Source organism: Euleptes europaea, chromosome 9 (genome assembly GCF_029931775.1).
Source record: "Euleptes europaea isolate rEulEur1 chromosome 9, rEulEur1.hap1, whole genome shotgun sequence".
Classification (NCBI taxonomy): Eukaryota; Metazoa; Chordata; class Lepidosauria; order Squamata; family Sphaerodactylidae; genus Euleptes; species Euleptes europaea.
This window is the reverse complement of record NC_079320.1, coordinates 15,605,480-15,677,568: the sequence shown is the minus strand read 5'-3', so window position 1 is coordinate 15,677,568 and position 72,089 is coordinate 15,605,480. Positions and strand designations below refer to the sequence as shown.

At 44.1% G+C, this 72,089-nt stretch overlaps 1 protein-coding gene across 1 annotated transcript; it reads right to left on the bottom strand.

Moving 5' to 3' along the window:
* Window positions 1-29,814: 29,814 nt before the first annotated feature.
* On the bottom strand, window positions 29,815-53,709 carry IBSP (integrin binding sialoprotein). Its single transcript, XM_056855018.1, has 7 exons — window positions 53,648-53,709; window positions 45,143-45,206; window positions 42,269-42,319; window positions 42,091-42,162; window positions 39,716-39,784; window positions 32,168-32,284; window positions 29,815-30,541 (listed from the first exon to the last, which is right to left on the bottom strand). Exons 2-7 carry the CDS (start codon window positions 45,194-45,196, stop codon window positions 29,921-29,923), a joined length of 984 nt encoding a protein of 327 aa, XP_056710996.1. The 5' UTR covers window positions 45,197-45,206; window positions 53,648-53,709; the 3' UTR covers window positions 29,815-29,920.
* Between the last annotated feature and the right edge of the window lie 18,380 nt (window positions 53,710-72,089).

Genomic DNA, 72,089 nt, shown 5'->3' with positions numbered 1-72,089 from the left:
TCTTGGTTGTGGCACCAAAACTCTGGAATTCTTTTCCCAGGGAGATTTGTCTCTTACCTTTTTTTTGCCATCTTCTACCAGCGGGTGAAGACATTTTTGTTTGGTTTGGTGTTCCCTTAGTGACGCCTTCTTCCTGTCCAATGTTTTAATTGTTGTTTTAATGGTTTTGTGTGTACTTTAGCTCTGGTTTAAATTGTTTTAAGGATGTAGGGGGTTGTTGGTTTTAATGGTGCGATTTTTATTATGTATGTTTTGTTAGCCACTTTGGTGGCCCTTCTGAGTGGAGGAAGGTGGGGGACACATTTTGTAAAATAAAAATAAATAAAAATAAACTGTAGGCAAATTGGATTAGGTTCAAAGGAGGGCAATGAAGATGGCTGGGAGATTGTAATAAAAATACAAAACTAGGCTAAACTGAGTATGTTTAACCTGAAGGAAAGAAACAGAATTTTTTTTTTGTGCTCTTCAAATACCTGAAGGACAAAAAAACTTGTTCTCTACTGCTCCAGAAGCCTGTACAAGATCTAATGGGCCTAAATTACAGGAGGGTTGTTTTTGGTTGAACATTAGGACACACTTCCTACTGATAAAAATCCCAGAGGAGTTGCCCTGTTAGCCTGTTGTAGCAAAAAAATAAACCGGAGCCTTGTGGCATCATAAAGAACATTTAATTCCAGTGCTTTCAAGGACTTCTTCAGATGCAATCTGTGCATTCCTGAAGGGGGGGGGGAGCCAAGTCGGCTTAGGAGTCAACCTAGGATTACCAGGTCTTTCTTTGCCACCGGCAGGAGGTTTTTGGGGCGGAGCCTGAGGAGGGCAGGGTTTGGGGGAGGGGAGGACTTAAATGGCATAGAGTCCAATTGCCAAAGCAGCCATTTTATCCAGGTGAACGGATCTCTGTCGGCTGGAGATCAGTTGTAACAGCAGGAGATCTAAAGCTAGTAACTGGAGATTGGAAACCTTAAGTCAACATGACCCTGTGGCGGCGTAAATGCCTGGTTATCCCGGGATAACGGGCACTTATGCCACTGTGGAGGGCATCCTCACTGGCCCTGGGACGCCATGCCACAGTGCGGGGCTTAGGCAGGGCCTTCCACCAGCATTCTCCTGGCGCAAATCCTTGTGCTGGCATCCCAGGAGGTGTTCCGAGGGCATTTCGGGGGGCAGAGCTGCCGTTAGTCAGCTTCCAAACCCCTTTCATCCCGGGAACGCCTCCTGGGATGTTGGTGGTCCTGCACCACCTTTTTAGGAGTTCTCCAGAGCCCACCTGAAAGCTGGCAACCCTTCATGGAACAGCCCTCTGTCAGGAGTAATCTTGGTTTGGATTTTTTTGCACTGAGCTAGGGATTGGGCTTCATGGCTTATAAGGTCCCTTCCAACGTTATGACTATCCTCCCCCCAGGTTCCAAATAGCCTGGTATTGGCAGGCAATTGCCCGCCAGTTCACTGGGCTGCCGCTGACCCTCAGCTGGTTGGCAGGCAGAAGCAGGCCAGCGGAAAAGGGGAGTGATCTATGCACCCAGCACAATGACATCACTTCCGGGTTGACGTGGAAGCGCTGACATCGTGCTCGGGGACACTCTAGCACTCTCCCCAAAACCTCTATGGAAACCATAGAGTTTTTTGGGGAGAGTGCTATAGCATCCCTAGCATGATACTGGCTCTTCTGCATCAACCTGGAAGTGACATCATTGCACTGGGCATGCAGATCGCTGCTCAAGCCCCCACGAAGGTCCCACTGGTTGCCCAGAGGGACCTGGCAACCCTACTCCCCCCCCAGGATCCATGAAAAATGTACATCTTACTTAGAGACCAACAAGATTTTTAGGGTATGAGTTTTCATGAGTCAAAACTCATGCCACAAAAATCTTGTTAGTCTTTACAGTGCTACTGGACTCAAATTTAGCTGTTCTACTGCAGGCTGACACAGCTACCCTCCGAAACTGTTCAGAAACATGTTACTTTATTTGGGACCCTTCTCCACAGTTAACAAATATGTAATTTTGGCTCCCCACACTCAAACTCATGAATATTCCTGGATTGTTTCAGTGACCATGACCACTCTCTGTATGAAACTGGCTGTGCAGTACCTGTGTTGTAATCCATTGTAAAGTGTCTCATTTCCGCTGAGCTGGATTTCTCAGAAACCCCGCAAGAGTCATCTCAACAACCACACACCTACTCTCAAGCTTAATAATTATACCTACGTTTTATTATAACCAAAGGCCTTTTTTTAAAAAAAAACTTGCTTCCGGTTCACTGTCGTCTTTTTTTTTTTAAAGAACAAATAAGATCTCACCTTGTCTTTTGAAAATAAAGCAGCACTGTAATTACTTCTCACCTTTTAAAAACCCTCCTGGGCCTTCTGGGAGGAAGCTGGAAACCAATAAGCTAACTGTTCAGGAATTAAAATGGAACAGAAGTGTGAGAAACTTGTGCTTTGGGGACAGGTTTCTCAGAACTTTTCAGAGTAACATATCCTTGCATTGGTCACCTTGGGGGGGATTGTTTCTTTGACTCATTCAGTACTCACACCTGCATCATTAGTGAAAAACACAAAACAAGTAGGGTGATGCCTCTTAATAAACCAATGAATGTTGGATTTGGAAATACCAAAAGCCACAATAGAAGGCATAGAGTCATTCATTCATTCATTCATTCATTCATGATGTATTTATTTGGATATTCATACTTGATTTTTTTCCCTCCCCAATGGGAGCCTAAAAGAGCTTACAGCATTGTTCTCTACAATTTTTGTATTTTTATTACAATCTCCAAGCCATCTTCATTGCCCTCCTCTGAACCAAATCCAGTTTGCCTACAGTTTATTTTATTTATTTTAATTGTTCTCCTCTCCTTTTCTTTGATCCCTACAACAACTCCTGTGAAGTAGGTTAGGCTAAGAGTGTGCGACTGGCCCAAGGTTATCTGGTGAGCTTTGATGAAGGTGTGGAGATCTGAGCCTTGGACTCCCAGTTCTGAGCCTAGCAGTCTAACCACTACACCATGAAGAAGAAGAAGAAGAGTTGGTTTTTATATGCTGACTTTTTCTACCTTTTTAAGGAGTCTCCTTACAACTCCTTCCCTTACAACTCCTTACAACTCTCCCTTACAACTCCTTACAACTCTCCCCACAACAGACACCTTGTGAGGTAGGTAAGGCTGAGAGTGTTCAGAGAGAACTGTGACTCGCCCAAGGTCAGCCAGCTGGCTTCATGTGTAGGAGTGGGGAAACCAACCAGTTTCACCAGATTTGAGTCTGCCTCATGTGGAGTAGTGGGGAATCCCTGTGCTTCCACAGGGAGAGGTTTCCCAGCTCAGTGGTTTATGAAAGTCTGTATGTATTGCCAAGGCAAGGTGTATGGATATGGCATGCCCTCCCAGGTTGTGCTCAGTGTTTTTGCTAGTCAGTTTGTAGGCAGTGACCTGAAGCTCCATGGTGTTCCCCCCCCCCCCCGTTATATTCAAGATCTTTTGGGTTTTGCCAGGAAAAACATTGGTGTTCCATGTTGGGGAAAGCATTTCTAGATCATCTAGATATATATCTGCATTGTCCTTTTCACAGCTTGCTGATGGGAACATAAACTGTTGCCGGCTGAACTTCCTTTATTTTGTGTCACTTGCCAGTGGAGGCTCAGAAAAGTACGATGGGGCGGGGGGCTCACTATATCATGTGTCATATTTGAGAACCCCTATCTTCCCAGTTCATCTAGACAGGAGTACGCTGCTATTTTCTATTTCATTTTCAGGTCACACTATGTCGGGGTCCCCAATATTTATGATCCTGGGGGGCACCTTTGGAATTCTGATGCAGGGTGTTGGAAATAACCACAAAATGACTGCCACGGGAGGCACAGCCACACACACAGAGGAAGCCTATGTGCGGGATATGGGTAATTCTTTTAAAAAACGCACTGACAATAAAGAGAGAATGAAACGAACACTGTGGTGGTAGCTACCTCCAGCACAATGTTATTTTTATCTGGCCCACCAGTTGGATATCCAATGACCAGTCAGAAGCTCTGCTGGTCAAATGCCGCACCTGGCCCCACCCAATTTCTAAAAACACTTGGTGTGGACACAAGCTACTATGATAGGGCATCACATTGGGGACCCCTGCACTGTGTGATAGGATGAGAAACTCTCCTATTGGAGTCAGGACACTGAGAACTCTACATTCATACAGGAGACTGGACAGCACTATGGGTGGTGCCAAGGGCCACAAAGAATTACAACAGTTTGTAAATGCCTGGGCAGTAACTAAAGGATCTAAAAGGGAGCCAGCGTGGTGTAGTGGTTCAGAATGGTGGTTTGGAGCGGTGGACTCTAGTCTGAAGAACCGGGTTTGATTCCTCACTCCTCCACATGAGCGGTGGACACTAATCTGGTGAACCGGGTTGGTTTCCCCACTCCTACACATGAAGCCAGCTGGGTGTCCTGGGGCTAGTCACAGCTCTGTTAGAGCTCTCTCAGCCCCACCTACCTCACAGGGTGTCTGTTGTGGGGAGGGAAAGGGAAGGTGATTGCAAGCCAGTTTGATTCTTCCTTAAGATTCTTCCTTAAATCGGCATATAAAAACCAACTCCTCCTCCTCCGCCTCCTCCTCCTTCTAAAAGATACTCTGCTCCTTTACGAATTGAGCCCCCTTCCTGGTGTCCCCATTTTCAGAGCTTAGGTTGGTGATTACGGTTGAAAGGGCTTTCTCTGTGGTGACATCCTACTTGTGGAATTATTTCTCTACCCAGATCTACCTGCTATCATCGTTATTACAGGAGGTATCTTCAAAACCAAGCAAAGGTTGCTGTTGTTACTGCAGGGTCCTGCTATGAAGGATGACAAATTAACTCTCAGATGCACGTGATCTGCAAAGGGGGGATCGGCCCCTAGAGACTCTAGAATACATACCCTTAGAAAACAGCACAGATCTGGATGAATTGACAGATAACCTGTTATATGAGGACACAGACATGCCCCGGACATTGGGGGAAATGAAACAGGAAGAAAAGAAAGCCACATGTGAGAGTACTCCAGACTTGTTTTGGTGGGATTCCAGCCAGGCGCATGTTGACAGTGCTTGCTTAGACCTAGTTTTCACAGTCCTGTTGTTGTTGTGATTGGGCTCCATCTTGAACTGTGTGACCTGCCATTGGTGGCATGCTGAGAAACACAATTGCCTCCCACAGGACAGCCTGTCAGTGGTCCTCCACATCGAAAGTAGACTGAAATGCTTCAAACTCTTCAGTCCTTCCTTGGTTTAATAACCCCACCCCCCAAATACAACATAGACAGGACATAATTTATTCAATGAGTATATATAGTTTTATGGGTATGCAAAAAAAACCCCATAAAATCAAGGACACAAAGAACGGGTCAGTTCCTATGTTAGTATGGCTGGAAATTGAGAGGTTATTTTTCTGCTTAGTTCTAGGAAACACCGAAGTGGCAAAACCGGTCACAACCAGTTTGGTTTTGGCCACTGGGTTCACCTGGGTGACGAATCTGCAGAGAAGGAATGAAAAATAAATAAAAAAGGGCAAGTGAGAGATATTAATGAAGTTATGAAACTGCCTTAAACTGAATCAGACCTTTACAGCCCATTCCTGAAAAATGGGCCCAAAGCCCTTAGGAGGCTAACTACGGCCTCTGCCGGCGCAGGGGCCCACACCACCAGCGCCCGGAAGGCGCACACCGGCGTGAGTGGCCCCAGCGCCAGCGTGCCACCTTCTGCCAGCCGCCGGCACAGGCCGTGGCGGTGAGCTGGAAGGCGTTCCCAGGGCGTAACGGCTCCGGCTGCGAGGTGGGGCCGACATTATTTGGCCTCCCGAGCACTTTCGGCTCGGGAATGCCGTTTTTATTTTTGTAAAGATATGCCAGCTATCTCGGGTTTTTGGCGCCAGGCAGAGATTTCGGCAGTGCCGAAACCTCTTTAGAAGGCAACGCCGCTAGTTTACCTCCTAAGCCCTTTCAGGAATGCGCTGATAGTCCATCAAGGTCAGTATTGTCTGCTCAGACTGGCAGCAGCTCTCCAGGGTCTTAGGCAGAGGTTTTTCATATCATGTACCGTCAGATCCTTTAACTGGAGCTGCCAGGGATTGAGCCTGGGACCTTCTGCGCACAAAGCAAACGTTCTACCACTGAGCCATGGTTCCTGCCCCGAGATATGTTCTAAACACTATTTTGTCCCAAATTCTGTATGAAGTGTCATATGGATTTTAACCCCCTATCCCTGCTCTAGTTCTTTGCAGCAAGTTGCACTGAACTAGCGCCCTGGATCAGGACCTCTACATTCACACCGGCTCTCCAGGATCTCAGGCAGGGGTCTTTCGCATCACCTACTCGCCTGGTCCCTTTTAACATGGAGATGCTGAGGATTGAACCAGGGACCTTTGCATGCCAAGCAGATGCTCTACCACTAAGCCACAGCCCCTCCCCTAAAAATACTTTAATGAAGCAATGAATGGATTTTATTTGAGGGACGGTGCTTGTGTATGTGTACGTTGTGTTATGTGTACATACAATAGGTTTGCACTACTGCTGTGATCCAATCCAGGAAAACTGGTACCAGGATCCATGGGCTACAACTGGCTTCTTTAGTCTTCCCTGCCTCTCCTTTCCCTTGAACGTTTTAAAATGATATTAGTGTCTATTCACCCTGACTTGGATAGCCCAGGCTAGCCCAGATTCATCAGATCTTGGAAGCTAAGCAAGTATTTGGATGGGAGATCACCAAGGATATACCAGGGTTGTGACGAGGAGGCAGACAATGGCAAACCACCCCTGAATGTCTCTTGCCTTGAAAACCCTGTGGGGTCGTCATAAGTGAGGTGTGATTGAGCAAAAGAAAAAAGGGTCCATGCGATGACCTTAAATAGTTGTAGCACTGAATGACATGTCTGCCCTCTAGTGGAAAATGTGTGCTGCAGCTCTTTATTTGGGCCCACCACAACACAATTCTGTTGTCTTACTATAGATCTATGTGTGCCTTTTCCTAGCACAGTTGCAATTTGCCTCACTTTGCAAGAGTTGTTCAGAATGCTCTTCTTTGGTGTAGTGTAGGTGACTCATTGCTTGTCATATCAAACCGAGGTCCTATAGCAGGGGTGTGTGATCATTTTGGCATCCCACCTGACACAAATCATGAGAGGGAGGGCATCTTGGCCATCTTCTGGGCATGGAGTAGGGGGTCACTGGGGGTATGGGGGTGGGAGGTAGTTATGAATTTCCTGCATTGTGCAAGGGGTTGGACTAGATGACCCTGGTGGTCCCCTCCAACTCTATGATTCTATGAAATAGGCAAGCTTGATCTCTTCTTGGTTCTATCAGCCTTGAAATTTGATTGCATAGCCTTCAATGAAAGCTACTATGGATTGCAGTGTATGTCTACCACATAGGCTTGCCAACGTCTAGGTAGGGCCTGGAGCTCTCCTGGAATTACAGCTGATCTCCAGATCATAGAGATCAGTTCCCCTGGAGAAAATGGCTGCTTTGAGGGTGGACTGTACTGTAAGATTCTTCTTATAGACTCAGCAATACACTGTTTTAATAAAGCCTGGGTGAAAAGGACGGTATTTATACAGGGTATGATCCACCCAAAATTCAACACCAACTCTCGAAATCAACATGGAAAATATAATTAACTGGTTGGATTGAGAATTTTGGGTTATATTTACATGGGACACAAGAACACTTTTAAAATAAAAATAAAGTAGACCTACAAAGATGAATTTTTCCAATACTTTATTGTTATTCAACATTATTTACTATCACTTATTAAAGTGCATGCTCTATTTTATAAATCCCACTAGAGTTTTATAATGTATTTTACCCAAAGGCAGTCAATATAAGAAAATGTATAATCTAACCTAGAACGAACAATCTGAAATTATACCATTAAAAATACGACGGGAAGACTAAGAAAGTTACTGTGAAAAAAGTAGCGTTCCACAGTTAGCGTCATATTTTTAAATGATGTTATAATGACAAAGGCGCTGTTAAATATTCTTCACTTTCTGATTTGCAGACCAGAAATAGTGAATCATCCTGTTACTCACAGTCAGCAAGCAGATCCCTCGAAAGGCTCCCAAGTTTCACTTAGCCATTGATGGACCCATTTCCCTGTGAATGTGTCTGGTCTGTTTAAAAGACCTTTGCCATATTTGCTTGTATTTGATGATTTTTTTGGGTTACCTTTGCTTCTATTTCCTTTTCCTTTCTGGCTTAATCAAATGGATAATCCCCACACAGCTAATGAGGCCATAGTGAGCACAATGACCTATGTATTCAATCAGATCTGGCAGCATGATAGCCTCAGTTAGGGCAAGTGAAAGCAAGAGCAAGTGAGGGCAGTTTCAATGACCAGGTTTTTTCCAGGAGTGCCAAAGCACTCTTGAAACTTGAAGACTTCTTTAGAACTGCTGAATATATTTATGAAAAAAATGGGTAGATTCAGCTGAGTCCAATAAATACTCTTTTGTGATACTACACTGCAACCGATATTACTTGACCGTGGCCTGTGCACAACCAAACAACATGTACTAAATGCTATTAGGTATCTTTACAAACTGATGCAATTCCTAATTGCTTGTGTGCTCCTGAGAATCTTCATGAGAACAGACATCTTCCATTTGGCTCCGGTCAGCCCTTTGGTTACTCCTGGCAGAAAGGTTTTCTTCCACACTCTCAGATGATTGGTAACTATCGGGGTTATCATTCTGGTAATCTTCATAGGACTGGCGGCTGTCATGCCTGCTGCTTTCCTCACTCTCGGATGACTGGCTGCTGTCATATGCGCGGACTCTTTTTCTCGATTTACCCTTTTTCTCATGCCGACTGCTTTTCCTTTGCAAGACCCCCAAATGCCCACGGTATCGCTTAGCTGTGCTGCTGCTGTGTCTTCCAATATGAACTCTAGTACTCTTTTCGCTTGGTTGTGTAAGCTTCCTGTCATTCTTCAAAGTGTAAGAAGAATGTTCCTGGCTCTTTGTAATATGTTGATAGTTGTGAGATCCGTGAGCCAGAGTGAGAGCGCTTTTGATCCCGACGGATTTACGTCCCGTGTTTTCTTCCCTTCTACCGGAAGAATCAATACCGAGATCTGCAGTTCCAAGAGCTTTACGATAACCAATATTTCCTTTTACAATTTCCTTGCTGCTTTCTTGAAATGTACCCCCTAGTCTATGACTGCCTTTTTCTTGCATCTCTGGGTCAACCTGCTTTCCTGTGTGAGCATTTCTGCTAATTTTTTCATGACTGTCTGCTTTTTTTCGATGAGTGTTGGTGAAATGAAAACCCTCTACCTCATTGTTAGACTTTCCCTGAATGATACCAACTTCACTGGTACCTTTTCTGCTTTGTTTTCTTGCATGAGAACCAGATACTCCTCCAAGGAGTGTATCTTCACCTCCACTTTTTGTATGTGATTTTGTGACTCCAGAACCGTTCAGCCTCCTACTGGATATAATTCTGCTTTGATTTATTTTACCTGCCTGAGTGGAAATAGGATTCTCCACTTGACTGATAGATCTCCCTGTGATGTCTTCACCATCACCTCTTCTAAGTGTTTTGGAAATACCAACTACATCGATATGGCTGCTGGACCTCCCATTAATGATGTCATCTTTCACCCCAAGTTTTTTATGCGCCTTCATGACAACAGTCACTTCTATCTGCTTGCCACTTGTGATGTTATCTCTCACTTCACCTTTTTGATGTGGTTCGGTTTCTCCATAAATGCCTTTCTGTCCATCCAGTTTCCAATTAAGCACAGCATATTCGTTACCTTTCTTATGCACTCTAGTGTAGTTAATCACTTTTTCATTCACGGTTTTAATTTCATCTGTGTCTGGAAAACTGGTTTGATGGCCACCGTTTCCCTTACGATCCAATTTCCCAAACAGATCTTCAGAGATTTTACCCTGTACATTGAAATGAGTTTGTAGTCTGGCAGAAGCATTTTCCTCTTTGGCTTTGTCTAGCAAATCACCGTAACCACTTTCTTCTTTACCTGGCTCTTTACTGGTGGCATTTTTTACTTTCATGGAAACATCCGAATAAACTTTACTCTTTGAATCTTTACTTTTCTTTGGGACATAACTGTGATGGTTGGTTTCATGGATTACACTGGCATCGTTCTCTTTCACCCCAATTTTGATGTATGTGTCTTTGGGTTGCTCGGTGTCATTAGATAACCCAGACTGGCCAGCTTCATTTCTCCTCCAAAGACTATTGGTCTCTGTGTCTTGGTGGTTTTCCCCTTGATTTTGATGTTTGTTGCCAGAAATGGTGCCATGGTGTCTTTCATCCAGACCTAGAAAACCCTTGTCTCCACTTCCATCTATGTCATCGGCGGTATTGCCGGTAGCAGTGTCATTTCTTTCTTTGTCAGTAATGAATTCTAAGTGATGCTGAAGGATATCCCTGTTACTAGGGTTACCGTGATGCTGATGGACATCCCTATTACTAGGGTTTTTATCGTATTCATTCAAATTCTGGGTGCTGTCCTCAGACTCTCTATCATTTCCCATTTCAACTAAGTTCTTACGCCCTTCCTCCTTCTCTTCTGCTGTGTGGTTGTCGATAGGCTTTCTTGGTCTCTTTTCCTTGTCAGGCCCATGCTGACCACTGGAAATGCTCTTGTTATCATCCTCTTCATTCTAAATTGCATTTCCAAAAGGAAAGTGGTTAGGTTACCTTTGGGGGGGGGTTACTTTGACAAATGAGTATTTGTATTAATGGTTACACTCTTTGAGTAGGGAAACAAATATCATCTTTGAACTGGGTAGACTCTAATACGTAATGATTAGCACGGAAATAAGTGGCCTAAGTATGCTTAATTATGTGATGGATTGTGGCCAGTGTGCTTTGACAGTCTGGCTGATTGGATGCTGGCATGTCTGATGGAACAGAAGGTCAATGGTTCTAGCCCTGGCCATTGAGGGAAGAGAGCCCGGAGCATTACCTTTCAGAGTGCCTCTGTGGCTCAATAGTGGAAAGGCAGTTGTGCATGTAGGCTCATTCCCTGATGCCCTTTAGTTAAAATACTTATGGCAGCAAATGCTGTGAAACACCTGCTTGACACTCTGAAGAGGGGCAGTCAGAGAAGACAGACATGAACACATGAAGCTGCCTTATACTGAATCAGACCCTGGGCCCACTGAAGTCAGTATTGTCTACTCAGACCAGCAGCAGCTCTCCAGGATCTCGGGCAGAGGGGGAGATGTATCTCTTTGCATAAACAGATTGTTATCAGATTAAGTGTGCCCCCTTTCCTTGAGCATTGAGAAGTTCCAAGGGGAGGGTTGCCAACCTCCAGATACTAGCTGGAGATCTGCTATTACAATACAATTACAATTATTATATTGTAATAATAAATAGGCAAGTAGGTGATGTGAAAGACCTCTGCCCCAAAACCCTCCCGCCAGTGGCGAAGAGGGACCTGGCAACCCTAAATATGATACATGAATTAAACAAGCCACACAATTTTACCTTAATCCATGTTTGATTGCTTGGCATCATTGAGGAGAATATGTAATGGAATATGTAATACCTATGCTTGGCATTACGGCCTTTCACTGTTATCTAGAGACAGAAAAGAATGGCATTAATTAACTCTTGGAGTTAACTTCAGTGATGCTGACTTTCTGTCCTTACTAAACAATGGACCAAGAGCAATGCAGCTGTAGAACCATCAGAGGGCATCCTTAGCCTTCCTTCCAGTGGTAGCCATTTTTCTAGGTAGCAATTTTGAATTCTTTCCCCTTCAGTTTGCATTGCTGGCAGCACTCTTTTTTTGGGGTGGTGGTGGTAATTACACAAAATCATATGTGCTATCAGAAGCTACATGACTACATGAAGCTACCTTATACTGAATCAGACCCTTGGTCCATCAAAGTCAGTATTGTCTACTCAGACCGGCAGCAGCTCTCCAGGGTCTCAGGCTGAGGTCTTTTCACATCACCTACTTGCCTAGTCCCTTTAACTGGCAATGCCAGGGATTGAACCTGGGACTTTCTGCATGCCAAGCAGAGGCTCTACCACTGAGCCACAGCCCCTTTCGCTTTTGCTGACCTCCTCCTGGTCTGTTTTCTTTAAGGAATAGTGGATCCCTTTGACTGCACCAAGGATCCACACAAGGATGAATCTTATACATACTCAAAAAAATTAATTTCCAAATCATAATATAAAACGCAGTCATAAGACAGCTCTGAACAAAGAGTGCTAAACATTCTTGTTAAACTTATCAAAAACTGGTGTAAATATTTTGCATATTTCTGCATCAAGAAGCACATGACCACACAAGAAGTTCCAATATCACTTCCTCAACAGGTGTACTAAGAATTATCATACCAAAAAGCTGGTTCCAAAGAATCAGATCTTACAGCAAAGGGGGGAAAACACAATATTATTAATTTACCTGATGTTCTCCCATGCACTTCTCCTTAGCTTTCTTATAATGAGGCTGAAGTTCCTGAAAAAGAAATTAAAGTCAGCAAAAATATCAAATAATCATTTTGGGTAACAGTCATGCATAAAAGGCCGAATGTTTGCTACTACAGAGTGAAAACTAAGAACGATCACCATTTCGTTCAGAAAATAAATTCCCAAAATGCACTCTGTGCAAGGGTTATGGTTTTTTTTTCTGAACGAAATGGTGATTGTTCTTAGTTTTTGCTCTGTAGAAGCAAACTTTCGGCCTTTTATGCATGGCTGTTTCCCTCGCGGTCACCCCCCTGACTACTTTGAGGCTTTGTTTTTATTATGCATGCATTTTCCGACTGTCAGAGGTCGCCTCACTCTCCCCGCGAGTTTCTGCATGTTTTGCACACATTTTCTGGATGTTGGCTAAACAGGGTCCGGAAAATGAGGGGGAAACACCCGGGGAGAGCGAGGTGACCTCTGATGTTTGGGAAATGCATGCATAATCAAAGCAAAGCCGCAAAGTAGATGAGGGGGGGTGACCCTGAGGGAAACGGCCATGCATTTCTGTTTGGTTCCTCCAACAATCTGAGTTGCTCTTCATTTACCAAGGTCAGGATCTATTTTCTTTCAGGATGATTTAAAATTTCTCATCTCTGCTGTTTTGACCCCCATGTTATATTTCAATTTTGCTTTTCTCTTGCAAGCAGGGTTGCCAGCCTCCAGGTACTAGCTGGAAATCTCCTGCCATTACAACTGATCTCCAGCCGATAGAGATCAGTTCCCCTGGAGAAAATGGCCTCTTTGGCAATTGGACTCTATGACATTGAAGCCCCTCCCCTCCCCAAACCCCACCCTGCTCAGGTTCCACCCCAAAAACATTTCGCCAGTGGTGAAGAGGGACCTGTGGCAACCCTACTTGCAAGCCCTTCATGCTATCGTATGTTTCCCTGCACTGAATTTTCAAGTAGAATGTATGGATTTTTCATTATGATCTGTGCCACAGTAAACCAGCATTTCAGCATTTTTCTGCACAGTTGGGACTCAAACAGCTCATTCCTGAGCCTTGCAACAGCTGGGGACGGCGTGGCCGAGGTGCTGCTGCGGCACCTCCAAAGAGGTTTCTCAGATGCTGCAATGCTAAAAAAATCCTTTTAAAAAACAAAAAAAATGTAAATGGGGGGAAAAGGCCCCATTGAAAACAGCGACGCTGCGCTAAGAAAAACCTGGTGCAGCAACGCTGTTGCTGGAGGCGGCATTCCCAGGCTGGAGGGGCTTTGGGAGCTGACTACAATAAGTTCCTCCTCTGGGAACACCCTGGGAACACCACCCCCCATGCTGGGGCCGAATTTCTCTTCCGGGATTTAGGTCCTGGAGAGGCTGTGGCATCGGAGGAGCACCGTGCAGCTCCGTGGCACCCAGGTGCAGATGGAACTGCCCCCGCTGCCAGCGTAAGTGCCTCTTATTCTGTGATAAGAGGGCACTTATGCTGGTGGCAGGGTCATGCCGCCTCCACTACACTTTCAGCCCAGTCCTCTGGAATGGGCTGAAAGTTGCTTAGAGCATTATTATCCTGTCCTCCATCTTCTCACAGCAACAACCCTGTGAGGTAAGTCAGGCTTAGAGTATGTGAGGGACCCAAGGTCACACAGTGGGGGTTACCGCATTATGTATTCCCAGCGATGTATTAAGAGTATTAAGCCTTCGACAATATTTTGATGTATTAAGAGTTTGAAAATGTTATAAAAAAACATCGCTTTAAAACGGTTTTTGGATGCCACGGCTAAAAAATGGTTGGAAGACGTCTTCACAGCTAAAGGGGCCAACAAAGTGCGAACAGTATTTTTTATAACATTTTCAAACTCTTAATACATCGGTGGGAATACATAATGCGGTAACCCCCAGTGAGTTTTCATGATATAAGTGGGCTTCGAAACTGGTTTGCCCAGAATCCTAGTCCAACGCTCAACCCAGTATGCCATGTTAGCTCTCTTACGGCATAGCCTCTGAGATTCAAACGATATATTGGCTTGGCTCTACAATCTGCCCTTGCAGTATTAGAAGAACACTGCTGCTCATGCAGACTGTGTGTGTGATTTCTGCTGATTCTTCTGCCCTTTTGGGACCCTCTGTGCCATATCCCATTCTTGTGTGGGCGGCAGAAAGCTGCCGCAGACCAAGGGAGGTAGGAAAACTGTTGGGGATTAGATAGCGAGCTTCGTTACATGTCAGACAGACAAGGGTTAATTATTTGTATTGATGCTGACCAGTTATTGGTCAGTGGGGAAAAGTTGTAAACATGTTGTTTGTCACGTACCCAAAAATCTGCATGTTACAGCTCTTTCTTTGTCTAAGAAGAAAGAGCAAACTCAGTTACTTTTTGGACCTCAAACAGTGAGGATGGAGCAACTCTATATTTTAGAGATGCCATGTGTTCAAGTTTAGATCCTGCCAGAAACTTTTTCTAGCACGTATAGGAAACTAGAGATGTAGTAAGGATTTCTTGTTTTAACCTCCAGTTTATCCTACCCTATTTTAGAGTAAAGTTTGTTTTTGCTAAGACAAAGGACTTTGTCTATTCATTGTGTGTGTGTGCCTTAATTGACTTTCACCAGCCACAATAATACGATCCATAACCTCTGATATAGAATTTTTCCCATCAAAAACCACCCCTGCAAATCAAGCTCCACTAGGCTTACCACATGTCCAGTTCCAGCCCACCAATGAACTAGGCTGCATGAGGAAGTAAGGCTGCTTCATGTTGCTGGCGATCCTATTTGTGCGTGGCTGCATGCGGCATGATGACGTCACTTCTGGGTTTACCCCGGTAATACCAGCACCTTGATGGGGAATTTGGGGGTGTGTGCTAGAGCATCACACATGATGCAGGCACTTCCAGGGTAAACCCGGAAGTGACATCATCGCACTGCGCATGGCCACGCACATGGGGTTGCTGCCCTCAGCCTCGCCCCAAAATGCTCCCGCTGGTGGCAAAGGGGGACCTGGCAATCCTAAGCCCCACTCCAGTTTGTTAGACCCGAGCCATAATCGCAGTCATTGAAGCCACTTTTGTTTCACTGACAAGTTGTTGCCACATGCACTGCCTGACCTCCCGCCCTGGTCTTGGCAACTACATCACTGTACTGTCTAAGCATTACTGTACTCACTGTACTGTCTAAGCATTAATAGCCTGCTGCTCTGGGCTAGCACTCCACTGCATTACCAGGCTGTCCAGGACAAGAGACTGGGTCACCCCTGCAGAACCAGCCAAAGGGAAACCATGATCCTGATTGTCTCCTGATCCAAAGAGAAGCCATAACGCCAAAGCGAGGGCATCACGTCGCTCTCTCCTGCAGTTCCCCCCCCCCAGTATCCTGTGAGAAAAACATTCGCCGCAATCTACATTAACAACTAGGAAGAACTCCTCTGCCGCATCCCTGGAGTGTAAAGATTCATACCTTCCTGAGGTATTGTCGAACATGAGAAGATCGAGTCAAGCCATCCAGGAGATATGCAAATCATTGGTGCCAGCTTAGTTTACAAATTGTCACTCTGCCCGATCCCTGCAGCCGAAGTCTTTGATCCCTATTGTTTTAGATAGGAGCCATATGGGGAATCTCACCCCCCACCCCAGAGAAGGGTATATTTTCCCCTCCCCGACAAAACAAGAAGGTTCTGTCCTACCTATCTCTCCTTTTTACCATGTGTGTTGAGTTTTGCGGAGCTCCACACCCCCTCCTTTCCAGTGACTTGGCTGGCTCAAGGCTCCGATACATCCCTCTCCCATCCCCCGCTATATTTCATTTTGTACCTATATGCCACGGATTTTGGACATCTCCACTTCTAGATCGGTAACGTATTACCCAATCAACAACATCCTCTCCCTTGAGAAACGTCCCTAATCCTACCTCCTTTTTATTCTTAGTTTCTTGTATGTATGTATTTGCAACACTGAATGAATGAATATATAAACACTTTTAATCTGGAATTCCTTGGTCTGTTGTTATTCTGAGATTCTCTGGAAAAAAACCTGGTATACATAGGGTGATTCCGCTATATAAATAAATTAGTGCCGCTGCTCATGCTAATTTCCCCAATCAGAGAGCAATTTCGGTAACAAAGTATAGAACTTTCATAGATAGTGGAAAGAAAGTTGTAATACTTACTGACTGAGCCCAGACTAGGCCAAAGAGAGACAAGTACAAAAGAAAAGCTTTCATTTTCTGTAATTCATAAAGGCAGAACAATATAATCAGTTGGACTTCCTAAACTACATCATTAATATACATGGTCAGGGTCCCAAACACATTTTTTCATATTACTCATATGCTGGTGTGTGTGTGGGGGTATAGGATTTAGCATACACCATAATTTTTGAGTTTTGCATATTGATGACTAGTCCTTCTTTTACCCAGTATCCCACAAATGCTTTTAATAATTAACATAAACCGAGAAAAGTGTGTGATAATATAAGTGTATCATCCTCCTACAGTAAAAGTGGCATTATCTTTCCCTCCAGCGCTGGCGTTTGGCTTATGTGACTGGACAGATGACAGGCCAAATCATTTAGGTAGATATTAAATAAGAGTGGGGCCAATAAACAACCCTGTCTCAGCCCTTATGCAAGAGGATAATTAATATCATAAGCAGATCATTTATGCTGGCGAAAACCAAAAACTTTTGTGTAAACATGCATAAAGCTCAGTTCTGAGAGCCAGCATGGTATAGTGGTTAAGAGTGGTAGACTCTCATCTAAAGAACCGGGTTTGATTCTCCGCTCCTCCACATGGGCAGCGGACTCTAATCTGGTGAACCAGCTTAATTTCCCCACTCTTACACACTAAGCCTGCTGGGTGACCCTGGGCTAGTCACAGTTCTCTCTGAACTCTCTCAGTCCCACCTACCTCACAAGGTGTCTGTTGTAGAGAGGAGAAGGGAAGGTAATTATAAGCTACTTTGATACTTCTTAAAGGTATAAAAACCAACTTCTTCTATATATGATCATTCAACATATGTTCAATAGGGATGCTGAAACATCAGTTCCTGTCCTTTTTGTTTGTCATAAATAGGGACCTGTTCTTTTCCCAACATCTGTTCACGCTATTCCTTCCTAACTAGGATTGAATAGAACCATACTTGTCTGCAAAATTAAACAAAATAACTATGGCTAAGACTAACAACATTTATTCTGGTGCAAGCTTTCAGAAGTGAGGGCTCTCTTCACCAAATGCAGAGAGGAAGATATATCCATATCAATGGAAGATATATTTATACTTAAAGTTACAAATCACAGAAAGATGGGAGTGGGGAGACATTACAGAGAGAAGCCAGTTAGAAGCAAATTACCAATGAAACAGAATCCAGTCCATTTAGACATCTCTGATGCATGTAAATCTAACTATAAATATATCTCGTAGGGATGCATACATCTTGTGAGCTGAATTCTGGCTCTCACAAAATCAGAGTCGGAAGGGACCTCTGGGGTCATCTAGGTCTAACCCCCTGCACAATGCAGGAAATTCACAATTATCTCCCCCACCCCCAGTAACCCCTACTCCCCCCAACACCCCAAGCGACCCCTACTCCATATTTTCAAGACCTTATTCCAGAATACATTGTGTTAGTCTTTAAGGTGCCAAGGTAATTCTGTTTAATTTTGCAGCAACAGACCAACATGGACCAGCTACTCCTCTGGATGCCAGAAAAACTACGGCATGTGCTGGTATGGATGCAGTGAGCTTTAGCTTTCTGTAGGGCTTCAATGCGTGATGAATGAATCAGTTCATTAAAATACTGATCACTACTTTGAGCTTACATTCTCATCGCCAAGGACTGCAAGCGCATACATTTCTGATAACCACCTCTGGGGAGAAGCCATCTACCCATGACTCATTCGCATGCAGAGCAAACACAGAAAGCTTACATTATTGGGTACTCATCAAGCCAAAAACCCATAAGGCACTTGCAAGGTTTTTGTTTCATTGTTAGGGAATAGGATTGTGCCTACTCAGTTGAGGAGAAGCCTCTGCTTGCTAAATCCAGTCACTGGCAAACTTATAACTAGTAAATTCCTCTTTCAGTATAGCTGTTCATCAGAGACAGATATCCCTCCTGCCTCCCAGAGCAACGACAGCATTGCTATGAAACAGAATAACTCAGTGCTGTCCCCCACCCTATAGAATCATAGAGTTGGAAGGGACCACCAGGGTCATCTAGTCCAACCCCCTGCACAATGCAGGAAATTCACAACTACCTCCCCCCATGCCCCCAGTGACCCCTACTCCATGCCCAGAAGATAGCCAAGGTGCCCTCCCTCTCATCAACTGCTTAAGGTCATAGAATCAGCATTGCTGACAGATGGCCATCTAACCTCTTCTTAAAAACCTCCAGGGAAGGAGAGCTTACTACCTCCCAAGGAAGCCTGTTCCACTGAGGAACGGCTCTAACTGTTAGAAAATTCTTCCTAATGTCTAGACAGAAACTCTTTTGATTTAATTTCAACCCGTTGGTTCTGGTCCAACCTTCTGGGGCAACAGAAAACAACTCGGCACCCTCCTCTAAATGACACCCTTCAAGCACTTGAAGATGGTTATCATATCACAATCAAAATGAATCAGCACCTGTCATTAATAGAACATACTATCCCTATAACCCTTGAATCTGGCTGCATTCTGTGTGAGTGACTATATACAAAAATTGCCAGCTTAATTCTTTTGCCCTCTCATCATGCTCTATAAAACTGTGCAACTCTTGGGTTTATAAAATGAAGGCAATCCAATCTGCAAAACACACTCAGCCATATTTGTTATGCAAAGCCACTGCCTTCTAAAACTGATATCCTATCAGATTTCCCTGCCATGCATTATTCAGAAGGGCAAGCATGATTTTAGGTGAAGGGTGAATCCTTGAATTGTCAAGGTCTTAACAACCTCTATAGGCAATTGCTCCCAAAAAGAATGGGTTCAGGATTTGGTCTTAGGTTCAATTTCCATTGCTCATCAGCATTAAAGCTACCAATAGATCTGTCTAGTTAGAGGATGGAAGACAGCAGTATTACATTTAGCTGAATCAACGCAAAGAGTATATTGTTAACAGGATAGACAAGAATAAGACCATTACCTTGTGTTTTCTGAAGACAAGATATCTCCCAGGGATGAATACAGTATTTTTCTACACCTTGCCCAAATTTTAAAGTTTATTACAATAGCAATGGCCAATCAGCTCTTGCTGCTTTTAGCACTTGCCCACAGATAACTGGAGGAGGGTCAGTTTTAATCTAAAAAAGGTTTTGTGGTAGAAGTCAGGCATCTAATGTTCCCTCCAGTTGAATAAACAAGACACAGGTTATAAATACCTATTGTGCAGTTTGAGCTACTCGATAATGAGAACTGAATGTCATGATGGGGGCTTCCACTTCATCAGCTACGAATATGGGTGGAGCAATATATAAAAAGACCCCAGTCCTGCTGCTGAAAAATGCATCCCAGCACAGGTCCATCCCCCACCCCCAAAAAAACTGCTGTGCAGCTCTTAGGAACAAATTAGTTCATTTTGCTTGACAGTTATTGGCAACAGGCTACTTCACCAGATGCATCAAATGCCTACACATGGGGTTGGTAAAATACACATGCTGTAGGTAGACCACACAATAACTAGGGTTGCCAGCTCCAGGCTGGGGAATACCTGGAGATTTTGGGGGCGGAGCCTGAGGAGGGTGGGTTTGGGGAGGTTAGGGAGGGACTTCAATGCCATAGAGCCCAATTACCATAGCGGTAGGGTTGCCCACCTCCAGGTAGTAGCTAGAGATCTCCTGCCGATAGAGATCAGTGCACCTGGAGAAAATGGTCGCATTGGCAATTGGATTCTATGGCATTGAAGTCCCTCCCCTCCCCAAACCCAGGCCTCCTCAGGCTCCATCCCAAAAACCTCCTGCCGGTGGAGAAAAGGCACCTGGCAACCCTACAAAGTGGCCATTTTCTCCTGGTGAACTGATCTCTATCGGCTGGAGATTAGTTGTAATACCAGGAGATTGCCAGGTAGTACCTGGAATTTGGCAACCCTAACAATAACACTACATGTGAAAAGAAGGAATATAAATCACAGCATGACTGCCAGAATACCATGGTGATAGCACTTGATCCTGTAACCATAAATTACATTAAATACAGGGCATAGGCAACTGGGAGAGAAACACCAATTACAGCTATAGAATTGCACATAATCCTTCTAAAGCTGGGTTGTTTATTAATTGTTTCCTGGTGTGCTTTTATTAAACTAATAATGACTGTAATGCACAATTGTTTCTTTGGCAACAGCTTAGAAGGGAAATATGGTGGTCATCGTACAGGTATTACTAACATATATGATTTCCTCAACTTGTGTTACCAGATAGCCTATTTCTTTCTGATGCCATCCATTAGCTAGAATATAAGAAGGGTCAGGGGCCCTGACCTGGATGCCCCAGGCTAGCATGATCTTGTCAGATCTCAGAAACTAAGCAGGGTTGGCCATGGTTAGTACTTGGATGGGAGACTACCAAGGTAGTCTAGGGTCATTTTGCAGAGGAAGGCAGTGGCAAACCACCTCTGTTCCTCTCTTGCCTTGAAAACCCTACAGGGCTGCCATAAATTGGCTGCAACTTGATGGCACTTTACACACACACACAGTGGGTCAGGACAAAAGCCCATCTAGTTCAGCAGCCTGTTTTCCACAGTGGCCAAACAGAAAGACACCCCCTAAACAGGGAATAGAAGCAATAGCCCTTCTCAGAAACTGCTTCTAGCAACTGGACAGGGACAGGATTTCAGGAGGCATTTTGGCAAATTCTGCGCCAAAGTACTCAAAATTTTGGACCCAGAAAAGTCAAATTATGCAGCCTGACTATATTGTGGAAGTTAAATGAATGTGTGTAGATGTGGTTATTTTGTTTAGGAATGAGGGATAAACGGACTGATGGAAGACCTGCTGAGCACCTAGGATTGCCATTTGCTCACCTGTGATGGGTATCTCCCTGTTCTTGGCCCCAATCTCCTGCCCTCAAGAAATTGAGGACGCAGAGAAAAAATAGCCAGGAAATGGCAGCCACAGTGATACTCTAGGAATTTCCATCTTGAGGATACCAAGGACTCAGTGGCATCGGCTGTCAAACATCTTATGATGGGCACCTGAAAAAACTCCTGGTGTTCCATCATATTGGCTTTAGTTTGCGCAGTTTAATCCAATGGGCAAAATTACCCTTTTTCACCCTTCACAGCTTTTTTGTTTCTTATTCTGTCTGTTTCTTGCCTGCTAAACAGCTGTTTCTAAACCATTTAACCAAAAAAAAAAAAAAAGGTTCTTCCTGGGAATTATAATCTCATCCAACTAGGGATCACATACTGAATGTGGGGTCATCACAATTCTACACAGCCTATCAGATATCACTGAAGGTAAAAGAAGTCTTTCTAGTGAGACCAGGGTCCTGCGGGACCTTGTGAAGTTCCGCAGAGCCTGTAAAACAGAACTGTTCCACCAGCCCTACGGCTGAGGCCAGCTACAATTTTACTACAAATACTGGCCTCCCTATTTTACCTAGGGTTGCCAGGACCCTCTTTGCCACCGGCAGAAGGTTTTGGGGGCAGAGCCTGAAAAGGGCGGGGTTTGGGGAAGGGACGGACTTCAATGCCATAGAGTCCAGTTGCCAAAGCAGCCATTGTCTCCAGGTGAACTGATCTCTATCGGCTGGAGATCAATTGTAATAGCAGGCGATCTCCACCCACTACCTGGAGGTTGGCATCCCTAATTTTACCCGCCACTGCCAAATAACTGCCTGCAGGCCATACTATGGCTCTATATCGCAACCGTATGTGCCATTTCAAAATTGTGATTTTAAATTAGTAGGGCTGTTTTATGTGATTTTATGGTTCTATGGTGTTTTTACAGTTGTGTGAACCACCCTGAGCCCGGCTTGCAGGGGTAGAGCAGGATATAAGTGTGACAAATAAACAAACACATAAATAAAATCAGCTCTGAGTGAAGAAAATGTATTCTACATCACAGTGCACTCATTTTGGACATGTGTTGGGGCAAAAGGTAAGCTAAGAGTTTTACAGCAAGTAAAATTAAAACTTTGAATGGGCAAATTTTTTTTCTTCCATTTCCAATGTGACCCTTGACAACTGTCCAAAAGAAGTGTGTGCTTTTCACCACCCCCACTTGCAAAAAGTGACCCTACCCCAACTTGCCTCTGCTACATACTCAACCTTTGGATTTCTTCAGTTGGATCCGAATCAACATATCTGTTCTTTGTGATAAGCACCACTGGCTGAATCCAGCCAGTTTTCTCAGCCAGTTCCCCTCCTGATTATTTCCCCTTCCCACATGGCTTTTGTCCACGCTTGTCCCATCAACCCCAATGTAGCCCTGTAATGGTCCAAGGAGACCGTTTCCTCCCTTTTTACCAGTGGAAAAGCTGTTTGGATCCAACACACTCTACTATTGTTGCTGCCATGAAACTGTCACACAAATAAGGACTTGGGACAAACAACAGAAGAGGAAGTGGCAGTAACTGCTCGTGTTGTTTTCCTACAAATTATCTAGTAAGGTGTGGGCAGAAACGAAACAGGAAAGGCTGTATGTGATGTACCAGAGAATACCTTTCCAAACAATGTTTTTTAAACCCTTCCCATAAGCCGGTATCTAAAACCGCCTCCTATTTACTGTAAGTGAAACACTATAATCTAGACTGCGTGGGTTAATTTCAGGGGGGGTTATATATATTCAGCCCCTGCTGGCAGAGGTTTCGATTTGATGTTTGGCAGGAAATATGCTTGCCCCTCATCACGTAATCTGTGCAAGTGTCAGTTGCCCACTATAAGCGCTTTTGATCAGTTGGCATCCAATGCATGCATATAGCTTCCTTAATACTGCCCACTTATGATCTTGGTTGGAAGTAGGGCTGTGCAAAAAAAAAAAATTTAAAAAAAATTCAGTTAATTCCGGGTTTATTGAACCCAATTTCCCCCCCAGGAAATCCAAAATAAGCCAAATACTCATACCAATAAATGTGTATTCCAGCTTTATTTCCGGGTCGTTCCCACCCACCCCCAAATTGGGTCCACTCCATTATAGTATATATGGAATTTTTTTGAGGAGCTCGGGAAGGTATTTTTCAAGGTAGAGTCACCAAATTTTCAGAGTAGCTGCAAGGGACTCTCCTTGCATGAACCCCAAAGTTTGGTAAAGTTTGGGACAGGGGGTCCAATTTTATTTTATTTCTATTTCAATCAAAAAGCATGGTAAACTTTTCTTCGATTGGGTAGCAATCCCCTTTACCACTTTTCTATGTAGGAGGGGAGCGACCCCTTTGGGACCCCATAAAATTAGACCCCCTGTTCCAAACTTTACCAAACTTTAGGGTTCATGCAAGGAAATTCCCTTGCAGCAATGGTGCAGTTTTGGTGACTCTACCTCGAAAAATGCCCTCCCCACAGCTCATTAAAAAATTCCCTTAGGGAAAAGCCTGCAGGAAGCTGAAGCCGAAAAAAGCCGAATACCTAGTTGGCTTTTTTGGCAATTGGCTATCCAGCTTAGACTTGATTCCAAGTTTTAATGTTCAGCTTAAATTAAACCCCCCAAAAGCCGAAAAGGCATTTCCCAGGTTTATTTTCGGTTCAGGTTTTCCAATATGCACAGCCCTAGTTGGAAGGAAGTAATATTGTGATAAAAAGCTCTTAGATTTGGAGTCAACCCAAATTTTACAATGCATCTGAATCAGGACATTCCCTTCTGACCTCCACATCCCTCCATCAGTTTGACCACCGATGCCTTCCTGTGGGGTTGGGGCACTCACTGCCAGAACCAACCCTTGAGGCTCCCATGGTCCCACAAGGGACAGAATGCCTGTATCAACCTCCTCAAGTTCTTTGTAGTCTTCAAGGCCCTCCTTGCATTTCTTCTTCTTTTGAAAGTTCACATCATCCATGGAGTCACAGATAACACAACCGTTATGTATTGTATCATCCAACAGGCAGGCACTGTTTCTGCCAGTAACACCCAGGCATGTTGCCTGTGGGAATGGTGCATCCAATATGGCATCTTTCCTGTTATATACATGTTCCAGGATGTTTACTGTTTAGAGCATTTGTGTGTGTGTGTGCGTGTGCTGTCAAGTCACAGCTGACTTATGGTGACCCTGTAGGGTTGTCAAGGCAAAAATGTTCAGAGGTGGTTTGCCATTGCCTGCCTCTATGGGTTGAGAGAGTTCTGAGAGAACTGTGACTGATGCAAAGTCACCCAGCAGGTTTCATGTAGAGGAGTGGGGAATCAAACCTGGTTCTCAAGAGTCCACTGCTCTGGTTTTCTATTGCCTTCTTCTGCAAAGTGTTCCTTGATGGTCTCTCTTCCAAGTACCGACCCAGCTTAGCTTCCGAGATCTGACAAGATCTGGCTATACCATGCCGCCTTCCCTCACATATCTCATACTTAATTGTAATATATATTCCCATTCCCATTAGTTGCCACCTAGTGGCTTAGTGGCATATTGTAATATATTTTGTTGAGCAGTAAGACTTGGCATGCTCCTGTAGAAAAGTGGGGCTAGTTCAGGTCTGATTCTAAGATGGTTGCCTGACTGAGGCTCTGCGTGTTGTAGTTCAAATAAAGCAGATCTATACCCTTGACCTGAGAGCCAGCATGATGTAGTGGTTAAGAGTGGCGGACTCTAATCTGGAGAACGAGGTTTGATTCCCCACTCTTCCACAGTAAGCCTGCTGGGTGATCTTGGGCTAGTCATAGTTCTTTCAGAACTCTCTCATCCTACACAGAGGCAGGCAATGGCAAACCACCTCCAAACGTCTCTTGCCTTGTGAATTCTACAGGGTCGCTGTAAGTCGGCTGTGACTTGATGGCAACTTCTACCACTGACCTGATGGTGCGGTCTCCAAACTTTACTCAGGCTTAGTAGAAGGAGTGCGCTTTAGGTCCTGGGGTCACTCATATCACATATAATTATTTCTCAGAAGCATTTGTATCTATTATGATGCATAGAAATAATAAATCTTCATTTTAAAAAAACTGGAGGTTGGGTATTTAATTTGGCATATATCCACTATTGGAACTTTGAACTGTGCTGCAAATCTCGCTCCCCCCTCCCATTCACAACATTTCTTCCCTGCTGAAACCTGAAATGGCACCCTGTGTTAGGAGATGACCTTAACATTAAAATTAAAACTCTGTCAAGCAACATCTATTAAATCATAAAGACACTAATTAGGTTTACTTCTGAACATACAACTGTGTTCAGTTTTGGGCACTGCAATTTAAGGAAGATGTAGACAAGCTGGAACATGTCTAGAGGAGGGCAACAAAGATGGTGAGGGGTCTGGAGACCAAGTCCTATGAGGAAAGGAGCTGGGTATGTTTAGCCTGAAGAGGAGAAGACTGAGAGGGGATATGATAACCATCTTCAAGTACTTGAAGGGCTGCCATAAAGAGGATGGTGCTGAGTTGTTTTCTGTTGCCCCAGAAGGTCGAACCAGAATCAATGGGTTGAAATTAAATCAAAAGAGTTTCTGTCTAGACATCAGGAAGAATTTTCTAACAGAGCGATTCCTCAGTAGGACAGGCTTCCTTGGGAGGTGGTAAGCTCTCCTTCCCTGGAGGTTTTAAGGAAGAGGTTAGATGACCACCTGTCAGCAATGCTGATTCTATGACCTTAAGCAGATGATGAGAGGGAGGGCATCTTGGCCACCTTCTGGGAATGGAGTAGGGGTCACTGGGGGGTGTGGGGGGGAGGTAGTTATGAATTTCCTGCATTGTGCAGTGGGTTGGAGTAGATGACCCTGGTGGTCCCAACTCTTTGATTCTATGATTCTGGGTATACATTTATTAAGATTGCACTGCTCATGGGCTATCTATACAACATGATGGGTTAATCCCATGGATCTGTGCCACTATTGACTTTGCTGTCCTCTAGTGCAAGAAGCTTTCTGCTGACGCAAGAAGAGACTGATGCAAACAGAAGAGACACTTGCATCAAGGGAAGGCTGCTTGCATTGGGGACTAGTAGGGTTGCCAGTGCCGGATTGGATCAATGGGCTCGAACCCCCATTAGGGTTGCCAGCCTCCAGGTACTAGCTGGAGATCTTCTGCTACTACAACTGATCTCCAGCTTATAGGGATAAGATCACCTGGATAAAATGGCCGCTTTGGCAATTGGACTCTATGGCATTGAAGTCCCTCCCCAAACCTCCCCCTCCTCAGGCTCCACCCCAAAAACCTCCCACTGGTGGTGAAGAGGGACCTGGCAACCCATGTTTATAATGACCTATTGCCGGTGTAAATTAATTGTGTAGTTTTGGAAACATTTATTGAATACAGGTTGAATATCCCTTATCCAGACATCCGATATTAGGACTGATCTGAAAACTGGATCTTTTGAACAGGTGTACAGGCATTACTCACAGGCCCTCGGCAGTGCCACTGATGGTTCAATGTACACAAAATTATTAAAAGTATCGCTTTAAATGACATTCAGGCTATGTGTATAAAGCATATATAAAACATAATGTCTTTTGTGTTTAGACTTGGGCCCCATCCCCAAGATATCTCATTATGTATATGCAAAAATTCCAAAATATTCCAAAATACGGAAAAATCTGAAATACGGACCACTTCTGGCCCCAAGCAGTTCGGTTAAGGGATACTCAGCCTGTACTGATGGATAACGCTTGATGCTCATGAATATGCTTGCACATGGACTAAAACAGGATAACATTTCAAGCTTGGAGATTTGTGTGTGTTAAGTGCCGTCGAGTCGCTTCCGACTCATGGCGACCCTATGAATGAAAGTCCTCCAAAATGTCCTATCCTTGACAGCCTTGCTCAGATATTGCAAATTGAAGGCTGTGGCTTCCTTTATTGAGTCAGTCCATCTCTTGTTGGGTCTTCCTCTTTTCCTGCTGCCCTCCACTTTTCCTAGCATGACTGTCTTTTCCAGTAACTCTTGTCGTCTCATGATGTGACCAAAATACAATAGCCTCAGTTTAGTCATTTTAGCTTCTAGGGTCAGTTCAGGCTTGATTTGATCTAGAACCCACTGAATTGTTTTTTTGGCAGTCCACGGTATCTGTAACACTCTCCTCCAACACCACATTTCAAAGGAATCTATTTTCTTCCTATCAGCTTTCTTCATTGTCCAGCTTTCACACCCATACATAGTAATAGGAAATATGATGGCACGAACTGGAGATTTGGTTAATGTGAATTGGTCTGTTGTATGGGTTCGGCCAAAAAGAGGCATGCATGCATGAGGAAGCTGGTGCCTATGACAAGTGAATAGTAATGCTTCTTAACAATTGTAAATATCTCCTCAATGGGCCCTGTTTGTTAGGAAATGGGTCTGTTAGGGCAGAGGTCCTCAATACGGTGCCCATGGGTGCCATGGCACCTGCGGACATTTTTCCTGGTGCCCACCAAGTTTTTTTTTTAAGTGGGCAGGGCCAGGTGGAGCTTTTGCCCAGCAAGGCTTTTGACTGACTGCCAGAGTGGTGTAGTGGATAGAGCGGCAGACTAGGACCCTGGGCGACCTGGGTTCGAATCCCCACTTCTGCCATGGAAGCTCGCTGGGTGATCTTGGGCCTATTACAAACTCTCAGCCTGGCGTACCTCACAAGGTTCTTGTTGTGGGAGAATGGAGGAGGGGAGAACAATGTTCTGAAGGTGGTTTGAGTCCAAACTGAGGAGAAAAGCGGGATATAAATTTAAAAATGCATAAATGCATGATTGGCTACTGGAAATTTGATTGGCTATGCAGAAGTTTAAAAACATTGCTTTGGCGGCAGATGCCACCACAGCACAAGATTCTTCACTGTGTGATTGAAGGTAAGCTGTGGTAGCCATTTTGTGGCTGGTTCTGCCTTCTGTGGCAACCATTTTGTGGCTGTGCCCTCCACATTGTGTCAGAATTTTAAAAGTGCCTGCAGGGTCAAAAATGTTGGGGACCCTGACGTAGGTTTGCCAACCTCCAGCTGGTGTCTTACGGTTGCCAACTCTGGGTTGGGAAATACCTGTAGATTTTAGGGGTGGAGCCTGAGGTCCGCCCCTTAAAACCTCCCGCTGATGGAGAGAGGGGACCAGGCAACCCTACCTGGAGATCAATTGTAATAGTGGGAGATCTCCAGCCACCACCTGGAGGTTGGATAACCTCTGGTGGCTGGAGATCTCCACTATTACAACCGACCTCCAGGCAACAGAGATCGGTTCCCTTGGAGAAAATTGCTTTGGCAATTGGGCTCTATGGCTTTGAAGTCCCTCCCCTTTCCAAACCCTGGGCTCCACCCCCAAAACCTACAGGTATTTCCCAATCTGGAGCTGGCCACCCTAGTTAGGGCTTAGAGGAGGTAGCCCCACCAAGTGAAAGGAGAGGGCAGATGTATTTAGTGTGTGAATGAACAGCAGTTTAGATTCCAGGGAATCCAAAGAGAGAAGCAGACAGACATGGCTATGATTTTGTTGTAGCACCTTTCGGGTATGAGATCTTTGACTCTCTCTCCCCCCCCCCCCCTCTCTCTTTAGGGATCTGATATGGGACTAGCGTATCTGCTGCCCCAAAGGAGTGCTTCTTTGTCTCTACCTGTGCTCGACTGGCATATTTGTAAAAAAACCAAATATAACAAAAATTCCACAAATCTCTGGTGCTGTCTCCCCTCCGAAGGGAACCAACCCAGGTAAATACTATCCATGGAACTTCTCAGTTCTCTGAATATTGGGAAGCCCATAAAATTTTTTTGGCCAAGTTGTATGTGAATAGTATTAGGGTGTATAGTGGTGTTATATACCATTACAATTAAATTAATTTCAGTACGGTTTAGTGACTAGAGGGGAGACTATCCAGGAGGTTCTGTAAGCTCCTCTTAACTTTCCATTAAAGAAGAAATTGTCTAACAATATAAATCTCCTCGCTCAAAGCAAATCTTCTGTACACTGTTTCGAAACTCATCTTTAATATAAACACATAGATGGAGCATATACAATATACAACAACCATCAGTTTGATAATAATTCCATTTAACACATACTAGTCTCTCACACAATGTTTTTTTAAAAAAAAAAAAAATTCTACACATCCTAGAAAAAGTTCATAATGAATACGTGAATACTGGTTGAAAGCGCACACTTAACAACAGACAAAAGAACACATTTTCATACTTAGCAATAACGCCACGTATTCATCTTCTTTCTTCCTGAACCGGCACCTTGTTATATTGTGATACATCTTCCTGAGTAGACATTCCTGAACGACTGTCGTGAGAAACAGCGGCTCGTATCCTCCCGTTCTGCTTAGCGAAGTCTGAAGCCAGCCTACATACTAAGGAGCCTTCCTCAAGTCGGTGGTCCTGCGGCCAAAGAGATGGACTTCCATCGATGGAAGTCTCCTTAGGCTGGTGGAAGCGTCAAACTTGGCTGAGCAGAGTGTTGAGGATACAAGCCATTATCACTAATCATGCCAAGCGATGGCTTCATTTCTTCACTGGTTGTAATAGTAGTCTTGGCCATAAACATCATATCCATGCCCTTTATAGTAGCTATACTCATCTTCGTATGTTCTGAAAGTGTCGCCGCGGGGATACCCGTTCTCGCTCCCGTAGTAATCTGTTTGTGCCTCATTGCCGTTTTCGTAACCGGTGGTGGTGGTATCATAAACATATGGCTCTTCGGTGGTGGTGTCGTACTGCCACGGATCTTCAGGGGTCACGTACTGCCACTGATCTTCAGTGGTAGTTTCATATTGCTCCTGATACTCTGTCGTGGAGATAACAGTAGTGACCTCAGTAGTAGGGATAATGGTGGTTGCTTCCTTTTCTTCCTCTTCATTACCTTCCTCTTCCTCCTCTCCGTTGCCACCGTTTCCATTCTCTTCTGCAGTGCTGTTGGTAGAGGTACCATTGACACTTTGTCCATTCTCATCCACTTTCTCCTCTTCTTCATTTTCTTCTTCTTCATTTTCTTCTTCTTCATTTTCATCACTGTCTTCCTCGTTTTCAGAGCCTTCCTTCTTCCCTCCTTTTTCTGGAGCTTTGTCTTTTTCGCCCTTTTTAATCCCGCCTCCTTTTCCTGGTATCTCAACAGGATCTTTTTTCACTGGCACCTGCATTGAAATGTGGGGTGGGGGTTGGGTGAAAAAATCATATTTACAAGCTGTTGTTCTGGTAGTTCTAAAAAGGAAAACTATAATAAGCTTCAATTTAAAAAGAGAGAGAGAAGCATTCAATCACAAATTTTAAACCGAGGGACAGATCCTGATGATTTTACCTACACATTTTATCTACTCTCGGAAACTACCTACACATTGATATATCATCCCCTCATATGACACAAACAACATTGTGAATGTGATCTTGAGTATCCTGAGTGTGTTTAAAATTAGATTTTTTTAAAAAAATTATTTATTTAAAAAAAGGGATACAAAAAGAGGAAAAAGGAAGGAGTAGGGGACCGTCTACGGATAAGATGTATACATATAGAGAGAAAAAGAACATTAAAAGATGTTTAAGCATATAAAAAAGAAGATTACAACGTAATTACCACATTTATTTCTCAAGTTATATATATAAAGTATCTTCTTCTGATAGAAAATAGCTTCATTTTAATATAACCAATTATTGTACCTTTATTCTTGTTCTGCTAGAAAATGGCTTCACTATATTTTAGCCAGTGTTTATACCATTAAAACTGGTATTATTATAGAGTTTCAGCTGTTGGTTTCTATATATCTATAAAACAAACTCAATTTTTCATTAAACTGTTTCCTCGTCATTAAACTGTTTCCTTGTCAGGTATGTTCATCATGTGGGTCATTTTGGCCATTGTGGCATATTCCATCATTTTATCTTTCTAGTCGTCTATACCTTTTAAAATTAGATTTTGTGGGACAAGTGCACTTAAAAAAATCCTTCTACTGCAATACTTTGCTCCAAGGCTAGAATCCTGAACAGTGGTTTGCCATTACCTGCCTCTGCACCACGACTCCTGTGTTCCTTGTTGGTCTCCCATCCAAATACTAACCAGGGCCACTCCTGCTTAACTTCTAAGATCTGACAAGATCAGACTAGTCTGGGCCTTCCAGATCATTCCTTCCAAAATTTCACAGTAGGACACTGTTGTGTCTAACATACCTGTTCTCACAACAAGGAACACTGCCTGGCGTACACACATGTATGCATAGCTAAAATCTCTTATCTGCCTGTTAAACTGAGTTTGCTTTTTTGTAAAAATGAAGAATTCTTCCTCTCATGGATCTGGTTACTGCAGCAATCCCAAATACATTCACAAGATTTATTATGTGTCTAGAGATGCAGTTATAGGGAGGGATGGGAAGTGTTGCACTGCCAACCTCCAGGAGGCACTGGGAGATCTCCCACTATTACAGTTGATCCCCAAGCGACCACGATCAATTCCTCTGGAGAAAATGGCTGCTTTGGAGGGTGGAATCTATGGCATTATACCCTGCTGAGGTCCTTCCCCTCCCTAAACCCTTCCCTCCCCTGCCTCCACTCCCAAAATCTCCAGATATTTTGCAACCCAGAACTGGAAACTCTACTTCAGTGGCTGCAAGACCCTGTGAAGATCATGCATTATACATGCATTACACATAACGTCCAATTTGGGCCTTAGTGGTACTTCTGCCACTGTATGGGAAGAAACAGCCAACTAGGCTGCTTAGAGAAGGTGGCATCACCTTATTGTCCCTGTATCACATATACACAAGGCTTACCTGCTTAGGAGGCTTGGCGTGTCCTTTATTAACTGTTCCTTTTCCAGAAGGAGCTTCTGTAGCGGCTTTTTCAGTTTCATTCTCATTGCCTCCTTCATTTTCTTCATTGGACTGTCCCTGCAGATATATGGTCAGATTTCACAAATTTTTTTGCTCTGTGAGTATGTTCCTTTTTTTTAGCTTAATTACATCTTACATAATAATACATGTCAATGTATTATCTATCTATGAGATTTCAGTATCATTTCGGCTTCAGCAGACCATGCATTCAGAATAGGCCTTTGAGCAGTGGCAGGCTTATAGGTTTGTAGAATGGGCAGCTCCCTCTCCTTTCACTCTCTGTGTGCTGTCTTTGTGATGATAGCACAGTTCTCTTCCCATAAGAATCTCCCCTATCATCCATTTGGCAAGATTCCCTTCCTGATAGCTAGGGTTGCCAACTCCAGGTTGGAAAATTCCTAGACATATGGGTGTGAATAGGGTTGGCAGGTGAGTGGTTTCGCTGGGCAATTGCCCACCAATCCACCAGACTACTCTGGAGCAGGGATCATACGCACGTGGAGCCACACACAACGCAATTATGTCACTTCTGGACTTACCCAGAAGTAGGGTTGCCAACCTCCAGGTAGTAAACAGCAAGAAACAGCACAAAATTTCAATGCAAAACATATATATTATAAGTGCACAAGGTGTGAAGTGAGTACATTAAAGACACACAATAGACAATTACAAATGCGTTTTCATACTGATTTGATACCAAGCCCTCCAGGCAGCTGAGAATTATACCTATTATGGTGTTGGTACATATTTATTAATTTTATTGAGAAATTGATCAGCTGATGAAGACTTGGCGAAACGTGGACACCCATCTAGACAACAAGTCCATCATATTCCTGCTGTTTTGTTGACTGTTGTATTCTTCTTAAACATTTGGGAAAGAACTGTACTTACCTGGAATTTTATGTAAAAAAGGAAAAGAATACCATTAGTAACAATTACTGTGTACTTACCTATAATAGTCGATCTTCTTGTCAGTTTGTTAATTGTAATTGTCTATTGTGTGTCTTTAATGTACTCACTTCACACCTTGTGCACTTATAATATATTTTTTTGCATTGAAATTTTGTGCTGTTTCTTGCTGTTTGCTACCCTATACAGCACAGAGCCTTCTTTTTTCTAACCTCCAGGTAGTAGCTGGAGATTTCCTGCTATTACAACTGATCTCCAGACAATAGAGATCAGTTCACCTGGAGAACATGGCCACTTTGGAAATTGAATTCTATGGCATTGAAGTCCCTCCCCTCCCCAAGCCCCGCCCTCCTCAGGCTCTGCCCCAAAAACCTCCCGCCAGTGGCGAAGAGGGACCTGGCAACCCAACCTGGAAGTGATGTAATTGCATCACGTGCGGCCATGCACATGTGCAATCAGCCCAGCCTCCAAAAACCTCCCACTGATGGAGAGGGGGGACCTGGCAACCCTAGGTGTGGATCCTGGGGGAGGGTGGGGTTTGGAGAGAGGAGGGACCTCAGCAGGGTACAATGCCATAGAGTCCATCCTCCAAAGCATCCATTTTCTCCAGGGGAACTGATCTCTGTAGTCTGGAGATGAGCTGTCATTCCAGGGATTCCACAACCCCACCTGGAGGCTGGAATCCCTAATAGTTCTGCCCTCGGGGATGATTTTAATGGTTTGCAAACATCAATGTGAGTTACAGCCATGCAACAGATTTTGTTGTTTAAAAGCATTTTCAAATCTAATGTCATGTTAGGACAGTTAATTTCAATAAGATGTCTTCCTAAGAGCTGCAAAAGTGGACACTTTCTTCTGGAACCATCAAACTCATGGTCTTGATATTTAAATACAAATGGAATGGAATCCAAAGTCTTGGGTAAATTTTGATTTCAAACATTTGCACTGGCCCAGCTGCCCATGATGCTGGCACAGCTTCACTGCAAAAGCAGTGTAATATCATGTTTTGCAACACTGTCCTGGCACCACTGTTGCTCGCCATTCATGTTGCTGCTACAGAAGTTCTTAGAATTAGGTTGTTAAAACATTTAAAATAAGCCATAATGCAATGCCAGTAAAAACCGAAGTTATTTTCCCTTCTGTAGAGAGGGCTTCCGTAATTGCACAGTGTGGCTTGCTATTTGGATAGGTATCAGAAGGCATCATGGCTTCCATAAAAGAGCGGTTATAGTGATTCTGTTTGTTTAAATGTTGCTGAGCTCCTGCCTTTGTCAATGCTGGACATTTCCAGGACTAAAACCATGGAACTGGATCTGGGACAATAGCCCTTTTCCAGCCTTCATATGTGATATTCTAATTTTGCACGCATTACTTTTAATGAAGAGCTAGTACATTATGTGAAATAGCCATGAGTTTTTAGTAGGGTTGCCAACCACCAGGTAGTAGCGGGAGATCAATGGCAATTGAACTCTATGGCATTGAAGTCCCTCCCCTTCCCTCCCCAAACCTCGCACTCCTCAGGCTCTGCCCCAAAAATCCAGCTGAATATTGCCAGGGTAGGGTTGCCAGGCCCCTCGTCACCACCAGCGGGAGAAGAAGAAGAGTTGGTTTTTATATGCCGACTTTCTCTACCATTTAAGGGAGATCCAAACCGGCTTACAATCACCTTCCCTTCCCCTCCCCACAACAGACACCCTGTGAGGTAGGTGAAGCTGAGAGAATGTGACTTGCCCAAGGTCACCCAGCTGGCTTCATGTGTAGGAGCGGGAAAACAAATCCAGTTCACCAGATTAGCCTCCTTCGCTCATGCGGAGGAGTGGGGCATCAAACCCGGTTCTCCAGATTAGACTCCACCGTTCCAAACCACCGCTCTTAACCACTACACCACAGTGGCTCTCAGGGAGGTATTTTGGGTGGAGCCTGAGGAGGGTGGGGTTTGGGGAGGGGAGGGACTTCAATGCCATTGAATCCAATTGCCAAAGGAGGCATTTTCTCCAGGTGAACCGATCTCTGTCGGCTGGAGATCAGTTGTAATAGTGGGAGATCTCCAGCTAATACCTGGAGGTTGGCAACCCTACTGGCAACCCTAGTTTTTAGGAAGCAGGTGGGGTTTTTGCCCACAAGGCTTCTGGCTAACTCTTGGAGATTTGATTGGCTGTGCAGTTTTTTAATAATGTTTCTTTGGCAGCAGCTGCCGCCACAGCACAAGGATCTACTACACTGTGTTACTTAAGTTGATCTAGGGCCGTGTTGGCGAACCTATGGCACGTGTGCCACAAGCGGCACGCTGAGCCCTTTCTATGGGCACGCGTGGAGCCGCCGCCCCCCCCCCGCCCGTCTCCCGCCCCCTCCTTGCGGCCTCAACGCCATCTGCCTCCCGCCGCCCCGCTCCGCCTTAGCAGCAGCAGCAGCACCGCCGCCCCACCCAGGCGCCGCTCCAGACCCACCGCCGCCCGCTCATGCTTGGCCCCGAGGGCTGCCCTGCCGGCCGCACCGCTATGCCCGCCGAGTCGCCCCCGCCCCCTCCTCCGCCCCCTTGGCTGCCCGTCCCCCTTCTCTGCCCCTCCTCGCGGCCTCGGCGCACATTTCCGCCGCGCCGCAGCCAACTTTGTCGCGGGGGCGACTCGGTGGGCGTAGCAGTGCGGCCGGCAGAGCAGCCCTCGGGGCCAAGCATGAGCGGCCGGTGGCGGCGGCAGGTCCAGAGCAGCGCCTGGGTGGGGCGGCGGCGCTGCTGCTGAGGCAGAGCGGGGCAGCAGGAGGCTTGCGGGAGACTGGCGGCGGGTGGCTCTTTCGCTTGGACTTACCACTGAGATGCACATTTCCCCCATCCAGATTCTCAAAACTGCATGGGGGGGCGGGTTGTTGTCCATTTGTGAAAGGAAGGTTTAGCCTTGGACTTGCCACTGAGATGCACATTTCCCCCATCCAGATTCTCAAAACTGCATGGGGGGGGGGGCGGTTTGTTGTCTATGTGTGAATGGGAGGTTTAGCCTTGGACTTGCCACTGAGATGCACATTTCCCCCATCCAGATTCTCAAAACTGCATGGGGGGGTTTGTTGTCTATTTGTGAATGGGAGGTTTAGCCTTGGACTTGCCACTGAGATGCACATTTCCCCCATCCAGATTCTCAAAACTGCATGGGGGCGGGGGCGGGTTGTTGTCTATTTGTGAAAGGAAGGTTTAGCCTTGGACTTGCCACTGAGATGCACATTTCCCCCATCCAGATTCTCAAAACTGCATGGGGGGGTTTGTTGTCTATTTGTGAATGGGAGGTTTAGCTTTGGACTTGCCACTGAGATGCACATTTCCCCCATCCAGATTCTCAAAACTGCATGGGGGGGGGTTTGTCTATTTGTGAATGGGAGGTTTTGCCTTGGACTTGCCACTCAGATGCACAACTCAACAATAAGCCCCCCTGCAGAGTTTTGAGAATGCAGATGGGGAAAATGGTGTTTGTCAGTCATTGCCATGATTTAATTTTATGGATGACAAAGGATATCACAGTTAATTCTGAAAATGAAATCCTTAATGTGTGGATTTCTCTGCCAAATAATTTTAAGTCAATGAAAGCACTTGGGATTGCTTTCCTTACTTTGTTTGGATCATCTTATGCTTGTGAGCATAAGATGTTAACATATGAGTTGTTTTTTCTAAACGAAAACCTCAGTATTCAGGTTAAATTGCCGTGTTGGCACTTTACGATGAATAAGTGGGTTTTGGGTTGCAGTTTCGGCACTCGGTCTCTAAAAGGTTTGCCATCACTGATCTAGGGCAATCATTTTGTGTATAGCTCCACCTCCTGCGGCAGCTATTTTGTGGCAGCAATTTTTTTGCTACACCCACCATGTTGTGTCAGGATTCCAGATGTGCCCACAGGCTCAAAAACGTTGGGGACTCCTGAATTATATCCTAAACTTCATCCCAAGCTCAAGAGATCAGCATTTCTAGCTGCCATGGTGACCGAGTGAGCCTCACTTGCAAATCAGCAAGGTATAATGCTACAGAGTCCACCCTCCAAAACAACCAATTTATCCAGGGAAACTGATCTTGTTCATCTGGAGATCAATTTAATAGCAGGAGATCTCCAGGTTCTACAAGGAGGTTGGCAAGTCTAGGGGAAGGCCTTGGTCTCTAAGCCCCATTTATTGATCCTCCAGGCAGGGCAGCTGACTGGCCACCATATGAAGAGGATGCTGGACTAGATGGATCATTGTTCTGATCCTGCAGGGATTTTTTTAATGTTATTAGGGTTGCCAAACTCCAGGTACTAGCTGGAGAGCTCCTGCTATTGCAACTGATCTCCAGCCAATAGAGATCATTTCACCTGGAGAAAATGGCCACTTGGACTCTATGGCATTGAAGCCCCTCCCTGGTCTCCTCTGGCTCTGCCCCCAAAACCTCTCGCCAGTGGCGAAGAGGGACATGGCAACCCTAGTTATTATATAAAACCTTCCTAAAGGCCTTGCTTGGGAAACCAGCCCAAGGCCTCTGTCAATATAAAAACTGGAGAAATAGCAATGTATTAGGATAAGATGGTAATTCAGTATAGGCAGAAACATGCATTGTAAAAAAAAAAAAATCCCAAATGATTAGGGCCCATAGGTAGGGTTGCCAGGTCCCTCTTTGCTATTGGCGGGAGATTTTTGGGGCAGAGCCTGAGGAGGGTGGGGTTCAGGAGGGGAGGGACTTCAATGCCATAGAGTCCAACTGCCAAAACGGCCATTTTCTCCAGGTGAATTGATCTCTATTGTCTGGAGATCAGTTGTAATAGCAGGAGATCTTCTGCTATTACCTGGAGGTTAGCAATCCAAAAGGACACCTCTGCTTGTATCCCGGTTGGGAACAGAGGAAAGGTGAATCTGTTGGTGCAACCTATGAATGGATATCCATTGTGGAAATATTGGAACTAAAAAATTGTATGTGATTGCTGTTATACTTAATAAGAAGATTAATCATCATTGGAGACAGTATTGGAGCTACTGAGGCTAAAATTAAGGAATAAATGTGCAAATATGATGACTGAACAGGACTGATGAAGAACTGTGAAACGATCGTCTCCCTAGGCATCGTCACTGTGCACCATCCTTCAGAGAAGATTGTAATTTTGGAATGAATGTGACTGTACTTTTCGTACTTTTTGTAGTAACAGTGTAATTTTCACGTAACATTTGCCTTGTAGCCTTTGTGAATCATTCAAATACACTTATCATAGAGTTATATATAGCCATAGTCTGTGCTTAATTACCTGGAGGTTGGCAACCCTACCCATAGGGCCCATTACATCACTAGAGTAGCCAATTGCAAGGCATGTAATGGGTCAAAATACATCTTCCTGGGAAGGACAATAGAACATAGTGACACCTTTGCAGCTTCTGTCCTTCAGGTCAAGCCAAACATTCATTTTTATAAATGCCCTAATGTCTAAGCACATATTGACCCAGCAAACCAGAACGGTACGAAGAAGCTCTTACAAAGTGTCCAGGTAAAATATGTGCTCCCCAAATAGCGCATATACCAAGATACATATTTACTCAGGAGATTGTATCAGCTCTTGGGGTGCCAACACAACCCTGAGGTAAATACAGATCCGGAGAAGATGCACAACACCCAACATTACCAAAACACACCAGGGCCTAGGCCTCTGTGAGGACATCCCTCACTGTAGATATAATGCCTCTTTTTGTATTGAAGGGCTTGTTTTTTAAGACACTTCTGAGGTGGGTGTTGTTGTGCATGTTTCTTTGGGCAAAACCCAGAGAAAGTAAGGCCTCTCTAAAGTCCACTAACACTAAAGGAAAGTGGTGGACCCAGGATGGTTCACTGTGGGGGATGGTAGGGTAGCTAGATCCCCCTTTACCACCCGGAGGTTTTTGGGGTGGAGCCTGAGGAGGGTGGGGTTTGGGGAGGGGAGGGACTTTAATGCCATAGAGTCCAATTGCCAAAGCGGCCATTTTCTCCAGGAGAACTGATCTCCATTGGCTGGAGATTCGTTGTAATAGCAGGAGATCTCCAGCTAGTACCTGGAGGTTGGCAACCCTACTCAGGAGAGATGCTGTTTGCCCCACTGAAGGTTGCAAATATACCAATGAATTTAGATTGCCCACACTGGGCTGTGAAATTATTGGAGATTTGGGGAGGCAGGGTTTGGGATGTGGGGAGATCTCCAGCTAGTACATGAAGGTTGGCAACCCTACTCATGCCTGAAAATCCATCATTCACAAGACATCCTTTAATTCATTCTCAGGTGTTCTTTTGAAAAAATAAATAAAGAGCTACTATTGAAACATTATTAATGCTTCACCCTGACACCACGGCAATGGTGTTTGTACAAAAACGGCAAGAGTCCACTGTATTTGTAAACTTTCAGATCCCAAAGGATTTCACTGTCTTCAAGGATTTCTTCTTGTTTAGATTATTTGGACTTATAAAACACTCCAGCCAACCAGAATGGAAACTTGTGGGCAGTTAGTAAACTTTACCATAGAACCTCATAAAGTACTGTCTATAAAAACCATCCATGTTATTTTTCCCCCTTCTACTCTTGGTTTATTCTGACCAGAGTCAAAGAAGACTCTTACCCCTTCTTCTTCTTCCTCCTCTTCTGAACTATCACCACCGTAGCCTTCTTCTGATGAGTCACTGTTAAACTAATAAAAAGTGACATTTTTGAGGTATTGCCCATATTTCTACCACAGATAACACTGAACACTTGTACATGCAGTAGCTATCAACGTCTGTTCTCCAAAACATGTATATTATTCCCACAGAAGTCAATGGAATTTGTATGGTACTTCAATACCCTGTTATTAGCCTCCTCTTTTTGTTCCACAGAGAAATGACACATGTTGAGTCAGGAAATAAAGACATTCATAAGATAATTTGGTGTCTGAATCAACCACATGAAAACTATAGTGAACCAATGTGTTGTACAGAGTTGTTGGCCTTGAAGTGGTTAAACCTGGGTACAAACAAACCCATGCTCAGTCATGAAGGTCATTGGGGTGACACTTGGTTATTCACCATCTCTCAGCTTAGCCTAGTTTGTAGGGTTGGATCCCACAAATCCATTCCAATATTGGAAGAGTTTCCCTCAGGCACAAGGAGAATTCCCTTGATGCAAAAGGCCTCTTGTGTCAGGAGAAGTTTCTTTCCACTGAACGAAAACACATCCACTAGCAGAACAGGCATGTTGGATCCAACTTATAAAATGGGATGCCCCCACCCTGTGCATTGCTTTAAGTGCCTCTGAAGAAATGTAATAATAATAACAAAGCCAGAGACTTATAAATCGCTGGTTTAAAAAATCTGAGGGAGGAGCTGAATTTACAGACATAGCACTTACTTGGCTTCCTGAGAAATCTTGGCCAACCTGAGAAATCAGAAGTGGCTGAACATGGACTGACACAAACAGGACACCGGGTCTTATTCCAAGACACTGAAAGACTGGACAATTCTACCAACTATTTTGTCAGATTGCACAGAGAAGCCATTGACATTCATAAACATCAGCACAGCTTTAACAGAAGAGAGTTTAAGAATGAATAAGGCTTGGCTTCCTGTCCTGAAAACCTCCAGACTAACAAAGACTACAGTCCACAATAGCCATGCAGATTAGTTTTGGATTTCACACATTAACAGATCACTTTAGGATACAATGGTTCCATATTAACATACCACACCCTCATTAGCACATTATCTTGATACTTTCAGGACAATGATTAGGACATTACCTTTGATACTTTTTGCAGGACAATGATTCAGCTCAAACCCACCCCTTTCTGACTATATATTTCTCTTCCTACACCCTTGACACTGAGAGACACTGTCCTTCAGTGTTACTCCTCTGAAGATGCCTGCCACAGCTGCTGGCGAAACGTCAGGAAAGAAAATACCAAGACCACGGTCACACAGCCCGGATAACCTACAAGAACCAATGAACTCTGACCGTGAAAGCCTTCGACAAGACAATACTGACTTTGATGGACCAAGGAGGCAGCTTCATGTGTTCATGTGAATAGCCCTATATGTTTAAACAATTGGGAGGTCAGCCTGACACCTTGAAGCCCGCAGGCATTTCAGCTCCATGCCTGTATAGTCGTTGCAGTAAGAAGCATGTAATTAGAAGACAGCAATGAGCACGCGCCGTCTTTGACTCTGTGAAGCACAAAAATATCCCTGTAACCATCACGCCAAACCACCATTCTGCTGAGGCACTGTTCCCAGAAACAATGCAATTTTTAGCTTCTTTTGTATGAGCCATCCTTGAAAACATGTAATTAGCAGCCCCTCTGTAACGCTCTCTCTCAGTCCAGAGAAGACGATTGTCAGTCCACAAGATGCTGCAGCATGCATACCCATTGTGTACCTAAAAACTGTGTTGTGTGTGTGTAAAGTGCTGTCAAGTCACAGCCGACTAATGCCAACCCCTTATGGGGTTTTCAAGGCAAGTGACTAACGGGGTGGTTTGCCATTGCCTGCCTCTGCCTAGTTACCTTTTCTTATATTTCAGGTGGTGTGGGGAGATGCTGCATGAGCTAAAATGGCTAGATCCAGTGACACTTCTTTGCCAATTAGATTCAAGCCCAGTAGCACCTTAGAGATCAACAAGATTTAGGTGGGGGTATGAGCTTTGACACTCGAAAGCTCATACCCCAAAAATCTTGTTGGTCTCTAAGGTACTCCTGGAGTCGAATCTAGCTGTTCTACTGCCGACCAACATGGCTACCCTCTGAAACGATCGTCTTTGCCAATGTGATCTCTCACACTGGCCCTCTGGGCCAACCCACATCATTCCTTGGCCTCTGGGTGTTTAAATTCTGCCATGGGTTGACTCCTTTCCCTTTGCGGATCAATCATGTGCAGTTGTGAGACGCCTTGAGCACTTTTCCTAGAGAGGCAGCATATACATAAATATTGTAAATACCATGCATACGTACCATATATACATACATACCTGATATCTTTTCATAGGTGAGTAGTGATAGGGATATCTGTAAAGGAAATTCCTAAATCTGTTCTTGAATACCTATCAGAAAAGGAAACACATTTTCAGTTGCTGAAATTGAGACAAAAAATAATAATCTGCACATGTTTTGTTTTAAAACAGGAATTCAGTAAAGTTGACAACGTACTGCATTTTCGTCTGAATCCTCTGATTTAAATCTTCTTCGGAAGTTTTTTACCTACAAAGAAAGAGGAGATTACTTAGGGTGGGTGTGGTTTTCTTTCTGTAGTTGCTAACTTTGTAGACTTTACTGCTCGCTACCTTCAAAGTACATCTTCTCTGGGAGGGAATATGAAGGGGTATATGGGTGGTTTCCCCACTTTAGTTTGTGTTCTGAAGCTGTGTTAATTCTTGTGCTTTGTAAATGGCCTCCACTGTTTATTTTTGTGCATTTACATCCACAATGTAAGAGTAAACATCACTACAGTGACACCTAGTGACAGAACTCAGCATTAACCTTTATAGAGCAAACAGATGTCTGCTGAGCAAAGCCTTCAAAATAAACACTCCTTCGAATAATGAGATGGACATTTCCTGAGAAAGACCAAGCTGTGCTTACTGGGCACAAATCAGAAACCAGTGGCTGGGCTGGGATCCAAACAATATCAACAACTTGATAAGGGCCTCATTTACAGTTTTGCAGCCATAACATCGGAGGCTGCTGAAATATCTGAAGATGGCTCCTTTGGATTTTTATACCCACTTTTCTCAACCTTTAAGGAGTCTCAAAGCAGCTTACAATCGCCTTTCCTTCCCCTCCCCACAACAGGCACCTTGTGAGGTAGGTGGGGTTGCAAGAGTTTGGAGAGAACCATGACAAGCCCAAGGTCACCCAACACGCTTCATGTGGAGGAGTGGAGGAACCAACTGGGTTCACCAGATTAGAGTGTGCCAATCATGTGGAGGAGTGGAGAATCAAACCTGGTTCTCCAGATGAGAGTCTGCCGCTCCTAACCACTACACCATGCTGGCAGATTCATTTCCTCATACTGGGTCGAGCACATAGTTCAGGAGAAGAATGTCTGCTCTGCCCATTTAAATTCCCAGATTTAATTCAAGTCCTTGCATCTACAATTAAAAAGCATCTGTTTAAGCCCCTTTTAAAGCAATCTATTCTCACTGCCATCACTACTTTCTCTGGCAGCAAATCCCACTATTTAATTACTCATTCAGTGAAGAAGTATTTCCTTTTGTGTGCCCTGAATATAATAATGCTGGTAACCATGGTTACTTCCATTGCTGGACATTGGGGTTTTAAGCAATTTGGGCATCGGTCCATGACCAGATCTCCCAGATGGGATCTGTGGGGACCTGCTGCCCACTTATCCACCTACCAGTGCTGTTTGCAGCTGCCGTTCTCAGTGGGACCTGAGCAAGAGATGAGAGTGTTGCCAATCCACAGTGTTTTCTTTGAGCTTGTCAACTTCCCACAAATAGAGAGAGCCAGCTGGCAAGAAATTGGGCCAGTGGATCCTGGACTGCGAGTGAAGGAATCGGTAGCCTCCAAAAATAGTTGCTTTCCCTTTTGGCTTAAAGCATCATACTAGAGGTGGTTCACAGCACTTGTGACTATTATGTAGGCATTGCCCAGAAGGCTGAAGTGGGATACAGACTTAGAGCTCATTCCTGAGCCTGGGGGCTTAGGAGGTGACCAGCTCCCCATGCCGGCGTAGTGCCACTTGCAGCGGCAGCCCAGGACTGGCGTGGCAGAGCGGCCCATGAACACCGGCTCGGCCTCCTGCCAGCGTCCTGCCGGTGCAAGTGCTCATGCTGGCGTTCTGGGAGGCATTCCCGGGGTGTTCCGGGGTGGGGGGCAGGGCTGCTGGTAGGCTGCCTCCTAACCCCTTCCAGCCCGGGAACACCCCTCTCCGAAACAGCATTGCTGCCTCGCTGTTCTCTATGGGGAAAATGCCCCATTTTTTTATTTTTTACATTTAGCCTTTTGGTGGCACCTCTTTGGAGGTGCCACGGTGGCGCCTCAGCTGCACTGCTCCCAGCCGCCGCAAAGCTCAGAAATGAGCTGTTAGGAATCAACATCTCTTTTGCTAGCAAGTACTTTCCCCACCATTGTCCCTCCTTCTCCCTCTGCTTAATCCACTTCCCACTATTACTCTTCCTTGCTGTCTCTCCCTTCCCTCCCTTCCCCTAACTGTCTTCCATTCTGACTTCTACCCAACCTGCCAGCTCCAACTCAGTTCTGGTCACCACTTTGCTCCTTATTTTCACCACTACACTTTTGCTGGGCTGCACTGATCCCAGTTCTCCTCCCAGAAGACCCTCCTCTATCGTACATTTGCCAAAATTCCCTCCCCGATAGCTAGGGCTGCTGACTCCAGGTTGGGAGATCACTGGACATATAGGTGTGTATCCTGGGGGAGGGTGGGGTTTGGAGGGGGGAGGGACCTCAGCGGGGTACAATGTCATAGAGTCCACCCCCCAAAGTAGCCACTTTCTCCAAGGGAAATTATCTCTGTAGTCTGGAGATCAACTCTCATACTTGCAGGTGGGGTTAATTTTTTTTTTTTAAAATCATACTTTTCTGCCAACCTGTGGTTTATCTCAGTTTTTCAGAAAAAATATACCCTAAGCCTCGATTCCCCCCTTGTGGATTTTTTTGATCTGCATAGTTGAGCAAATTAGTAAAATTACCGTAGATATATAATGAATGAACAAGTAAATGGATACAGTAAATGCAAAATCTTATTTGTCATATGGGAGTGCTAACCAAAAAAAGGCTTACAGAGGATGGAATTTAACAGGGGTAAGAGTCTCCTCTACCCCTTTGTATTCCAGTATGATAAGTGGTTGATTGATATGATTGATAGAATTTTCCAATCAACGTTGCACATAAAAGAATACAGAGTATCAACTACAAAAAAAATCAATTTAAAACCATAACAATAATTTATAATTACAAATTGTATTCAGTACACATAAAGAGTAGACCAGTCCAATGATACACAAGTGACCTGTAGTAGGTAAAGAACTGTTGTTGACTTACTGAGAAGGCACAAGCGATTCCCAGAAGGCAGAGGAAGAGAAGCGCTGTCCTCATGTTTTGGTGTCTGCAAACAGAAACAAAACATACTCAGGAACCATCTGTATAGGATACGTGATGCAAGTTGGAATTGGGGTGTTTCTATAAATATGAGGTTTAGGTGTGGTTCTGCGCTTAATTACTATGTCCAGATGGATGGATGGTATGTAAGCTCTGATTGTCAAATGAGACATTGATTGATTTATTTGAGACATTTATAAGCTCACTATATTCTCAGATAATGGGGAAACAAGGCAGATAATAAAAGCAGTACTATATAACTTAATTCTAAGAACAACAGGATTAAAACAATCCGCAAGTTTTGTATTTCACTGTAACTAAAGCTAATTCATTGCATACTGAGAGACAGAGAGAGAATGTATGTATCTATGTAAGTTTTGGGGATCTTTGTTTATGGTTCTGAAATAAAACTGATTTAAATATAAACACGTGAACCTTCCTTTTACTGAATCAGACCATTGGTCTATCAAGCTCAGTACTGTCTACTCTGACTGGCAGCAGCTCTCCAGGGACTCAGACAGTGGTCTTTTACCTCATCTACTGCCCGATCCTTTTAACTGGAGCAATTGGGGATAGAACCTGGGACTTACTGAATGCTAAGCAAATGCTCTGCCCTGAGTGAGGGCTCTCCCTGGGGGCTGGGTAAGATGGCAGGTGTTAAACAGTAGATTACATGCTGGCTTTAGATATGACACCCTAACAGACAATTCCTGAGCTGACGGCATATGCGGACGGCGGGGAAGAGGTGCAGCTGCGCCTCCTCCTAAGCCGTTTCACGTACGCTGCGAAACAACAACAAAAAGCCATCTCACAGCTTTTTTTTTTTTTAAACGGGGCCTTTCCCCCCATAGAGAACTGCGAGGCTGCTCCTGCTAAAAAACAGGTGAAGCAACGCTGTTCCTGGCGCCGGTGTACTGGCGCGAATGGGGACAGGAAGCTGCCTAACTGGCAGCTCCTTCCCGCGCCCTGCCCCAGGAACACCCCCCACGCTGACGCGGCCATTGTACGCCGTGGCCTCTGCCATGGAGAGGCTGCACTGGCGGCGGGCAAGGTGCAGCTCTGCGGCGCTTGGGTGCCGGAACTGCCCTCCTTGCCAGCGTAAGTGCATGTAATCGCGTGATTACACGCACTTACGCTGCCGGGGAGGTCACGCCACCTCCTAAAGAGATTCGTGCCGAATCTCAGGAATGGGCTGTTACAGTGCCATCCTATGCAGAGTCCCTCCAGTCTAAAGTCATTGATTATGATGGCTTTTAAGGTAAAGGTAGTCCCCTGTGCAAGCACCGTGACGTCACATCCTGACATTTACTAGGCAGACTATGTTTACAGGATGGTTTGCCAGTGCCTTCCCCAGTCGTCTTCCCTTTACCCCCAGCAAGCTGGGTACTCATTTTACCGACCTCGGAAGGATGGAAGGCTGAGTCAACCTTGAGCTGGCTACCTGAAACTGACTTCCATCAGGATCGAACTCAGGTCGTGAACAGAGCTTTTAACTGCAGTACTGCAGCTTACCACTCTGCACCACAGGGCTCTCTATAATGGCTTTTAGGCTGGAGTAAATCTGCATTGGATTGCACTGATAGCATGCCCGATTTTTCCTCAGCTGTGAAGGTCACCAGGTGGACTTTGGTAAATCATTACTTTTCAGTCTTGTCTACGTCACTTTTTGGGGGAAAGGATATAAAATATAAGCCTTGCAAAACATCAAGGGCAGCAAAAGGACTAAGCAGTAATATTCCATCCTTTGTTCCCCAAGATTTATGAAAGACAGAAACCTCTCTGTCACCCAACAAGTAGCTAGTTTTCTCCTGTCTGCACAAAGGATTTGTGAGCAGTTTATTCGTACTTCTAAGTAATGTCATTTTAATGTAACCTGTTTTAACCGTTTTCACAACTCTGTTTATTGTATGCTGATGCAAATGCCTAATAAAGGTAATGATGATGATGATGATGACTTATGAAAGACACTTTATTTCATTTTGAATGGAAATGATTATCTGGGTCACATGACTTTCTCATGGCCACCTCAACCATTGGACCATGTTGCTCAGCACTGTCTACTCTGACTGGCAGCCCTTCTCTACTCTGACTGACAGCTCTCCCAAAACCACCACAAAGGAAAGGACCCAAGTAAAAACAACTGGGTATATTAAAGAACAAGCAATATAACCATGTAACTAATCATAGAAATAGATATAGAACAATATAACATATGTTCGTGTAAAGTGCCATCAAGTTGCAGCTGACTTATAGCGACCCCTGGTGGGGTTTTCAAGGAAAGTGATTAAGCAGAGTGGTTTGCCATCGCCTTCTTCTGCATAGTCTTCCTTGGAGGTCTCCCTTCCAAGTACCAACCTTGTTTAGCGTCCAAGATCTGAGACGATCGAGCTATACTGTACCATTCTACATCCAATATAACATATACTCAGCAATAAATATAAATATGCTGAGCAACAGATATAATCATAGCAGTGCAACATTATATTGTAGAACAAATTAACATGTCATGCTGAACATAAGTTCTTCTTCAGCTATCCATGTCCAATTATTAGTCATTCTTCCTTGTGAAAAAAGTAGCAATAACTTCAGGCATGCAAGCAAACTGGTCTCAAGGTTTCTCAGTGTAAGGAATCCATCCTGCAAATTTCCTTTAGAAGGATGAATCACTCAGAAAGGGTGTGTGTGTGTGTGTGTGTGTGTGTGTGTGTGTGTGTGTGTGTGTGTGTGTATGTGTGTAAAGTGCCGTCAAGTCGCAGCCGACTTATGGCGACCCCTTTTTGGGGTTTTCATGGCAAGAGACTACCAGAGGTGGTTTGCCAGTGCCTTCCTGTGCACAGCAACCCTGGTATTCCTTGGTGGTCTGCCATCCAAATACTAACCAGGGCTGACCCTGCTTAGGTTCTGAGATCTGACGAGATAAGGCTAGCCTGGGCCATCCAGGTCAGGGCCAGAAAGGATGGATATGTGAAAAAACTACTTGTACAAAACGAGTCAAGAGCTAGGGAATTCATCAGTATTAGTTATATTCATTGTACAGTATATTTTTATCCATGGTTCAGTATAACATGTTAATTTGTTCTATAACATACTGAGAGCCAGCATGGCGTTGTGGTTAAGAGTGGTGGACTCTAATTTGGAGAACCGGGTTTGATTTCCCACTCCTCCACATGAAGCCTGCTGGGTGACCTTGGGCCAATCACAGTTCTCTCTGAATATTCTCAGCCCCCCCTACATCACAAGGTGCCTGTTGTGGAGAGAGGAAGGGAAGGTGATTGTAAGCCAGTCTGAGACTCCTTTCGGTAGAGAAAATCGGAGTATAAAAACCATCTCCTCTTCTTCTTCTTCTTCTTCTTCTTCTTCTTCTTCTTCTTCTTCTTCTTCTTCTTCTCTGTTAGAATTATGCTCATATGTGTACTTATATGTATTCCTCATAGGGTTGCCAACCTCCAGGTGGCACCTGGAGATCTGCTATTACAAATGATCTTCAGACAACCAAGCTCTGTTCTCCTGGAGAAAATGGCTGCTTTGGAGGGTGGACTTTATGGCATTATACCCTGATAAGGTCCCTCACGTCCAGAAACCCTGTCCCCCGCCAGACTCCACCATGAAAATCTCCAGGTATTTCTCAACCCACAGCTAGCAACTCTTAATTCCTCACTATATGTTATACTGTTCTATATGTGTTTTTATGGTGATTTCCATAGTCATGTTGCTTATTCTTTAATATAGCCAATTGTTTTGGCCAGCCAATGAGCACGCCTCTTGCCAGCATAAACTCTCTGATTCCAAACATTTGCAAAGCAGGAGAGTAGAGATTAATGAAGAGGAAAATTTGGTAATAAATGAGCTCTCACATAAGCACAGCTTCATACCAAACTTCTTATAATTTAATAATAACTAATTGGTCCTGTTTCCTTCAATATTGGCCTGTGATTGATGAGAGGGAGAGCTTTCCCCTGCCATTCATTGATAGGCTCACAGATACATGTTCTGTTTTGTTCAAGCTGTCCTGCAGTCAAAACCCAGCCATGCATAGGAATGTTAAATACCAGTTTAAGGAAGGAAGCTAAAAATATAAATTCTGGAGCAATAACCATTAATTACATTCGTTAAGTTCAACATAGAAAGTGCTAAGATTAAGCTGCTCTGTGAAAATTCTGGGCATGGCGTCAGGTTCTGCAAGGTTCCAAACTCTAGATTTCCTGTACAAATCGTGAGAACTGAGTGTAGCCAGTCATTAGGGGGGGCTTAACGTTCCATGGATTTTGATATATCATTTCCTGATCCCCCCCCCCCAATCCTTGAATATAGCACTATTACAGAAACAGAATTTGGAAAGGATACTGAAAGCTCACTGCGAACCTCCTGCTCCAAGACAGAAAAAATAAGGCTCAATGCATGCCAGTTAAGTTGTGGGACTCAGGAAAATTGATTATAATTGTTGAGAACTCAGATGACCTGTAGGCTTATATGGAAGGCCTGCGGATGTATGAAGCTGCTTAATACCAGAGTAAGGCCTGGGGTTGCCAGTTCTGGGTAGGGAAATTCCTGGATATTTGGGGATGGATAGGGTTGCCAACCTCCAGGTTTGAAATCTGTTCCGTGCTTCATTTGGACATTACCATTCTGGATTGTCAATTTTTGTGCACCTGATTTTGTTGTGTATATACACTTACCTGATGTAAATTTATCGCATTATAACAAGTTCTTGCTCTGTATTTATATCCTTGGGATATTGTTTTGGTGAGGCTCCACCTCACAATATAACTGCTTGCAAAGTGCTTTGTATGTGCTTTATTGAGCTTTATACAAGTGCAGACTTTTGATTTCCTAACCTCCAGGTACTAGCTGGAGATCTTCTATTACAATTGATCTTCAGACAATCAAGATCTGTTCCCCTGGAGAAAATGACTGCTTTGGAGGAAGGACTCTATGGCATTATACCCTGATAAGATCCCTCCATTTACAAAACCCTGTCCCCTGCCAGTAGGGTTGACAACCTCCAGGTAATAGCAGAAGATCTCCTGCTATTACAACTGATCTCCAGCCAATAGAGATCAGTTCACTTGGAGAAAATGGCCACTTTGGCCATTGGACTCTATGGCATTGAAGTCCCTCCCCAATCCCCACCCTCCTTGGGCTCCACCCCAAAAACCTCCCTATGGTGGCAAAGAGGGACCTGGCAACCAAAGGGATGGAGCCTGGGGAGGGTGGGGTTTGGAGAGTGGAGGGACCACAGTAGGGTAAAGTAGGGTTGCCAGATCCCTCTTGCCACCAGTGGGAGGTTTTTGGGGTAAAGCCTGAGGAAGGCAGGGTTTGGGGAGGGGAGGGACTTTAATGCCATAGAGTTCAATTGCCCAAGCGGCCATTTTCTCCAGGTGAACTGATCTCTATCAGCTGGAGATCAGTTGTAATAGCAGGAGATTTCCAGCTACTACCTGGAGGTTGGCAACCCTAGGTATAAGGGCATAAGAGTCCACCTTCCAAAGGTGCCATTTTATCCAGGGGATCAATTGTAATTCTGGGAGATCTCCAAGCCCCACCTGGAGATAGTACACCAGCATCAGGACCATTGAGAGGCGGAACAATTCTTGGTGACCATGTCACCCATGGATTTGGACAATGTTTGAACTGAATCTGGATGAGATGGGGAGAGGCGTAAGTGGCAGCTTTGTCTGGAGGCCCATAGTGGCTTTTGGTAGACTCACTCAACACTGCCTGTTTTGACTGCCTGTGATCATCAGGTCTCGGGCAAAGAGATATCTTTCCTATCTCCTGCTACCTGAGATCCTTTTTCAGTTTTTTCCGGAAGTGACGTCATTGCACCGATGGGGTTGAGGCCTCGGCCTAGATTTGCGGCTGGTAAGACCCCAACCTCTCTCCCTGCTGGTGTCCAGGGGGTACCTGGCAAGCCTAATTTGACACCCCTTTTGCGCATGAATTCCAGTGGGAAACTGGGGGGGGGGCATTTGGGACATCAGCGATAGTGTGATGTGAGACCTCTCTAGGAATCTAGGAAATGCTATGGTTTTACCATAGCATTTCCAGCAATTTCCAAAGAGTCATGATGTCACCTCTGAGTTTTCTCTGGAAGTGATGTCATACCATAGGCCCAACAGCCATTGTTTAATTTTATTTAACGCCAAACAGCTGATTGGGAAAAAAACAGCTGATCAGCGGTGAGGCTCTGGGATGGGCAGGGAAGACCGCTGCAGAGGAGGAAACAAGGTGACTTGTGGCAGCCGCCGCCTGGGAAGCCTTAGGAGCCGGCCCAGCCATAGAATTCGTAGAATTCAGTACAGCTAGTAGGTAGGGCTGCCAACCTCCAGGTACTAGCTGGAGATCTCCTGCTATTACAACTAATCTCCAGCTGATAGAGATCAGTTCACCTGGAGAAAATGGCCTCTTTGGCCATTGGACTCTATGGCATCGAAGTCCGTCCCCAATCCCTATCTTCCTTGGGCTCCACCCCAAAAACCTCCTGCCGGTGGCGAAGAGGGACCTGGCAACCCTACTAGTAAGGTTGTTAGCTGTGGGTTGCAAAATACCAGGAGATTTGGGGGGTGGAGCCTGAGATGGGTGAGGTTTGGGGAGGGACCTCAGCAGGATACAATGCCATAGAGTCCACCTTCCAAGGCGGCCATTTTCTCCAGGTGGACTGATCTCTGTCACCTGGAGATCAGTTGTAATCCCAGGAGATCTCCAACCACCACCTGGACTGGAGGCTGGCAGCCCTACATGAAAGAATTGCATCAATTTCAACAGGGTGAGATGCAGGCCACAGTTAATGAAATGTGGCTGGTAGCCTCCTCAAAACATTAACTTGGATTAATTAATTCCAAGTCCACACGTGCTGACTTTGGGGGAATTTGACAGAAGATGACAACATCATGGTTTGAAAGCATATGCTGCAGGAATATTCAGGCAGCTAAGTAATGCTGGGGTTGATCTAAGCCTGGGTAGGAATCTTGTGTACACAGCCTTGAGTTCCAAATAAGAAAGATGGGATATAAATGTAATCATTTAATTAATCTCACTCAGAGATCCAAAAGGCTGGACCGTCATTATGTGAAAGCACCAGCCCTTTAAATGAAGTGACCTGCCAATCCAGACTGATTTCACCCATGTCATAATGCTAATTATGGAGCCTGTGCTAATTAGTCTAATTATGTAGCCATAATGCTAAATCTGGTGTCAGTGTGATATAGTGGTTATAGAATCATAGAATAGTATCATAGAATCATAGAGTTGGAAGGGAACACCAGGGTCATCTAGTCCAACCACCTGCACAATGCAGGCATTTCACAACTACCTCCCCCACACACCCCCAGCGACCCCTGCTCCATGCCCAGAAGATGGCCAAGATGCCCTCCCTCTCATGAACTGCCTAAGGTCATAGAATCAGCATTGCTGACAGATGGCCATCTAGCCTCTGCTTAAAAACCTCCAGGGAAGGAGCACTTACCACCTCCCTAGGAAGGTTAAGAGAGTTGGACTAGTATCTGGGAGATCCAGGCTCAAATCCCCACATGTGCAATGGAAGCTCGCTGGGTGACTTTGGGCCAGTCACACTCTGTCAGCCTAACCTCCCTCACAGGGCTGTTGTGAGAATAAAACGGAGGAGGGGAGAACGATAGAAGCTGCCTTGGGGAGAAAGGTGGAGTATAAATAAATAATAACTGGTTAAGGGCCAACTATCACCTTAAAGGTTAAATTCCTAGAACAGCATATCATACAAATGAGTTACTTTGGTATAAATAACAATGATTGCAGCTTTACAGGCACCCTTTTGTTTAAATTAGACTAAGATCTGAAATAAACCACATATTTTATTTAATGTACGCCATCCATTCTTGTGGTTTGGTTTCTGCAGTGGAAGCTGTAACCCAGAAAATTCTTTCACCATGAACCTGTAGATGACTTATACAAGCTCAACTCCTAGCAGCAATGTGAGGATTATAATAATGACCTGCCTTAAAAGGTTGTTGTCAGGATACTAACAGAATGCATGTGAAGTGTTTTGACCATACAAAAAGCAATAGTGAATATTATTGTGTGTAGGTTTGCTATATGGAGCTAGGGGAAATTCTTCTATTTTTTTAAAGTGTGTTTCACTCCCCCTTCTCCATACAAGCAGCGATCCCTCCATAAAGTCCATCCAAGCATCTCTGATGGAAGTGGACAGAGGAATATTGTTTCTTAGCTTAAAAATTGGGGGGTTCAAGTTTTGTTCTGTTTGGTCACATCAGTTACAGAAAGTGAGCCGACAGATTTTTTTACAAGCTACTAAACATTCATTTAGACCCTAGAAACCACACAGTTTATCCATACCTACAACATAAAACATAGATGAACTCCCAAGCAGAATGAGAAATTCAGAAATCCATGGATTCAGGAAGGGTGAAAAGGCTTTCCACTTGCATAGAAACAAGTTGCCGGGACACTTACCGTTCTGCTGTTCTGAAGTTTACAGGCTGGTCTCCAAGGAGTCAGGGGACCGAGATTTAACAGTTCATCTGTTTGTTCTTGGTCATCCTCCTGGAATATAAACACTACTTTTACCCTCCGCCAGCCAATCACAACTGTCCCTGGGTGATGTCAGCAAGTGGACTTTTACCAGAAAAAAATCCCCAAAGTTCAACATTTTTTCCCTCTAGCCCCAGATTTGGTTTCTAAACATAATATGCCGTTTTAGTGCCCAGAGTTTTGCAACGTTCCACTTAATTGAAGGGTTGAGCCAGAGATGAATAGGTTTGGTGGTTGAGATGTATAATAATGGTCCAGATTTAAATTAAAACTAAATATTGGGAATGTTCGTTGGGGTAGTTTTTTTTTTTTTTAATGAGTTTTTCATTGTGGGGGGAGGCAGAACGTCCAAGAGGAATTCCTCACTTTTCTTTTGCAAAGCTGGGTACAAACAAGTGAACTTTGGGGAGTTTAATTTGTTCCAGAATGGGTTAGAGTGTGAACTCTGGTATCAAGAGGGCCATTTGACACACAGCATTTTTTCTACATGGCAATACTAACATGCATGCAGGGGAGAGGTGCATACTATTGAATAAAACTCAAGCAGGTGTTTGTTTTCCAGAAAAGGGCCAAAATGGGCCCATCATTAGATTCCCCATATATATTTTAAAGAATGGAGAGGGAAGGAATTTGGATCAGAACTCTGGAACTGGAGGTGGAAAAGTAACCCTTTCCCCCCCCCATACTGTTTTCCCAATATAAAAAGGGTTGCCAGCCTCCAGGTACTAGCTGGAGATCTGCTATTACAACTGATCTCCAGCTGACAGAGATCAGTTCACCTGGAGAAAATGGCCACTTTGGCAATTGGGCTCTATGGCATTGAAGTCCCTCCCCTCCCTAAACCCTGCCCTCCTCACACTTCGGTCCAAAAACCTCCTGGCAACCCTAAATATAAATGTCTAGACCTGATATTTGCTTTGCAGGAAAAAAAACATACAGGTATCATGTGGGTACTTGATGTCCCCTTCCCATGGAACAAAAAGCAGTTCCAGAGAAGGTGATTTAAATGAGGAAAACATCAAAGGGGTAGAAATATGGGGGCCACTAACAGGAATGGGTGAAACCCCCTTAAAATTTCAGCAGTCTTGTAAAAAGCCTTGCTTTCTTGAATGGGTATCTCTACAATAGGGTTGCCACTGGCAGGGGAGGGGGGGTAGGGCTGGAAAATTCCTGGAGGTATGGGGATGGAGCCTGGGGAGGACGGGGACCTCAGAGGTATACAATGCCATAGAATCCACCCTCCAAAGCCTCAGTTTTCTCCAGGTGAACTGATCTATGTAGTCTGGAGATGTGCTATAATTCTAGGGGATCCCCAGGTCCCACCTGGAGACCGGCATCCCTACTCTACAGGTACCTCCCAATTTCATTTTCAGTGATTTGGTAGAAACTCTAGATTTTATCTACTCTGCCCATTACAAGAAACATATCTTCAGCTACCCCAGATAGCCAGCATGAGATCTGAAGCTAGGGAGAGGGAGACAGACGGCAACCTCCATTAATGGTTTCTGTTTATCTCACATATAGATTTACAGAATCCCCATAATGAATTTTGCTTTATTTGTGGGGGAATCGTTTGGTTTATATTGTTTCCCTCAGATGATTCACTGGAGAGCCAGTGTGGTGTAGTGGTTAAGACCAGTGGATTCTAGTCTGGAGAACTGGGTTTGATGCCCCCCTCCTCCACATGAGCGGCAGTCTCTAATCTGGTGAACCGGGTTGGTTTCCTCACTCCTACACATGAAGCCAGCTGGGTGTCCTTGGGCTAGTCACAGTTCTCTTAGAGCTCTCTCAGCCACACCTACCTCACAAGGTGTCTGTTGTGGGGAGAGGAAAGGAAGGAGATAGTAAGCCGGTTTAATTCTCTGTAAAAAAAAGGTAAAGGAAGTCAGCATATAAAAACCAACTCTACTTCTTCTTTTTTACCAAGAGCTTCCAAATCAGTCTCTAAATTCTGCTTCAGGCAAACTTTAACCACTGAAAACAAAGAAAACTGGTATTTTATGGAGGAAAAAACGATCAGAATGAGAAACATTAAGGATATAAGCTCAGCCCAGCATACAGTATATGCCTATGTCAGCGGGACCAAGTCAGAGGACAGATACACAAGCTGAATTTTGGCCAGGACACCAATGTTAGCAACCTAATCTTGGAGACTTACACTTTACCACAAGTGATGTGGACACTGGTTTTATGATTCCTTTGAAGGGTTCCACTTTCTGGGTTCTTCTAGCAGAATGCTAGGTTTGGAACTCCATGCTGATTCAGGGGGGGAATGGCCACCTACGGAGCATTCAGGACAGCTTCTAGTGACCTTTATGTTTCTTGGTGGTCTAACACTTGGCTGGACAACTAGGCAGTTGGCATGTATGAGACTGCGATTTAGGATTGTTGCTGAACTGGAAATTTATTGTACAGTGTTTGCATCTATGAAATTAGAAAGCACCATGCCAGTGCATGAAATAATATAGTAAAAACCATCCTGATGCAAAGGAAGACCAGAATTGCAAACCTGAAACAGATTCTGCAACACAGTCTAGAAATTCTGCAAAATCTGGATTGGAAGTCCAGTTCCAGCCAAAATAATTCTGCAGAAGAACCAAGAAGTTGTGCCTTTTTGGTGGTCAAAAGTGACCTCCTTGTTCTGTTCTCACCAGCAGAAAACCTGGTTGGATTCAACCTATTGGACATTCTGCTATAAACCACATCTTAAAAATGAAAAAAGTCCAAAGAATGGTCTAAAGCTAGAGTGCTATGACCCTACAGCTGAACAAGTGTCAGCCTGGCCAGGATGGGTGACCACCTGGAAAACAACTCCCAGTTTGGAGATCAGGAAAATAGTGGTAATAGTAGTCTTCTTGTGTGTGTTGCACCATCAAATCACTTTCGACTTATGGCAACCCTATGCATTAATGACCTCCAAACCATCCTATCCCAAAAAGCCTTCCTCAGATCTTGCAAACTGAAAGCTGTGGCTTCCTTTGTTGAGTCAATCCATCTCATGTTGTGTCTGTTTTTTTTCCTACTGCCTTCAACTTTTCCTAGCATGATTGTCTTTTCCAGCGAGTCTTGTCTTCTCATGATGTGACCAAAGGACAATAGCCTAGTCATTTTTGCTTCTAGGGAGAATTCAGGATTGATTTGATCTAGAACTCACTTATTTGTCTTTTTGGCAGTCGATGGTATCCGTAAAACTCTCCTCCAACACCACTAGACTTATTAGATATCTTTAATTATTGGATATGCCCACATATCCATAAGACATTCTTGAATGATGAGGAGATACTTCTATGTTGTAGGAATCCTTGCTGTAGCACAGATGTTATAGGAATCCATGCTCAGAGTCAAGCCACTTTGATGTAGAAAATTCACATGGCATTACAATGATATGCTGTCAATGATGTGCTGAGTATTGACTAGATTTTTGGACCATTTTAGATTGAAAAGTGAAATACAGAATCAATTAAAACAGCCATAATTAAATCATTTTAAACCACTGATGTAAACAGTTTGTCAGCATTAGCTTAATAAAATAAATGCCATTATATTAAGAAATAAATCTACTGCCAACATTAAAGCATTAAAAGCCTGGATGAAAGCAAAGGTTTTCCCGTGATGCTTAAAAGAGACATGAGATAGTGCTCTATGAATCTGAAAGAGCAGGGAACCCTGCAGTGTTGGAGAAATCTCTGAAAAGGGTCTGCTTCTAATGGATGCCCATCTGGCATCCTTCTGTGATGGCATTCTGAGTAGGACATCGCTGGTAGATCTTAAGTCATCTGGAACGTCTGTATATGAACACTATTGCTATTGAAAGAACTTGCAGAGATGTCAGTCTACTAACGTACATCTTTGTTCAGGAGAGAAAAGAAACATGTTGTTTGGAGAGATGGTGTTCCTCAATAATATAGGGTTGCCAGCCCTGCTCTGGGAAACTCCTGAAGATTTGGGGATGGAGCCTGAGGAGGGCAGGGTATGGGGGGCTCAGCAGGGTACCAGAGTCCACACTCCATCCATTTTCTCCAGGGAAACTAATCTCTGTCATCTGGAGTTCAGTTGTAACTCAGGGTAGGGCTGTCAATTCGGTTCGGCCCGAACTGAAAATCAGCCGAATTTCCCCTGATTCGGTGGTTTTTAGTTCGGGAGGAACTGAACTCAAAACTGGCGGGCAACCGGGGGGGGCCGAATTCAGCGAATTTGGGAGTTCGCGGATAAATCCGGCAAATTCGGCCGTCAGTAAGCAGCATAACCGTCAGTAAGCAGCATTCTCCTCCCCCGGCCAATTGGTGGCCAAGCTGGGTCTTCTTCTGGCCAATCAGTCAGGATTGAGTACTGGAGGAATCAGCTGATGTGCGGCCCCGCCGGGGAAAGAGAGAGAGAGGGAAATCCTTGTGTGTGTGTGCGGGGGTGCTTGTGCACATTCGCTCCTTTCTGTGGCTGCAGGGGGCGCATTTTTTGGGGTACAGACACAAAACTTTGAGGGGATATTCAGACAAGCCTTCTTAAGAGACCACCCAAGTTTTGTAAACATTGGGTCAGGGGGTCCCGAGATATGGGCTCCCCCCTTTTTCTTTCCATGGCTGCAGGGGGCGCATTTTTTGGGGTACAGACACAAAACTTTGAGGGGATATTCAGACAAGCCTTCTTAAGATACCCCCCAAGTTTTGTAAACATTGGGTCAGGGGGTCTCGAGATAGGGGCTCTCCCCCTTTTCCCTCCCCCCTTTTTCCATTTATGTGGCTGAAGGGGCGCTTTTTTGGGGATATAGCCCCCAAACTTTCAGAATAGCTTTACACAATTATTCTTAAGATACCACCCAAGTTTTGTAAAGATGGGTTCAGTGGGGGCAGAAATATTGCCTCCCCCCCTTTTCTCTTTCCGTGGCTGCAGGGGGTGCATTTTTGGGGGTGCAGATCCCAAACTTTGAGCAGAGTTTCAGACCAGTGTTCTTAAGATACCCCCCAAGTTTTGTGAACATTGGGTCAGGGGGTCCCGAGATATGGGCTTTCCCCTTTCCCACTTCCCCTTTCCCCTTTCCCCTTTTCCCTATTGGGATGAATGGATCAGCCGATCCTGTGTGTGCATCTTCTCCAGAGCAAAACGTCCCGTGCCTAATTGGAATCATCTTGGATTATTTACAAGTCCTCCCCAGCCCTTCCTGATGGAACAGAAGACAGCCACAGTAAGACCCCTTTGGGGGCTTTAATCTATAATTTTTCTCCTGTGTATGTGTGTGTGTGGGGGGAAAGCAGAGTTTGTGTGTGTGTGGGGAGGGAGCAGTTTCTGTGGGGGGGGGGAAGCCAAAGGGGGCTTTCGTCGGTTCTGCCTGGGGTGTGTGTTCCCCCTCGAGTCTCTCTCTCCCTGGTTTGAGGGGGGAGGTTTCAGTTGTGTCTTCTGGTTTTCCCCGTTGCAAAGGTGTTGTTTTACAAGGTTGTGTTGTTTTGCAAACTGTTGTCGGGGCTGGGAGCTTTGTGCGTGGTCGGCAAGCTCTGCTGAGAGATGCACATTAAGGGTGGGGGGGACCCCTTTCAGGGCCCATATCTCAGCCCCCCCTGACCCAATCTTTACAAAACTTGGGGAGTCTTTCAATAAATGTCCTTTGAAGCTCTGCTGGAAGTTTGGGACCTCTAACCCCAAAAATGCCCCCCCAGAGCCGCGGAAAAGCGCGGTTGTGTTTTTAATGGCTTTATTCGGCCGAATTTTTTTTTTCCAAACTTTGAATTCCCGCCGAATTGAACGGATCCGAAGTGGGGGAGTTCGGACTTCGGCACGTACCGAACCCACAAGGGCCAAATTAGGCCGAATCCGAACTGTACCGAATTTTTTTTTCCCGACAGCCCTAACTCAGGGAGATCTTTCTGCCTCACTTGGAGGTTGGCAACCCTATGTAAAATGGTGTTGGAAGTGGAGAACAGAACAGATGATGGTTATAAGATGGTGACTTCACCCTCATTCCAAACTGATGCCATTCTAGTCTTCTTCCCCAGCTGGCTGCTTAAATTCTTTCTGTTCCTCCTAGGTGCTAACAATTCAGAATGGAAACTGGGAGCCATAGTCCAGGGTAAACATTTTCAGTTCAGTTCACAGGATTAGATGCAAACTAATGTGTTTGAATAAGACATTCTTATTTAAACATGCATTCCAGCCTACTACAAAAAGAGATTCCAGCTGCCAAAAGATGTCCCCAATGCTGTTCTTCTTTTCCCTCTCCTAAAATGTAATTAAACGAGTCTGCTCAGTCATGAGATAATTCAAATCTCTTTAGACTAGTCCTCAATTAAAAGACAATCCTAGTCATTGTAGGTTGATTAGTAAACAGTTCTGCTTGCTCTTTTTCCTCTGATATCCCTCATATAACCAAGCTGGCCGACAATAAAAAAGCTTATCATGAGGAAATATCTGCACTGCCTTTAAGCCTTTCTCTTCTTTTAATTCTTTGGAATGAGTTATAAAATGAAGAGTGAGATCTAACACAGATTATTTGCAGGCTTGTGTTACAGTCAGTGAGATTTCGGGTGGCTTTCCTTGCAGTGACAAATCCCCCACCCCTGCCATCCTCCGAGGGCATGTTTGAACTTTCACTCAAAACATATAAGGGTAGGGTTAAAATCATAGAATCATAGAGTTGGAAGGGTCATCTAGTCCAACCCCCTGCACAATGCAGGAAATTAACAACTACCTCCCCCCACATCCCCAGTGACCCCAACCCTCCCCCCGCCATGCAAGATCCCACAATCAAAGCACTCCAGACAGATGGCCATCTAGCCTCTGCAGCACATTCTGGGTCCCTCTTTGCCACCAATGGGAGGTTTTTGGGGTGGAGCCTAAGGAGGGTGGGGTTTGGGGAGGGGAGGGACTTCGATGCCATAGAGTCCAATTGCCAAAGTGGCCATTTTCTCCAGGTGAACTGATCTCTATCTCCAGCTACTACCTGGAGGTTGGCAACCCTATATAAGGGCAATGCTGCCATTTGTTGGGTTGCCAGCTTCTGGTTGGAAAATACCTGGAGATTTTGGGAGTGGAGCCTGAGGAGGACAGGATTTGAGGAAGGGAGGGACTTTAGTGGGGTATAATGCCATACAGTCCACCCTCCAAAGCAGCCATTTTCTCCCGCTGAATTGATCCTGGTCATCTGGAGAGCAGTTGTAATAGCAGGAGATCTCCAGCCACCACCTGGAGGTTGGCAACCCTAGCCATTAGAGAAACATGGTGTCCTATTAAAGTGCCCCTGAGAGCTTGTGGATAGGGGCCCTTCCAAGCTGAGGAGATATGGAGAGGTGTGAGTGAAAAACAAGCAGGTTTTTAGTTTGGAAAGTGACACTGAGAAACTGGAAGCTGTGAGCTGGGCGAAAGTGAAGCACCTTATGATTCCAGATCTCAGTTTCTTTCTCTGGGAATCTGAGGTGGCTAGTGGATCTACTGCCCTGGGCAGTTTCTGCTTGTGTTCTGCTTGATTATGTGATCGTTGCATCTGATGAAGTGAGCTCTCTCATGCAAGCTGATGCTGGAACAAATTTTGTGAGTCTTTAAGTGCCAATGGACTTCTGCTTAATTTTGCTGCAAAAGCCTAATATGGCTACTGTACTGGATTTATGCTGCTCTTGAATATTTGTAGATGAAGCAAATCTTACTAAAACTAAAACCCTGAAACTCCTATACTGTCTCCTTCACACAGAAGCAAGCGGTATAGCTCTGACCCTGGAATTTCTCACTATTCATAAAAGTGGGGAGAATATTAATAGAAGCAGCATGTGGAACTAGTTGCAATGTTCCTTAGATCCTGAATCCCATTTTTTTATGGAAGATGGGCAGTACATCCAAACTCTTTGCCTGTGACAAGACACAAATGATATAACGCCTGAGCATGAAACAACAGAGAACCAATGTGAAGTCATAGTGGTCTAAAGTGTTGGTTTGGGAACTGGGGAGACCCATGTTCAAATCCCAGTTTAGTCATGAAATTCACTGGGTAACCTTTCGCCATTTACTCACAGGATCACATGGGAAGGTGAAATAATGTCCATCTCCCTGAATTTATTGGCAGGACAGTGGGTTAAAACTTGGTTGACATGGTCTGGGGTGAATTTCTACCTCTGTTGCTCTTTTTCAGATGCAGTGCATACCGAAGCAGCTCTACAACTTTTTCCTAGGACAAGGTCACCTGCACATTAGTAAACAATGTCCCCAAAATACAACTACATACTACCTATAACCCCAAACAACCCCCCAACCCTTTTGATTTTGCCATTGGGATTCTTTGTTATCCCAGTCCACAAGACATATTGGGTTACAATAATGCCCCGTGAATTTTTGTCCAGAAGACCCTGGTTCCTGGAAGCATTTTAAAGTGCTCTGAGGAGATACAGCTTCTCCTGATTACCTGATAACCCATCCTGATAACAAAACACACCAGATACAAACAGTGTTATCAATTATTAATCCTTCTGATAAAAATTGTGGAGTTTTAGGCTAGTATTCAAAGACCTTAAATGCCAAAGGCAGTTTTTGTTGTATCAAACTGAAAATGGAAATTAGAGCTTTGTAAAGCAACAGAACTGGTGTAAAATATCCAAATGTGACCTGACTCAAAAGAAGCATTCTGCCTCATGGGAAAGCATGTTTTCAGGCTCTGGGTGTTTGGGTACTGTGAAATGCAATGACTTCAGCCACCGCAAAAAAAGCTTGTTGAACGTTTTTTACCCCAAAATACACTTGTAATTTGGGGGTAAAAATATACCACAGAATACAGCATAATGTAGGGTTTCGTGTGTCAGACTAGGATCAGGGTGACCCAAGTTCAAATTGCCACTCTGCCATAGAAGCTTGCTGGGTGGGTGACCTTGTGCCAGCCGCTCTCTCTAAGCCTAACCTACCTCACAGAAATGCTGTTGTCAGGATAAAATGAAGGTGGGGACAACAGTGTCGTATATAGGGTATACAGGTACTAGCTGGAGATCAGTTCACCTGGAGAAAATGACAGCTTTGGCAATTGGACTCTATGGCATTGAAGTCCCTCCCCTCCCAAACCCCACCCTCCTCAGGCTCCACCCAAAAAACCTCCCGCCAGTGGCGAAGAGGGACCTAGCAACCCTAGTCGTATACTACTTTGGGTCCCTGCTGGGGAGAAAAATAAGGTATCAATGTCTAAATAAAATAAATAAACATAAATTGTGTGAGGTATATTAGCACAAAATGTAATAATGTAATAATAAGCAAACAATACTAAACAAACCATGGACTGTAAAGGGGCAGCGATATCGATAACTGCAGTTGCTTATGCAGAAATAAACAGGAGCCTGGTTGTATCTTAGAAACTAACAAAAGTTTATCCCGGTGTTTGTGGATTTACAGTCCACTTCCTCAAACTACTCGATTGAGCAACCTTTCTAAAGGAACCTGCTGACTTAAGTGCAACTAGCAAACAAGTACTTGTTTAATTTGTGACTGGATCACCGAGGCAAATAATACAAGGGAACCTATAAATGCCTCAGTGCAGATTAAAGAATCCAACAGTGATGATTTTATGAATGATATTCTACAAACTGGCAAAGCAAACAGAGAAGCAAAAACTACCTATTGGTTTTGAAAAAGAAGAGTAGAACTGAATGTCCTCTTTCCAAATCAAACTGGAGAACTCCCTAGGACAGGAAAACCAAGGTTATGTCATTTCAAATTCCTCAGCCCAGGCTGATTTTCGCTGGAGCAATGGCTTATAAACACCTGGCTAGGAATCCAAATTTGAGTATAAAAATGTACTGCGTTGTTTGGGTTGGAGGGCTCCTCCAAAAATGGTTTTGTCAGATTAGTCACGTTATGACAGATGTGACTGGCTGTGAGTTTTCAAAGGCATATGAACAGTCAGGGATGGAACCAGCAGGCCCAAGTCATAGCAAAGTAATGGAATCTAGTGCCAGAAATAGGGCTGCCAGCCTCCAGGTGGGGCCCGGGGAGCTCCTGGAATAACAACTGATCTCCAGAGTATAGAGATCAGTTCCCCTGGAGAAAATGGCTGCCTTGGAGGGTGAACTCTATGGCATTATACACTGCTGAGGTTCCTCTGCAATACCAGGCACCCCCAGGCTCAACACCCAAATCTTCAGGAATTTCCCAATTTAGAGTTGGCAACCCTATCCAGAAATTCTATACCTATATGAATTCTAGCTAACTGAATGAAATACGATGGTTATGTATTATTTAACTTGTTATAAATAATTGTTAAGTAACTTTAGACCTTCACACAATAGAATATTAATATAAGTAGAATAATAGAATGACACCTTGTAATAATTTTTTTCAGTATAGAGAAAGTCTCACAATTTATATTTGAGCATTTTTTACTACTGTAATGTTTTTATACTTATAATGTTTTATCCCTCCCTTTTTTTTTCCTGTACCCCTTCAATTATATAAATAAAATCTTGAAAAAAAGAAAAAAAGAAAGAAATTCGACAGACTCAGAAAGAGGCCAGAATTGTGTCCTGTCAGGATGCAAAACAGAATCAAGTCTGAAGCAAGTTTGCACAGGGCTCCCAGAGTTCTGAGCAGAACACAGTCAAACGTGACTGGGAAGAGTGGCAGATAGATGGGTTTTTTGTCACACGCCCTGTGATGGACCTTTAATCAAATTGAGGGGACTCTTGCCACCTCCTAATAATTTGGGGGATCAGGCTTGTTTCAGACAAAGACCTTTCCCACAGATCTTCTCCTCTGAATAGAATGTAAAGGTAGTATGTGGGGTCTGGAGGTCTCATATTCAGAGGTTGCCACAAAAATAAACAGGAATCTTGTGGCACTTTAAATACTAGCATGTGTTTAGTGTAATAAAAACTTAATTGGGCACATGTAATTCATCACCCTGAATTTATCCACCTTGTTGTGCAAAAGCAGGATACTTGGGAAAGGTGGGTTTGTCAATACCTTTCAACGGCTTTTTACGGCTTATTCATCCATCAATTGCAAACTGAGCTGGCAGTTTTCTCTGCAGAGTCGGCTGGTGTATTTGTGGCAATGAGAAGCAACAATAGGCATAAACTGTGCCCATTGTCTTCTCCTATTAGGGTTGCCAACCTCCAGGTACTGCTGAGATAAATATGCACAAGTACTAACAAAGTATGGCTGAGTAAACAATAGTACAAGGCTCAAACATTCAATAGCAAAGATGTATATTTGAAAGTTACGATAGTGAAAGTGCAGGAAGTGACAAAAAGGAAACTTAACACAAAATCTATTCACTAAGATCTAAAGGTCGATAAATATGATAAAGTCAATAATTATGTCTCGATAGAATCTTTAAAAGTTCATAATAAATATATTCAAATCCTTGCGTTGTGGAGACAGAAGTCAGGAGAAGACGGACCGCGTTCCGTCTTCTCCTGACTTCTGTCTCCACAACGCAAGGATTTGAATATATTTATTATGAACTTTTAAAGATTCTATCGAGACATAATTATTGACTTTATCATATTTATCGACCTTTAGATCTTAGTGAATAGATTTTGTGTTAAGTTTCCTTTTTGTCACTTCCTGCACTTTCACTATCGTAACTTTCAAATATACATCTTTGCTATTGAATGTTTGAGCCTTGTACTATTGTTTACTCAACCTCCAGGTACTAGCTGGAGATATCCCGCTATTACAACTGGTCTCCAGCCGATAGAGGTCAGTTCACCTGGAGAAAATGGCCTCTTTGGCAACTGGAGAAAATGGCCTCTTTGGCAACTGGACTCTTTGGCATTAGAGTCCCTCCCCTCCCCAAACCCAGCCCTCATCAGGCTCCGCCCCAAAAATCTCCAGGTATTGCCCAACCCAGAGCTGGCAACCATATCTCCCATGGCAGCTAGGGTTGTCAGCCCTCTACTATGGTTTTACCACAGAGTTCCTGGTGATTCCTATAGCTACCCATTGTCACTTTCGGGTTGTACCCAGAACTGATGTGATGACGTTGGTGATGTCAGCAACATTGCATGTCCTCACCTCTAATCCCCCGCTTGTTGCCAGGCTTGGTTTGGGAACCCTACATTCTGCCATCCCAGTGGCACTGCCAGTATCTCAGAAGCTTGCCTTCATTGTTTGGTTGAAGGAATGGCGCTATGTGCTGTTCAGCACACCTGATGGGGCTTACTTAGGTTGAGTTATCTTGTGTTCCTGGCTTTCCTTCAGTTTGTACTTTGCTCTTGCAAAAAGTAACATGTTTAGTCATCCTGATGGTCAGAAGAGCCAGTGTAGCATAGTTGCTACAGAGATGGACTGGGACCTGGGAAACTGGAGCTCAAATCCCCACTCAATGTGACACTTGTGCGGTGGGCTTGGCCAGCAATTCTCTCTCAGCCTAACAAACCGCACAGGATTATTGTGAGGATAAAGTGGAGGGAGCAGCGCTTTTCTGTTTTAAAAGGTGCCAGTACTTATATATAAGAGTCCCGTGGCGCAGAGTGGTAAGCTGCAGTACTGCAGTCAAAAGCTCTGCTCACAACCTGAGTTCGATCCCGACGGAAGTTGGTTTCAGGTAGCCAGCTCAAGGTTGACTCAGCCTTCCATCCTTCTGAGGTTGGTAAAATGAGTGCCCAGCTTGCTGGGGGTAAAGGGAAAATGACTGGGGAAGGCACTGGCAAACCACCCCGTAAACAAAGTCTGCCTAGTAAACGTCGGGATGTGACATCACCCTATGGGTCAGGAATGACCCGGTGCTTGCACAGGGGACCTTTACCTTTACCTTTAGTACTTATATATAAGTTTGCACTGATTTCCACCAATTCCTTCTCAATGTTGGGAGAGCCCCCCCCAAAGGTGCCAGTACTCAGTACCAGTAAGTACCACCACACACACACACACACAACCCCCTGACAGAATCATGCACATTACCATAAACTCTTTGGAGGAAGGGTGAGATTAAAATGTGTATAATATGTGTAAGACCAAGGCATAGTCATCTTTCAGAGTCTGCTGCCAAGTAGGCTAGCCTCCTTCACTAGTGTTAACAGTTATATAAACCACTTGTTTTCTTGAGGCATTGACTTCAAAGCCAAGCTGAGACCGATTGTGCTATTGCAGTGATGTTTAATTACAAGGGAGATCTGAAACTCAGCTTGGGTTTTGACTGAACCTCCAGGCCAAAAATATCCCACAAAATCAAAAGAAGACCTTGTTGTCTGATGCCAGCTCAGCACGCTTCCAATGGAAAAAGACGAAGGAAAGACCAGAATACAACTTTTCACTTCAACAATTTAACAAGTGCTCAGTTATCATCAGAGCGTGAAGGCTGTGTAGTATGTACGTGCTTTCCAAGAAGAAACGCTTTGTAGCCATCATCAGTGGTGTGCTTATTATCAAAATGGAAAATTGCCCTGGGTAACAATGTATGATTATTACCAATGCATGGTGATCCAAGAATGCTACTCTATTATGGAATGGTTTCAGCAAGCAATCGCATTCTGCAGGAACGTTTAGGGCTGTTTAGCTTGGAAAGAAGTCGGTTTAGGGGAGACATGATGGAGGTCTATAAAATTATGCATGGTTTGGAGAGACTGGACAGGGAGAAGCTTTTCTCCCTCTCTCATAATACCAGAACGTGGGGTCATCTGCTGAAGCTGGAGAGTGACAGATTAAAAACAGAGAAAAGGAAGTATTTCTTCACACAACGCATAGTTAAATTGTGGAACTCCCTGACCCAGGATGTGGTGATGGCTGCCAACTTGGACATGTTCATGGCAGATAGGCTATCCATGGCTACTACTCAAAATGAATACCAGTCATGATGCAAACCTATTCTCCCCTGTATCAGAGGAGCATGCCTATTATATTAGGACATGACAGAGTGCTTGTGGTGGCCATGAGGAAACAGCCACCAGTTTAAAGCCATTGAAAAATGCCACAACAGCCCGATCCAGCTTGGGCCCACACTGCGGTGTTCTTGTCCCCCTCTCCCCGGTGCCTTTCAAGTGCTGAAACAGCCACAGGTTGCAGCCATTTCAGAACTTGATGAGGTGGTGGGGAGAGGACAAGAGCAGCTCAGCTCACCCTGCTGTGGACTGGATCAAGATCAGGCCCTTGTGGCATTCTAAAATTACTTTAAAATGACTGCCACAAGGACACCAACATGTCTAGTTTGGCCCTCAGTCAAGTCGGAGCCAGCGTGGTGAAGTGGTTAAGAGAGGCGATTTGGAGCGGTGGACTCTAGTCTGAAGAACTGGGTTTGATTCCCCACTCCTCCATGTGAGCAGCGGAGGCTAATCTGGTGAACCGGGTTGGTTTCCCCACTCCTCCACACGAAGCCAGCTGGGTGACCTTGGGCTAGTCACAGCTCTCTTCGAGCTTTCTCAGCCCCACCTACCTCACAGGGTGTCTGTTGTGGGGAGGGGAAGTCCACCCTCCGAAGAAGCTGTTTTCTCCAGGGGAACTGATCTCTGTAGTCTGGAGATAAACTGTAATCCCAGGGGATCCCCAGGTCCCACTTGGAGGGAGGCATCCCTAACCACAGGGGATCAGATTGGACACAGCCAGGTGCTATGCAGAGGGTTAGAGTCCAGTTTATTGTCACAGATTATTGGAAAGTGATAAGGCATTCATGATTTTAAAAGATATTCATATTAATTATTTGTAATGAGCACCCACTTAAGTTTGAATATGTTTCAAAATTATAAAAAGTTACAATTTAATGTACGATAGAATTCTGACACATGAAGAAGTTGGGAAATATTTAGAATGCTTCCTAATCCATTATCAATTAATCTGGTTGATCCATGAATCACTTAAGCTTGACTGGAGTGGATAAAACTGACTGGAATGGATAAAAAGTGAATAAGCTCTATTGACACTTTTAAAAAATGTAATAGTTTTTTGCTCACAAATATGATCCTGTGTACGCTGGTGATGGGTGCATACTGATGTGGTTACTTTTAGCTTGAATGTGACTAATAATCTAGTAAATGTTGGACTCAGTGGTTCTCATCTTGCAAAGAACATTGCGACTTTTATTTTCCTTCCTCAGTATCACCAAGACATTTTTTTGTTTGTTTGTTTTAACTGTAGATTCTCTGTTGAGAGGTAAGGTGTCTGCTGAAATATGAAGTGATGAACAAAGAAGAGTGAAAGCATAGATAGCGCTTTGATTGTGGGATCCTGCATGGCAGGGGGTTGGACTGGATGGCCCTTGTGGACTCTTCCAACCTTGTGTGATTTTGTGATTTTGTGATTTTATGAAGAAAAGAGACAGAGAGAGAAACAGGTAGAGGCTAATGCTCCAAAGCTTTAAATGTGTGCTCACATTTTTGCAAATAACTCATTTAAACACTCTTCTCTTGGACCTGTAAATTTATTATTATTTATATTTTATTTTACAAAATTTATATCCCGTATTTCTACACTCACAATGGCCACCAAGGTGGTTAAACAAATTAAAAAGTACATAATGAAATCACATGTTAAAAACATTAAAACCGACCCAAAACAACAACAGCAACACATCATTAAAGCAATTAAAATCAGAACGAAAAAGCATACAAAGACAATTAAAACAATAATTAAAACATTTAAACAATTAAAACCAGGGCAGGAAGGAAGGCTCACAAGGGAATGCCAAACAAAACAAAAAAAGTCTTCACCCACTGGTGGAAATTGTCAACAGAGGGGGACAAACAAATCTCTCTGTAGAAAGCAAAATAATTTTAAAACACTAGTATTCTAATCCTAATCTCATAACTCAGGAATTATTCCCATTGATTTCAATGGGATTTATTTCCAAAGTAAACATACTTAGGGGGACTATAAGGTAAGGCTCCTGTGCTTAATGTGCTTGCTTTGAAGCAAATTTTATTGGCATCAATGGGTTTACAAATGTTCTTAGGGTCAGGGTGTAAAAGGTAGGGTTGCCAGGTCCCTCTTTGCCACCAGTGGGAGGTTTTTGGGGTGGAGCCTGAGGAGGGCGGGGTTTGGGGAGGGAGGGACTTCAATGCCATAGAGTTTAGTTGCCAAAGCGGCCGTTTTCTCCAGGTGAACTGATCTCTATCGGCTGGAGATCAGTTGTAATAGCGGGAGATCTCCTGCCACCACCTGGAGGTTCAATATAGGAATAGCTGTAAATAATGCCAACAAATTTGTGGCTATATATTTTCAGTATGTGGTAATATACCCACCAACATCTCATATTACCAACAAAAACATGTATTTATTTCTTTTGCACATAGAATTTTTAAACAGTGAAATATTTCAGCAATTCCTATAAGAGGTAAGTATTGCAATAGTTTAAAATGTCCCCTATAAGGTATATAATGTCCTATAAGATGTATTTCTTTTCTTTTGCAGCAGCTGGTTGGTTGAAGGAGAAAACGATCGTTTCAAGGCACAAAGGCCAATTCTTCTTCAGTTCTTCCTATATGATACAACAAATAAAGCTTTTTGATAATTATACATATCTTTAAAAATTATTATTCTATATCAAGACTGCAATAAATAACAATTCCAACACTCTCATTAATAAATATATACTTACAAAAATACGTCCTATGCAATTACTCATCATCATCCATAGTAACAGGTTTCAGTCGAATAACCATTTATGGATATAATATACAATAAATCCCACACAGGGTAAGTGACAGGAATCGATCCACTCCGGTAACGATCCTAATGGCGTTATTACAATAGTGCAAGCTAGTTACCTAAATAGCTCTCCGGTGTTCGCTCCTCAATGCAGCTGATGTACATCGCCTGTGAGCCAGATTCTTAAAGTGACAGTACTCATTTACAGAAAACAGGACAAATCGTTCTCTAAGTTTAAACCATGTGGCGCCATGGTATTCAAAACATGTATAAAGTATGCTTCCTTTGAACTTTCAAGTTCAAATTGCGCTCATTTTCTAATTGCAATACCAAATATTGTATTTATTGCCTCATTTGTCCCTGCCAACTTTTTTATGTTGGCTCTAGCGTACGGCCAATAAAAGCACGGATCTTAGAGCACAGATCTAGAATTAGGGCAGGTTTAACTACAGCCCCGGTCGTCGACCATTTTTTAAAATTAAAACACAATGAGAATGAGCTAAGATTCTTTGTGATTTGGCGTCTACAAAGTAACAGATTTAATAGGAGTGACTATGAAAGAATCCTTAGACGTAAGGAAGCATACTTTATACATGTTTTGAATACCATGGCGCCACATGGTTTAAACTTAGAGAACGATTTGTCCTGTTTTCTGTAAATGAGTACTGTCACTTTAAGAATCTGGCTCACAGGCGATGTACATCAGCTGCATTGAGGAGCGAACACCGGAGAGCTATTTCGGTAACTAGCTTGCACTATTGTAATAACGCCATTAGGATCGTTACCGGAGTGGATCGATTCCTGTCACTTACCCTGTGTGGGATTTATTGTATATTATATCCATAAATGGTTATTCGACTGAAACCTGTTACTATGGATGATGATGAGTAATTTCATAGGACGTATTTTTGTAAGTATATATTTATTAATGAGAGTGTTGGAATTGTTATTTATTGCAGTCTTGATATAGAATAATAATTTTTAAAGATATGTATAATTATCAAAAAGCTTTATTTGTTGTATCACATAGGAAGAACTGAAGAAGAATTGGCCTTTGTGCCTTGAAACGATCGTTTTCTCCTTCAACCAACCAGCTGCTGCAAAAGAAAAGAAATACATCTTATAGGACATTATATACCTTATAGGGGACATTTTAAACTATTGCAATACTTACCTCTTATAGGAATTGCTGAAATATTTCACTGTTTAAAAATTCTATGTGCAAAAGAAATAAATACATGTTTTTGTTGATAATATGAGATGTTGGTGGGTATATTACCACATACTGAAAATATATAGCCACAAATTTGTTGGCATTATTTACAGCTATTCCTATACTGAATTTCTCATCTTAGGATAAGTGTATAGAGGTGTCTGATTTGTTTTCCACCACCTGGAGGTTGGCAACCCTAGTTAAAGGCCATATATCCAATGAAACCTGGAGCATAACTGAGAGCTAGTCAAGACACACATTAACTAAAATTCTACTTAGATTTTTTAAAAAATAATACCTAAACAAGGAATGGTGCAAAAATATCCTGAAGCCAAAGAGACTTGCCAAACCACTATGCCACCACTGAGACTTCGTTCCCAGAAATCAAACCATATTTAGCTTTTAAGGAGCTGTCCTTCAAACTACCAGCCAGCAGTTGTCCCCTGCATAAAAGTACATTCCAGTGTGGGAAAATGTGACCCTTTGGCGCCATTCCTAGGGTCACCAATCTTCCAGGTACTCTATGGCATTGAAGTCCCTCCCCTCCCCAAACCCCACCCTCCTCAGGCTCCTCCGCTTTTTAGGTGGTGTATCCCCATGTAAACCTATGGAGCGGTT

Coding starts and splice junctions, on each gene's coding strand:
- IBSP (XM_056855018.1), bottom strand. CDS start 45,196: ATGAGGACAGCGCTTCTCTTCCTCTGCCTTCTGGGAATCGCTTGTGCC. Junction 42,163..42,268: donor AGGATTCAGACGAAAATGCA/GTACGTTGTCAA, acceptor CTTTTCTGATAG/GTATTCAAGAACAGATTTAG. Junction 32,285..39,715: donor AGGAGGAAGAAGAAGAAGGG/GTAAGAGTCTTC, acceptor ATATATCTGCAG/GGACAGTCCAATGAAGAAAA.